This window comes from Protopterus annectens, chromosome 2.part0 (genome assembly GCF_019279795.1).
Source record: "Protopterus annectens isolate FY-2018-M chromosome 2.part0, PAN1.0, whole genome shotgun sequence".
NCBI lineage: Eukaryota > Metazoa > Chordata > Ceratodontiformes > Protopteridae > Protopterus > Protopterus annectens.
Window position 1 is genome coordinate 331450915 of NC_056728.1, and position 72089 is coordinate 331523003.

Consider the following 72089-nt stretch of genomic DNA (forward strand, 5'->3'; position numbering starts at 1 on the left):
TGCCAAAAAGTGTATAGTCATCCCCTTTGGCAAAAACAAAGTGCCCACAAATTACCACATAGGTGGCAATCCATTAAGTACAGAAGTAATTAGGGACCTGGGGACCCAAGTTGATAGCAATCTCTCATTTGACAACCACGTGGCCAAAGTGGTTAGAAAAACATTTTATATAGCCCACCTAATCATGAAGGGATTCACATCTAGATCAGGGGAGGTCATCGTGCCTCTTTACTCATCCCTCATCAGGCCCATAATTGAGTACAATGCCCCTTTTGGGATGTACCTTACCAGGCACCTGCAGCAACTGGAAAGACCCCAAAAGTACCTCACCAAGAGGATCAAAGGGCTCAAACAGATGCCATATGCTGCCCGGTTAAAGAAACTCCAGCTCTACTCAGTGGCATACCGCCTGTTCAGAGGCGATCTGTGCCTGACGATAAAGCCATGTCCAACCCAGAATTAATGGACATGCTGCACCTCAGAAAATCCAAATCCCATCGAGCTATGCGCTCGAGAGACTTGAACCTCAGCACTGAAATAAATAGGACATGCTGGAGGGACAGATTCATAACCCAGAGGCTCTCTTCACTCTGGAATAAAATCCCAGTCCAGGTTAGGCAGAGTCCCTCATTGACTCTCTTCAAGAGGAATCTTGATGAGTGGATGGGAGATCGTAGGTTTACCCCGGGTATCACTTCTGTGTCACTGTTAGACAGAGGCACAGTATACTAACCTCGAAAAAAGGCATAGAAAAATTTATTTAAAATGGGTGGCGAAAGCCAAACACATTCTGGCTAGGCTTATAAATGCCCTAGGGCAGATAGCCTAGTATGAACCTATGAACCTATGAACCAGTTTTTGTAGTTTATACACTGTAGGCTATTTTCTTTTACATAAAATCAGTAAATCATCAATGTATCTTATAGAGTTAACTATGTAACTACTGGCATCATTAAAAAATCCTTATTGTGGATAAAATGTCTTTCAAGCTAGCCACAAATCTATTTGTATAGCGTGGAGAATATGAGGCTTCAGTGGCCATTCCTTTTATCTGCAAAAATTGCTTTGCCTCAAAGTTGAAAATATTATGTATTAACATAGAATAAAACTACTTTGTTTTAATGAAAGAACAAAAAGTTTCCTTTCTAAGATAACGAGCCACAACAGTGATGCCTAATTTATATGTGGTATTATGGAATAAAGAATCTTAATATCAAGACAAAACCAGTAACATCCTTCATCCTGTAGTATTTCATGGGATTTACTCATCATTCCATTGCTATTGACCAGAATCTCCATCCACATAAAACAAAGTTAATCCCTGTCTATTTTCAAGTGCTAATAAGATCTTTGGATGGGAAACAGAAAGGTTACCCTAGGACTGCCTCTTGTACTACTACTAATGGACAGATGCAGCTCCTAAATGGTTTATCTCATGCATGTGTCCCCTTAAATAATCTATGGTATGATCCCAGCTATTCTCATTAGGGGTAATATATAATTATTGGGTCTATATTATAGGCTTGAAAGAGCTGTAAACATTGAAACCACTAAATAGTGAAGACATGGAACAGCTATTTTTTTTTTCCAGGGAAAAAAAATCACTGCTCTGCAAAAATAAACAAACCCAAAAAAACAAAAAAAAAAACAAATGCAAACACAAAATAAAGTGGGGGGCTGTGCCCCCCACACCTCCCTACTTAAATATACCAGCTCCGAGATCGCACCACAGTAGAGGAAATGGCAAAGTACCGAAAATGGCCCAGTGATTTTTTTTCCCTGGGAAAAAAAATCACTGTTTCATGTCTTCAGTATTTAGTGGTTTCGATGTTTAGAGCTCGATAAAAAAAGTTTGCTCTTTTAAGCTTTTGAGCTTATAATATAGACCCTAATTATCCACCATGGGATGAGTAAAACCAATTTATAACCAAATGGGGTAGATTATTACAAGCATAAGAAGGGACATGGGATAATCTTAAAATGGTCCACAAGAGCACCTAGCCTAAAACTTACCTATAAACCTGTTCCTATGTGTCCTTTATAAAAGATGCTATTAAATTAACATACTTTTTTCAACCCACTATCCTACAACTAACCACCAATTTGCAAATAACCTCCACCTGATATTATCAGGTGTTCTGACCTATTAACCTAGGTCTTATTCACTTTAGGTGCTGAGTAAAAACGGATTGATGGAGGTGTTTTATATGTAACAGCAACATATTATTTTCATTTGTGTTGCACATTTTAAATACCCACATCAATAAGAAGTGCACCATTATCATCTTTATCAGCAGTGGCAGCTCCAGGTTCGTTTTATGACCAAGGCACTGTAGGGGTACAATAGCTAGCTAGTGTAGTGCATAGGACATGTGAAAAAATTACCATACTAATACATTATGGAATGCATGTTGCATGGTAACAACTCATCCATAAACCAATATTAACATTTAAAGACCATTTCCCTATGGAAAAAGGTGAATACTATAATCTTACAAGTCCTGGCAATGTTGATAACACAGAATAAACCCTGATTTGTCATGTTCAAGTAATATGTTTTTATGAAGGGTTGATTCTCTTCAGTACAACAGGTAAAGGTGTAACTACTAATACCACAGAAGTGGAAAATGTCGTGCACAAAGACAAAAATGATTTCCTTATTGTTAGCATGACTCATATAGTGTGGATTGAAGTGAATCATGGGAAAAGACCTCCAGGATCACTTTACTATGCCAGATCCATTGCAATATGATAAAATATAGCAATAGCACACGCCTGGGTGTGGGTAATGCTGGATTTACCCACGGTTGGCGTGGTTTGGTCCCAAGGGCGAAGCCCGAGGGACCAAACAAAGCCAACCGTGGGTAAATACAGCATTACCCACACCCAGAAGTGGGTTATTGCTATTATACCATGACATTATTTAAGAAAAGAAACTATTACTTTTCTTAAATAATGGCATAGTATAATGCCTGTTTACTGCCCTTCCGCAGATGTCTGGCATCCGCGTAGTTCTGATGTACTGCGCCTGCGCAGTACATCAGAGTTGTAAGCAACCGGAGAAAGCAAGATCTCCGTTGCTTTTTTTTAAGCTATGTTAAATGGGTTTAACATAGCGAGACAGTTTAAAATAAGCAACGGAGATGTCCGCTGCTTATTTTAAAACTGTCTCACTATGTTAAACCCATTTAACATAGCGAACAGTAAAAAGCAACGGAGATCTTGCTTTCTCCATTGCTTTTTTATTTAAAACCTGTCTCGCTATGTTAAATGGGTTTAGCATAGCGAGACAGCTTTAAAATAAGCAATGGAGATCTCCGTTGCTTATTTTAAAGCTGTCTTGCTATGTTAAACCCATTTAACATAGCGAGACAGTGTTTTAAAAGTAGAGTTATACTAATGGAAAAAGTCCGCAACCGGACCTTTTCCATTAGTATAACTCGATTACAATGTGCACGCTGGCCAATCAGCGCACGTTTGGGGTCATGGTATAATATAGCAATAACCCACACCTGGGTGTAGGTAATGCTGGATTTACCCACGGTTGGCATGGTTTGGTCCCGAGGGCGAAGCCCGAGGGACCAAACAAAGACAACCGTGGGTAAATCCAGCATTACCCACACCCAGAAGTGGGTTATTGCTATTATACCATGGTGTTAGTTTGTTTTATATTATGTTTGTATTGTTGTTATTTATGTTTTTGTTTGCTTTTTTTTGTATTCTTCCACTTTTTGTGAGATAAAATAGTCCACACTTTCAGTTTGTGTTTATTGTTTATTTCTGTTTTAATTTAAATACATGTTATTTTTTAGTTTTTCAGGAAATGTTAGGAAAGGGCTAGGTGGTGCTTGGTATAATATAGTTTAAGCAGTGTAGAAGTTTATAACGTGTAGTTATGTTTTAGTAGTTATAGGTATGTTGAAATGTGGTGCAGTTTTAATTTGTATTAATTTTTTAAAAATATGTACTTTTACTATTTGGTCACTAGATGGTGGTGTTGTATGCTTTTATTAGATGTATGCTCATGTGGACATTCGGTATGGTGTGTGTTTTGACTTTGAGGGATGTGTGGTGTGTTTTAGTATGTACATTTTTGGAGTTGTCTGTGTATAGGTATTGTAGGGAATATAGGTAAGTGAATGGTTTTATGAGAATGCTTGGTTTTATTGTGTTATAAGTGGTAGTTATGTAGTGTGTGTGTGATGTATTTGCGACTGCATGACTTTTTATTTTTTTAGTGTTCGAAGTGAGGGAATGAGGAGTGTAGTATGGAAATTGGTTAGTTTTCTGTGTTTTCGTTAAATTGTTGTGTGTTTTGGGTATTAGATTTACTTTACTTTACTTTACTGTTTATTTGCTGTCGCCGCATGATATTTAGCGACCAGACTTTTTGCGTTTTTTCTTGTAGGATTTACTATGTGCACGCTGGTTGGATTAGCCAATCAGCATGCACGTTTGTCGGGTTTGCGATTTTCGCATGGTATAATACTTAATAATTCTGATGCATTAACGTAGTCAGAGTACAATGTATATAATGAACAAAATTAGATATTTTGGCAATAAACAAACATGTTAGTTTTCTAGCCCACTTCAAGGAAAACAGCACTGAGAAAGAGGAAAAAAACTATACCAAGCAAATGCAGCAACATGAACATCTAATACTCTATTTCTGATTTGCTGAAATAACACCAATAGAAATAATTTAGATCTGAAAGTTTTTACCATACCTCTTAACTTATTTTGTCAAGAATTCTGGACAAACCCAAAATAATGGAGGGGTACAAAATCAGGAAAATGTTTTAATAATTGCTGTATTTCACTTAAAAGAGCAACAGCTATTTTACATCAGCATGCATCTTTTTGATATTTGAAGAACAAAAACTATGAAAGCTCTAGTAAATAGCATTAGTGAGTGAAAATAAACCTGAGTGATTTTTAATGCTTAGTGCTGTATCAGAAAACTAAGAAGTGATTCAACATTTGTCACTTAGTACAGATGATTAAGGCTGCAAGCTCATAGTTAGCTGCTTTCTGTAGTCAAGCGTACAAGGTTTGATTCTTTCTAAATCAATTTGCCCAGTGTGACTTTGAGAAGTCACTTAACCAGATGGTGCTCATGAGTTGTCCCCTTTACCTTATCTAAAAGACGAAAAACAAAAAGATAGCAAATAGGTATGAAGAAAATGCTCATGCAGTTTCTGAAAAATAAGATTAGAGTTAGTTTATTGTCAGATGGGACACAAGACAAGTTAGTGAACACACACACACACACACATACACACACATACATAGGAATCATGCTATGGTAAAGCAGAGTACTCGTAAGAAATTATATGAACAGACAGACAACACAGACTGTACAAACACTGTAAAACTTTAATTGCAAAGCTGTCAGATCAAATAATCCTTCTTCAGTGCTAGCACTAAGGAAGGATTATTTGATCTGAAAGCTTTGCGATTAAAGTTTTACATCATTTGCAGAGTCCGTGTTGTTTGCTTGTTCATCCATTAAATTACATCAGATGTGCTTGCACTCATAGTCAAGTAGCACATAGTAAAACACTAATTAGAGGCTATCTGAAGGGTGCAGGAATTCAAAAGACATATCTATGCTGCATTTGCTAATGGCTTGCGACAAACTACTGGATACAAGTTTCTTTTTTCTAGGGCAGCACAAGAGCATTTTCTGGTGAAGTGACTACATCAGACTCACACTACTCAAACAAAGGCTGAGGTAATCAAATGCTGTATTACAGGAAGCAGTTCATTAACAGCTGATAGTCTTCCTCATTTGAACTAAGTATCAGAATAGCTGCTGCAGACAAACACAGTGCATTTCACTCTCATATGCCTGCAAAAGCAACTTAATTTAAAAATGTACTCCTAGTTAATTTTTAACATTAAACTTGTAGACTTCATGCAGTACAATTTATTCACAGCCAAATAACAAAAACACTAATAGTCAACAAAACAAGGAAACCAAGAAGCATACTCAAAGAATATGGCTTTTGTGATGAAGATCCTGTTTACTCTACAATCAGTTCCTCCCTTTACACCATTAATCTGGTATGCAAACACACACACTCACACACACACACACACACACACACACACACACACACACACACACACACACACACACACACACACAAACACACACAAACACACACACACAATGGCAATCAGTTATGACCCCTTGTACGACTGCATACATTCAGATGTTTGCTTGCGATAAAATGAAAGAAAAAATACATAAGTGACCAAGAAGTGCATTTTAGCTCACTGCTGTGTGAAACATACAGTGCATCCCATTGCATGCCCATACCCACCCAACATCTTAGCTCAAGAATCTGAGATAAAGATGAAAAAACAGTTATAGCTTTCAAATCTCTCTTATATACTTGAAAGTTGCATTAGCAAGCATTTTCTGAAGGACACAAAGTCTGAAACTTACATGCCTGTTATTATTTACTGACTGCAATCTATAACAATTAGTCAGAAAACCACAATTTTTTATCAAGGAACAGATCAATAAATGTTTCAACATCATTGATAAGAATTCTAGACAAGTCAAGTTGCCTATAAAATACTCAAGTTGGTGGTGATAAATATTGTCTTGCTAAAATAATATTGTCAGTAATTAGATTCCAAGTTTGAGGTGTAGTCATCAATGCTACAGCGGAATGCTACACAAACCATTTTTTTTCTGTTTATGAAAACAAAGATAATGGCCCAAAATGAATGTTTTAGCCATAACCAAGGAACAAGGCAACTACATAATTATGAAGATATATAGCATGCATCACCCTGCTATCTGGCATACCACTCAACCTTTTAATGATAGAAAATTGGACAATGCCTAAAATAATGGTGGGTCAAAGGCCAGAAAATAGGGACAACTTTTAGAAAGTTGCTAAAATAACAGGATTTATGTTAGCACACATTTTCTAAAGGAAGTCTGAAACTCAAATGTATGCCATTACATTCAATAACAGTAACTTCAATCCTCAGGGATTTGCCAGAAAAATGCAAATTTTTTGAGGAACACACAAAAATATGAGGCAAAAATTTGAGCATTCTGTTAAAATCTGGACAGTTTGGGTGGTATGTTGCCTGCTGTGGCACCAGCAAGGAACACAGTGAACTCTGTCTCAACTGCAATGCTTTTTGGTGGGATTATTTTCTGCAAGCCAAGGTCTACTTAGAAAACTAAAAGAAAAAGTTACCTGGCTGTTGGTATGCTGTGTTGCTTTGAATTGAGTTGCTGCTGAATTTAAGACTTCAACATCTCACAGCCAAAGAACTACTAACTTTAAGTGAGTAAAAATGTAGCCACTGCTATTTATTTTTTCCTGATTTCCTCCTCTCTGATCTGAGCTCTCTCGCCCCTGCCTTCTACAACGTGCCCTCTTCAACTGCAGTTGAAGATGCAGTTGGAGGAGCTATTCAGAATCATATTGTTAGATCACCCAACTAGTATCTCCAGTCACATCTCCAATTGGAACTTGATGGCACCATGCACCATGGTGCTCTAGGGTGGATGTTTGGTATAGTTTGCTAAAATTCTCTCATGTAGTCACAAGGCTGCCATACTCAGAAAAATAAGAAGACAACAACATTAGCACACCAGTGGTCACATTGTGCTGGTAAAAAGTTGCTTTTATTTTTTTATTTATTTTTTTCACAGGGTGAGTGCATGCCCTCCTGTGCTGCACTATGGCAACACCTCTGGTTTATCAGTCTTAAACACTGCTACACATTTTTAGCCAATTGCAGTTTCTCCTTTGCAGTGCAACTTATGTACTTCTTCATGTGTTTAAAATACATTTTTGATATCTCTTTTATGTAACATTTCAAAGATATTGTTTTCAACAGTAGCTTTTTAAACAAAAATGTACTTCTTTATTTAATGGCAGGCTGAAAGATTCTTGCATATCTTAATCCAAAAATACTGTAAATGAAAATCACTTTGCAAGTAAATCGGCATCATCACTGGTTAAAATAACTTATCATAGATAATGAATACTGGCACTTTTTGGGAAATCCCATATAACATGCATGCAGTCAGCTCCCCCAAACTATGTGCAGTCTAACACACACACACACACACACACACACACACACACACACACACACACACACACACACATGCACATCTTGAGATGCCTTGTATATCTAACTTAAGTTAAAAAAAAAATATATATATATATCTATAGTAGTGCCAGCAACATTTATCTTCTTGTTGAAAGACCACACCAGATATTCTAGAGCAAAATTATATTTCTCAGACCACTTTGAAATATTTTGCAAGATCTGAAAGTGGAAATTCAGCTGGCCAAGACTAGTAGGTGGAACAGAAAGTGTTAGGCAATTGTTTGTACAGTTATGTACAAGCAATCCCAGCCAGTCCTGAGGTAGTCTGATGGCATCTATTACTAGAATAACGCAAAAATAGTTATTTCCTTGGTGTAATGAAATGCTCTGTAATACTGGGGACATTCAGTTTTCAGTGTGATACGTTCTGCTTAATAGTCGATAATAAAAAGAGGACTGTCTAGAACTATCAGTTTTACTCCATCTTGCACTGTGTTAGTCTAGCACAGAGACAAGCAGTCCAGGACAAAAGAACTTACTGGAATATGATAAAATTTTATAAAGTGTGTGAGCAGTGCTGTAGCAAGTTTGCAGTGCAAAGGTGATGTACAGTTTACACTCTGGTTCTCAAGTCTACACCTGAGTTAATGGATATTAAATAGATGGGGCTCCAGCCACTTTTATTTTTGGATATATCTCTACTTACAGAGAGCTATAATTTAGGCACATAACAGTTCATTTTTTGTCCTTTGTGGCACATATGATAGTTTTTGATAAACCAGGCCCATCTCCAGAGCATGGAGAAGAGAGTACTTTGGTTAGCAAACTGATCTTCTTAGACAATTGTGTAAGGTAACAATGTTATCTTAATGGTTGATCCACAAGAACTGAAAGAGAGGTATAGCTTTGACCAAGCACTAAATACCATCCATAACTGCACAAAAACTCACAAGTTAATAATTGTTTTTAACTGATTTCTTTACTGAGCCTGTCAGTGACAATTCCTGGTATATAACTTGTGCCCTAGCATGCAGCTAATGAGGTACAATCAGGACGGAAGTCTAATCCATGAGGATTTAAATATGCTTTCCATAGTTTCCATTGCAATGCTAACAAGCCATGAATTTAATATGCATATTATGGTATTTTCTTTGTCAGGCAGTCTTAAAAGAGGCTTTTCTAGTAAATTTTGCTGAAAGGTCACTCCATTTTATTAAAAACGTACTTAGAATTATAAAACGGGGTGAAGGGGCATCAACACACTAATTCAACATTAATTAGCATTTGTCACATTATTGTGGTAGAGAAATTTGATTAAAGATTGTCCAGTTTAAAAACCTCAATGTATTAAGAGAAGTATGTTAATGTGTATATTTCCTCTAAGGACTCTCCTACTGGTTTACTGTTACTGCTTGTGATACTTCCTGCCTGGCATCAGCTGTCTGTATCCAAACACACTGTATTATATCCTTATATTTCTTTACGTTTCTGATACTTTCTGCCTGGCCATCAATTGTCTGTATCTAAACATATTGTATTATATCCTTATATTTCTCTTGTATTACTTGTTGCATACAAATGTTTTAAACTATTATTGTATTAATTGCTGTATAAACTACCTGTTATTTCTTATTCTTGTGAATATATATATATATATATATATATATATATATATATATATATATATATATATATATATATATTCATATATATGTATTGTGGAGCTTTTCTCCCCAGGCCTCCATTGAAAAAGGGTTTACTTTGGCCCAATGGACTTTCTCACTTAACAAACTTCAAATAAATAAATAAAAGTAAGCAAGAGCTCAAGATTAAATGCACCAAATGATTTCATGATATCTAACAGAAGGGTGATGATAGGATGACAACAAGTTTACTTCCTGAACATATCCATCAGAGATTTACAGACATCAGACCTTCTATGCAACCCATTAGGTTTGTTGATATTTTTAGATTCAAAGGGTTGCACTCTTAACGGCAAGGTTTCACACCATTGTTTAACAGGAATATGTGACTAAAACAGTCCAGGCTTCTTTATGCTGCAGTAGGTGGCAAGTATCATCTGGACACTCATCCCTGAGGCCCTGAGACATACAGGCCTAACTACGACCCAAATGACCGGAGACTGAAGAGTGGCTTAGGTATTGAAAGAACCAAGTAGGTGACGGTGAAAGTGAGCAGCTCTTGCTGCCTTACTCTTTCTTCAGTGAAAACATAGTACTTTTGGTTAACTGATTGACATCAAGCCAGTAGAAGTTCCCTTACACATAAAAGAAGTTTCTGCACTGATGCTGCTAACTGTTGGCATTGTCTGACTAATGATGCAGGCCGTGGACACATGCTTCTGTTGTGCACTTTAACAAAGAAAGTGTCAGACCTTCTTTTGCTCAAGTGCTCAGTTATTAGTGAAGGCAGCTAGCCCTGATTTGTGATTAGTTATCACATGTCTCTGCCTTCACAATCTCTGCCTGAGAGTATGAATGTGTTATTCTTCTGGTAGAGGTGCTGAGTCCATCACTCTTCATTGGAAAGTACACTATTCACTAAGCCATAGGTTACCACCATTAAAACCTCAAGACCTAATGTATAAGGTACATCATACTGTGTTAGTCCTTGATCTGAAGAACTCGTTAGGAAGTCTGGTGAAAAAATGCATATCTTTCTTTCTCAGATAGCATACCAGGTCTCTATGAGTTCTCTTTGACAAGGTAATATGATGGAAGATTTATAGTCTGTCTCTATGTTAACAAATAACATAAAAAATGATCCATGTTTGGCCTGTGTAATTTGTTATATCTTCAGTGTTCTTCTTTAATATAATCTGAATTATAATTTGTTGGATTGAATTTAGAATGCTAATGTTAACAATAAAAAACATGCTGATAAAAAATCAAAAATAGTTATGATGAATTTAAGTGAAAGGACAGCTGTGTTTTAGCATGAGTCTAGCAATTGTTTTGAAAAAAAAAACACAGATCACAAATCTGTTGTAATGTTTTATCTCAAAGAGGTTTGATGGCTGTCTGTAGGAACACTTATGACAGGAACATCATAGGCTTCCCTTTCTATTACTCCTCTTGTTCAAGAAATGGAGGTCTTCTTTAATAATGTCTGCATTTCTCTCTCTTGTTCTACGCTGGTTAAGAGAATAGATATAAGGAACCATCTTTATTCTCTTCATCCACCAAGGCCTGAAGATGATTGGTAAGTTTGCATACAAAAGATTGCTTTAGAGGTAACACTCCTAAAATGAACAGAGATTCATTGTTGTTGGTATCTAGTGTTTTCTCTGTTACAGATCAGTTCCTTGGTATTGCCCACCTCCATTTCATCCATCTGCTTGTCTGCTTTGTCACGCTGGGGTTTCATTATTAACACATTATCAAAATGCCCTCCCCTACTCTGGATGGTGGCATAGTAATTGTTTTCTTTCTTTGATGAACATGTGGGCACAGTGGGTTAAGATTTGTCCTAGTAACCTTATATCATGAGAACACCAAACAGTTTATCGAAACTGTATGAGTTCAAACAGTGCATCTGTGATGTAATGCCTTTCTGCTTTGTAAAGCAATAGAAACAAAAATGTCCCAATATATCTAGCATTGGGAGAACTGCATGAATCATGAGGGATCTACCAAAAAGACACAATCAAGCACACACTTGTTCTTATGAAGTCTTATACCTAGTAAGGTGAAAGCGCTCAACCATTTAAATTTCTTCAATTTTTTTTAAAAAGGCTTTTTTTATGTCTACACTGGGCAAAGTGACAATGTGCTTATTTTGTTTACATACTCATTATTTGGAAGAATCAGTACACTTTATTGCCACTTCTGCTGGTATGTGATTTGCTGCTTTTTTTTTTTTTTTGTTCTGGGGGGAAAAAAGTTCTGAGCATGTGATACATAAGACAAAAGTAAGGCTTAGGTGGGAGTGGGTAAGGGACTGTAATCCTATCAACATCTTCAGCACTTGCTAAAAGAACTGAAAAGAACTGCATGAACTGCATAAAGGCAGGCTATTCTTTGTCATGAGGCACTTCTGTCCTTTTGTTTTACGTTATAACCCCTCAAAAGTTTTCAAAAACATCTCCACTATATACTTTTTGGTATGTACCTCACAAGACATCTACAACAATTGGAAAGGCCACAGAAATTCCTCACAAAGAAGATTACTGGCCTCAAACAGATGCCCTATGCAGACCATCTCAAAAAAACTCCAGCTTTACTCCGTCGTATATTGCCCACTCAAAGGTGATCTCTGCCTAACATACAAAGCTATGTCAAACCCAGAGCTGTTGGACATGCTCCACTTAAAGAAATCCCAATCCCTCCGAGCTACACGCTCTAACGACCTAAACCTTGTCACCACAATAAACGGAACATGCTGGAGGGATAGATTCCTTTCCCAGAGACTTCCCATGCTCTGGAACAAATTACCTATCTATATCAAACAAAGCTCCTCATTAGGACTCTTCAAGAAAAATCTTGATGATTGGATGGGAAATAAGAAATTCACCCCGGGGATCACCTCTGTGGCTCTGCTCGACAGTGGCACAAGAAAATAATTTTCTTGGGTGGCAAAAGCCAGGGTACCTCTTTGGCTAGGCTTATATAGGACCTAAAGCCAATTGCCTAGAACCTACCTATGAACCTTTGAACCTATATATATGGTCTTAAAAACTCATAGCATGGAGTACTGATATAGATGTCAACTGCTATGATTTAATCAAAACACTATTATTTTGGTACTCAAATTAAAGCCTTGCACCTCTTAGATTACTTATTTTGTTCATGAAGTCAGAACTGATTAATGGATACATGCTTTTGTAAATGAATTCACTAAGCCTATACACAAATTTAATACCACTATTTGAAGTCTATTATACACAGACTTTCTGCTCTGAAACACAATAAAATGCTCCTATTTCTGACCCTATGCTATGATTTTTTTAAGACCATTGCTATGATTTTTAATGCTCAGAGGCTGATAGGATTGACTACTGATTTTAGCTATATGAAACTAACAATGGATTGACTCAACACTGCTTTTCAGTTTTGAAAAAAGCAAACAAACAATATTTATAAAGTAATGTCATCTAAGTAAATGCTCATTTCTGGTTCAAGAAACAAAACCATCCTTTGCTGTTGCGCTACAGTGATGTTAAATATATTCTTAAGACAAAGAAACCATTATCTGAGACCACCACTGAGACTATTAGCTGTGAAACTGACAATATTTTTTATGTTTTAATGTAATCATTTAGCAGGCAAGTGAAATGACCCCTTGTGGGCTATCTTCAGCAAAAACATAGGTCACCAAGGCAGTGTGTGAACTGTGCAGACAGAAAACAGCACATACTTAGAAGGTGAGGGGACAAAAACAGATGCAGGGAGACCATGCAACCTCCACAGGGGACAGTATTGAGAGGTCAAGACAAAACCTCAGACTGTGCATAGGTTCATAGGTTGGTACTAGGCTATTGGCACTAGGGCCTATACAAGCCTAGCCATAACAATTCCCTGGCTATTTCTTCCCACAGTATTTACTTCCCTGGATCCCTGTCTAGCAAGGCGACTGACATGATCCCCGGGGTGAATTTCCTATCTCCCATCCATTTGTTTAATCTTATTCAGCAGTCATGAATAACAGGTAAAATTTGAAATAATCCTTTATTGTGTTATACTCAAACTAATGTAGGACAATTTACTAAGCACAAAGTTAAATACAATGTATAGACAGGAGGGGTAAGTCTGTATGCCAGAATTCAGGTAGTTGGTTATTTTGACAAGTCAGCCCCACTGAGCTACTCTTAGTCATATATAGCGCCATCTACTGGAGAATGGCCAGTAAATAGTCTGCTGGTTGTTAATAGTTATGTACGCTGATAAACAGCTCTATAAACAATGATAATATGTATTAAATGTCCCTTAATGTTTATTGTTTCATCTCTAAAGTATGTCCAGCCACATAGTGAGTGTTATGTTTGGTATGTTTTAAAAACAGAAACAGGATTGTGCAAATGTGTCTGTACGAGATCAAGAGCTATAAACTCTTTTCCATGTTGTTGTCACCTTCATATTATCCAACTGTAACTCAGAGTATTACAGCAATATTCTGTTCCCCATGTCATGTTAAAAAAGAAATAAAAAACATGGAGTGTGCATGACTACCATAATTAAAAACCAAACTAAAACAACAAAATGCTTTCAAAGAATACTACACCCTTTAATAGAAGATACAGACACCCTTCATCTGCAAAACATTTAAACTTCTTCAGAACAAAAGATAAGATGTTTGTTGCTCCTTATAAAATTTCAATACATTGTAACCACTATCTCGTGTTAAAAGCCAGCCAGCCACTTAACTGACATTATCAAACAATTGTTATAAGTGTAGAAATATTTGAAAAAGTACATGCTCAATAGATATACTACAGTCTGGTCGCACATAGGATTAAGGTTATGAGCTATTAATTAGCTGTTCCTCTAAAGAGTGTTTGTTTTCCTTAGCCTCCGTGTGTTTATTGTGTGACTCTGACCAAGGCACTTAATCAGTCATTGATCTGTGTTATTGGACTAGGCACCTCAATGGTCTCCTGAACCATATGCCTAGTAACCACCTGTGAGACTTAACAATAAACCATCACAGTTTATAGTAAAGCATGATAAATACCTCATATTAGTGTAAACAGTTTGGAAAACTGAACTTTTAAAAATGTCAGTGTGGAACACTTTTCTAGGATTCATCGATAAGCACTTAATATTATGCTGAGAAAAAGACTACATAAAACAGTGGAGTAGCAGTACTGTGAAGAGCAGCATGTATTGTTGAAGTAGCGGATGTTAGAGCTAAGGCATGCTGTGACATCTACTGGTAGTACATGCCCATGCATGCAATGTAGTGCTATTTACCTACAGCTGCAATCTGAGCACCACAAGCAGGGCAGCACTGCTGAGCAACACAGCCAACAGATAGATCAGTGTGGGTGTGCAGCCCTATACATAGCATAAACGGGGAGGAAATGGTGTAGATGGAAAGGGGGAAGAGAGGAACAGAAAGCAGAGGTGAACACACATGGGGAACCATAAGGCATGAATGGTTGGGGGGGTATTCTGTGTGGGGAGACCCTTTTTAAAAGTTCTACAAAAATGGAGAGTTATAAAAAGTACAAAGGGATAGCTGTGTCTGAATTACAGGGAAAAGGACAGGTAGCCGAGACAGTTAGACAAATATGGAACAGAGACACAGACAGACAATGGCAGTATATACACAGAAGGTGAGGAGGAGAGTGGATGGATACATCCTATAATATGTGGGCAGTCTATAAAAGTATACACTTCAAATTGTAAAGGTAATGAACAAGGAAAGAGAAATAACACATAATGGAGAGAGAACACCAGGAAGGGGATAAGTTGGGCTCCTGGTAATGTTGGTTGCCAGACCAACAAACAAGTAATACTGAAAAAAACACACTGGAGCCAAGACCAAATAGCTGCCAAAATTTACTGATGTTTCCTAGTACCTCGGCTATTTGCCTTCCAGGGAACAATTATATCATCCAGACAGCCTCTTTTATATACACAAACTCACACAATTATCCAATAATTTAATGAAATAATTCAATTAAAATAATTCAGTTAAAAACCTACAATACTCCATTTCAAGTAACAAAGCATACCCATACGAAATACTGCAAACATTTAAAGTGTCCACCCTACCAACTCATGTACAAAAACCCCAAACAATGTATAAACTACCCTTCATAAATTAAAGATTTAATTCTAAATTTAATCCATTAGGGTGAAGAGTTTTAAAGTTAATGGTAAACTTTGTTTCCATTTTCAATAAAATTTGCACATAATCCTCCCCTTGAGTAAAATGAGGCTTAGACAAAATACAAAAGAAAAAACTGTTATCACAACCAGCATGTGCAGAATGAAAATGTTGGGCAACAGGGTTATCCAACCTATTATTTCTTATGTCCCCTAAATGCTCCATTACCTGCATCTTGACCTGGTCTGCCCAATGTACCATTTTGTGGGTGTAGAACCACAACCTATGATGTATACCACTCCACACATGCTACAATTGAAATGGTCAGCAGCTTTATATTTCCTTCCATTAAACTTGCCACCATTTAAATTTTTTACCCTGGCACATATCTTGCACTTACCACATGGATAAGACCCCATCTGACTGTTCTCCTTATGACATTTTTTCAAATTTAATAACTCCTTCAAATTCAAAAACCTACTATAGGAAAATGTTACCTTCTCAGGGAAGATTTCACCCAATCTCTCATCTTGTTTAACAATAGGCCAAAATCTTATGACCAACTCCCTTAAGATATTCGTAAAAGGGGAATACCTGTTAACAAAACATATTTTTCCCTTTTCTATTTTTTCTACATTTCCATTCATCCAAAATTAATCAGTACACACCCCACCTCTTACCGTGGACACCTCCCCCTATGGGAATACCCCTCACTTTCATCTCCACTTTTCTTAACACCTCCAAAGCATAACCTCTGTTTGACAACCTGTTCATAACTTTACTAAATTCTTCATTTAACTGCACTTTATTAAACCCGTTATTAAAAATGTGCTTGTACTCACCATAAGGTAGGGAATTCAAAAGATGGGGAGGGTGCATACTATCACCACAAAGAAAATTATTCACTGCAGTTTCTTTAAAACAGGGCCTAAAAGACACCTTTCTGTCTGTCCCCACATAATAATCAATATCAAGAAACTGCATAATTCCTTTGTGAGTCATATGTGAATTCCAGTTCACATATATTCTGATCACCCTTACATATAAAAATCAAATCATCACTGTAATGCCTATATGTGACCACATGCTGAAAATAGAACGTGCAGTTATAAATATATAAGTTCTCAAAGAAACCCATAAAAATGATAGCATAGGAGGGGCAAAAGATGCCCCCATTACTGTACCCTCCTTTTGCAAAAATACTAGTTTCTTAAACAAAAACGAATTATGTGTGAGGGCAAATTCTAAAAGCTACAACAAAAAGTTAGTTTGCGGGCCTTCGCCCATAATCCTGCCCACTGCTTCCAAACCCCATGTTTTGTTGATGCTGGTGTACAATGATCTAACATCCACACTGGCCCAATACAAATCTCTTTCCCATTGCATACCCCTGCCAAATCTGAAAATTCCTTCCCATTCCTGATATGTGAAGGAATCTTTGCCAGATATGACTTTAAATGGGCATTGAAAAATATGCCTACATTTTGTAAATATGCACCTATTCCTTACAACAGGTCTGCCCAGGGGGGTTCCTAATATTTTTGTGGACCTTAGGTATTACAAAAAACCTAGCATCCCTTGGATGTTTGATATGCAATTTCTTGATCTCAATGGAGTAGAAAAAGCCTAAACGGTCCCCCCACTCTACTAACTCCAACAAAAAACAATTATATTCAACAACAGGGTTATGATTGAACTTCTGGTAGACACTTCTGTCATGTAATAAATCCTCCACCATTTTGTTATAACCATTTTTGGACATGATAACCCAATTGCCCCCCTTTTTTCAGCTTGAGCAAAAACATATTCCCCATTTAAACCACGTAAAGTTTGAAGGGCTTTCCACTCATTTTTGCTCAAATTATCAATCCTCCAGTTGTTAATGAATTTTGCATATTCCTGCTCAATTTGCTTAAAAGAGCTGAAATAGGGTACATGCAGCACATTAAGCTTTCCATATCCGGTAAAAAAAAACTTTCCCTACTCTCATTATGGTTCACAGCATGCTCATCAAATGCATCACAATAAATACTAACAAGTTCATTTTCAAGTAATTACAAATCTAAAAAAGACTCATCATTTGATACTTCATTATTCAGGTCCTGTACATTTCTCTTGTAAAAAACACCTTTAAGTGCAGTTTCCTACAAAAATGTCCCACTTCCAAAAACAAGTCCACTAAGCTGAGAATAAAAGAAGGTTGCCAGACCAACTCAGATGTCAGTAAACCCAGGCATTACTCATCTTGGTGACTGATGTTACAGTCTCATTGCTCCTCTGGAGGTGTAATGGATGGAACCTACCAGTCACATAACTCCAGCTGTCATGGCAGAAAATGGTCCATACTGTGGGCATCTGATTACCAGTGCATCTTTGTACCAATCAGTCTTCCCAAGTGATGCTGGGATATGAGTGCAGACTCCGTTGGTCCATCTTCAGGAGATGAGCTTTCACCCATTTTCCCCTTTGACAGGCAAGACACAGAGGGCACCAGTGATTCTTGAGTGTCACCTCCAGCAGGGGGAATATTGTCCCCTCTCTCTTGTGAAGCAGATCTAGTGGGCACTGACAATCTTAAGTCAGATGCAGTGATTGGCAGATAATGAGGTGAGCATGACCTCTTTTACATCAGAACTTACATAAGGACAACCCAGTGGGACAAAACTATCACACAATCATATGATACAAGCATAATTACTGTACTACACTGTATAGGCAGCAACATATACACACCCTGGGAGAGATTATGTGAGGCACCTATCTATATTACAGCAATGCCCTTCTGCAACTGTAAAACAAAGGAGCTAATGCTATACATACCTGTACAACACTGTACATGCTTACAATACATTTCTGTGTCACTCTCCCAAACTTCTACATCCCATTGTTACAGCAGGTGGGATGACACTCTCTCAAGTTGCCAGAAAGAAGACAGCACTCCTCCCTAGAATGGATGATGCCAATGGCATAAACCGACTTCTAGTGCACTTCATAACAGGTGTGCACTTTCTTAAAAGTTCACAGGCCCTCCTGTGGTGATTGTTGGGTAACAACTTATCATGTGTTTTCTCCTGTGGTGATTGTGGTGAGGCACAAGCCTTGTTTATGGGTACGTAGTACCCCCCTCACACTATCATGCACATTCCTGTATAGTTATTACTTGGGGTATCAGTCTGGAAGCATGGATGCTGTGAGGACTATGTATCATCTGGCAAACTTGCACTGATTTATTTGGAATAGATAAGAGTGAAGCATTGTGATGAGTGTGATCCCTTAAGTTGTTAAAATGTCTTGTCTGTTCCATTTTCCACTTTTGTCCATGTATGCCAAAAGATGGAATAAAGAAACCCGATGCATCTTATTAATTATTTATTTGATTTACATATTTGTTAAACAGGTGGAGAGGCTTGTCCAAGTAGTTTTTTTAAGACACAAGCTACATCAGTGGCACAAAATTACAAACATTCATTTTACAATAAGAAAATCAAATAACTATCATGATAAGTCACATATTCTCAAGCAAACTCAAAAAGTTATATAATCAATAGGTGTATAATTTCAAAACGCATCCTATAATATGTGGGCAAAGAATAAGATTATACACTGTAAACTACAGAGACATTTCACTATAATATAAATATTATTAACTATTCAAACATTTAATCTACAGTTGTGTACTGCTTTATTAAAATTGGTACTTAATAGATGACTGATGACAGAATGCTCAGTATTGTTACAGATGTATTGTTAAATCTCAATGCAGTATATCATCGTCACTTTGAGGCTGGCACTGATTGGATAATATTATAAGAGAAATCAAAAGATGACATTTTCTTGTAGCATTGGCATTTAAAGAGTTTATTAAATGCTCTTGCAACTTAGTTTTAAACAGGGACAGGGACAGATTTTTTCACATTTTAACTTATTGTGGGAAGTAGTTCCATACAGAAGGGACTGTCTTATAAAATGCCTTCTCCCACACAACCATTTCAAAGACAGGTATTCTTAATTTAAGGCAATTGTCACTGTATGCTCTAATAACATTAAAACTAGTTCAATAATTACATAATCTGAGGATGCCTCTGTGTAGAGTTAAAATGGGACATATGAGACAAAAACAAAAGCACTGACATAAAGCTGAGATGACAAATAATACACAGAGAATTCAAAGTGCTAATTTCTATATCTCATTAAAAAGTTAACATCAGATTTATCGATAAAAGGTATAGAATGCTATTGGTTTACTGCACTACCATATGTAGTTCTTATATTCCGATTGGAATTTTCTTACATGAGGTCTACTGTGGGTACAATTTGTAATTTGTAACACTTTCCAGCATAGCATGTTATTTATCATGTGTTTTCACCTTTTGTTTAGCAGTTTTATACAGTCTCTTCAGACTGAAGGTGTGTGCATGTTTATGCTAACTGATTTGTATTTTAATATTATGGACAGTATCTGCAATCTTATATGTTCACATTTTATTGAATACTTCTGTATCAGCAAGGCAGTTTGCTTCAATGAGTGTTCTGTGAGTTAGCGCTGCATGCATTTTATTGGGTGTTGAGATGGTGGTGTTTAATATTGTTGGTAAAGTTTGCTGAATTATGAAATGGTTGAGGGTTCGTTATATTGCCAGCTACACAATTCAAAGCTTTTTGCCCTTTTTTCAAGTTTGTGTGACCCTGGAGTTAGTATATTGAATTTCTACGGGGAGATGGTGGTATAGCCCCCTCCCCCATGTTGGGCAGGAGGTGCAGGGGGCAAAGCCTGTCATGATAAAAAGCTGTTTGCATGCTTTACATTTTGTGATCACAAATGTAACCTTTTGGTTTACATTTGCGATTAATTTTTTGAGATAAGTTCAGGAGCAATTAATAGTAATTGCTAATAAGTTTGTTCGATGTTTTGCTTTTCAATCAAGCTCACCAGTGATTAGTCCTTATAAAGTTTCATAACTATATATATATATATATATATATATATATATATATATATATATATATTTCTTATTTAAACAGGATGGTCAAAATGAAGAGAATTAAAGCAGAATTAAAGCAGAAATGAAAAGCAACATTTTATCAAACCCATTAATGCAGCTGAAGGTAGTACATGGCACTGCCTAAAATAATGTGACATATAGCTTAACTGTCCAAATTTTCACAGAATGTCCCGATTTTTGCTTCATATTTTTAGTCTGTTCTTCATAAAAACTGTGGCTTTCTAGCAAGTCACTAAATAATGGCAGATATTTGAGTTTCAGGATTCATATCCTCCAGAAAATGCATGCTAATACAAAATCTGTTATTCGAGCAACTTTACAAGTTTATGAGCAATATTTAAAATATATCCCTATTTTTGAGCCTCTGCCCCCCCCCCCCCCATTATTTTAGCCTTTGTCCAGATTTGCACTAAGAGTTTGAGATGTATGCAATATAAAAATTAAAATGTGACAACCGGCCAGTAGTAAAGGTATAGATATTTATTATACAGAAATGCAGTCAGGAATGTAAATGTAGATGCCATGGACCTTAAAGGGATGGTTAATTGTGGATGTGATGTGGTATATGTCTTTTCAGATGTTCTGTAGCCAAGTTACTAATGACAAGACTGAAGGTCCCTTAAGGAGCCTCTGACGTGTTTAATATTGTGCTTATAAAGTTGTATAAAAATAAATATTACTTTAAGCAAGCAGAATCCAAACTGTATATGGATTTGCATGCAGAGTAGTAAAATTTGACCTCACTAAGGCCTCAATTAACAATTACAAAGCATTTCAGAGCAGTAGTGAGCAGTGCACTCATAAAACCCTACATCATGTTTTTATGATAATTCAAACCTGAATTGGCAGGCAAGGAATTATGTCATCACCATAAGGGACAAAACAGGAGCATTTTCAAGGAATTACAGCTAAAACAGCATTACTTCCCATGCCTGCCATTTTGGGTACATATATGTGTGACACCCTTTACTCACAGTAGCCTTGTTTGCTGAAAGGTTAACAATAAATTGTAAACTATGTTGCGGGTTCTGGCATGATTGCTTACAGTCCTCATTCCATTATCTACTTTTCTGTATTCCATAGGATGCTGGTTGCACTCCAAGGTGTATAGTGCTATTTTTCACTTATCTTCCTGTTGTCTTTATATACTATATGTGTGTGTATTTGTCTCAACACTACAGTAAGGTAACATTGGTAACATGAGATGAAGAGATAATTGACCGAGCAGCCATTATAAAGCTATCATCCATATTTCTTTATGTGTCTCCATTTGTCTTAAATAAAATGTTTTATATTCACAATTATGCATAGCACTAAAAAGACTATAGTACTGTGAAGGCTACCAGCCCAGCTAGATAGAATTTTGTAAATAATCCTATGTCGTTTGTAAATATTAATAGGATTTGTATACTTATTTTACAAATGTAAGAGAACTATATGTTATGATTAAACTATATGTTCTGTACTGAGCTTCAAGATTGCAACCACAGTGCACCCTGCTGGAAAACAACAGAAATGTGCATAAACTATATGCCTATGAAAATGTATGTTTTCATTGTAGAAATTGGGACATACAGAGTTAACTTTCAAACTCTGAGAAAATAAGTAAAGAATTTTATGACTGAGTGTTATCTCAGCTAGGAGACAGAATGTCTGCAGCTGGGGCATTTTTCTATTGTATGGAAACAGAGGTAATTACAGGCTTCCAAGGTAATTGTTTTACAACATCCAGCTTCATGCAAGCTTCAAAGAGAGAGAATTGTCCATTTCTGAGAGATAAGTATTCTTAACATAAACATGTTAAGTTCCTCCTAGCCTGGGAAACTTAAGCAGAGGCGACAAGAATGATGTGATCTGAAATGATTCAGCAGTAATGTGTATTATAGCAATAACCCACGCCTGGGTGTGGATAATGCTGGATTTACCCACGGATGGCGTGGTTTGGTCACTTGGGCGAAGCCCGAGTGGCCAAACAAAGCCAATCGTGGGTAAATCCAGCATTACCCACACCCAGAAGTGGGTTATTGCTATTATACAATGACATTATTTAAGAAAAAAAATAATTACTTTTCTTAAATAATGGCATTGTATAATGCCTCCTTGCTGCCTTTCCGTAGCTGTCTGGTATTCTGCAGCAGTTCTGATGTACTGCGCATGCGTATGCCTATGCAGTACATCAGAACTGTGGGCAAAAGCAATGGAGAAAGCAAGATCTCCGTTGCTTTTTACTGTTTCGCTATATTAAATGGGTTTAACATAGCGAGACAGCTTTAAAAAAAGCAACGGAGAATCTCCGTTGCTTATTTTAAAGCTGTCTCGCTATGTTAAACCCATTTAACATAGCGAGACAGTTTTTTAAAAAAAAAAGCAATGGAGAAAGCAAGATCTCCGTTGCTTTTTACACACTGTCTCGCTATGTTAAAGGAGTTTAACATAGCGAGACAGCTTTAAAAAAAGCAACAGAGATGTCCGTTGCTTTTTTTAAAGCTGTCTCTCTATGTTAAACTCCTTTAACATAGCGAGACAGTGTTTTAAAAAAGACTTATACTAATGGAAAAAGTCCGGGTGACCGGACCTTTTTCCATTAGTATAAGTCGATTTACAACGTGCACCCTGACCAATCAGCGTGCACGTTTTGGAATATTAATGGGGGGTCATGGTATAATATCAATTTAAGAACTATCTCAGAGAGAAAGACAGTGCATTTTGTATTTGTCTCTGGATCTGTAAACATCCATTCAGCACTTCTCATCTGTATTTGCCTGGCTCTATAAGTAAGTTATTTAGAACTTAGTTTCTCTTAGAGATATAGGAATATAGCAAGATTAGTGTAAATGTTTTCTATATTTATGTGAGACTGTCCTACTATATTAAAATATTGCTTGTGGTTTCTGAACTCTGTTGTCACTATGTTGAGTTAATAGTATTGTCTTGTGTTTTTATTATTTATTATTAAATATATTTAAACCTTTTAACTGTGGCTGGTTTTGTGTAGAGATATATAAGCTCTTAGAGTACTTGAGTGTGTTTGGTAACACTGTAAAAGCTACTCTAATAGCCTTAGTGTTAGTTGCACTTACCATTTGGATAATAGTAACATGGAACAGCAGAACTGGACACCCTTTGGTAAGTGCCTTTATAGTAGCTGATAAGAGTGGTTGGTGGCAGGTGGTACTACTGTATAGTCTGGGCAGAAGGGGGCATAGTTGGAGAACCTGTGCCAGCCTTCCCCAGGAGTGTCTGTATGTTTATATATAAATCAAATCTCAAAGTGTGTGTGTGTATGTGTGTGTGTGTGTGTGTGTGTGTGTGTGTGTGTGTGTGTGTGTGTGTGTGTGTGTGTCAGCTACTTGGTCAGGGACATGAAGCACTGGTTGGACAGAGAGGGTGCTGGAAGGTTTGGCTTGACCACTCGGCTGAGATCTTAAACATATAGCTGTACCAGTGGGAAGTCTTATTGGGGATCTAGAGAGAGAGGGAGAAACCAGCCCCAGACTGACTGTGATCTTTGTGTGCTCTTAAGGGAAATTGTACTTTTCTTTGTGTGTACTTGTTATCCTCCCAATGTGCATGTCCCTCACTGGTACTAGTGGTGAGGATTAAGGCTTCTTGATTACTGGGCCAGTGCATGGGCATCACATATTAATTGGTGGCAGTGGTGGGATAGCCACATCACATATTAATTGGTTGATAGTGGTGAGATAGCCACATCACATATTAATTGGCTTGTAGTGGTGTGTGTATTGAATTCCTGTAGCTTGTGTACAGTGACCACTGAAGGTGTTTTTGTACTCTAAATCACCCATGCAGTGAACATTCCGAGTTCATATCACAATTTTTTTGTTTCTTTTGTTAGCTTAGTTAGTCAGGGAGAGCAGGCAAGCATGTCAGTAGAGGAGTATGGCAAGCTGACAAGGAGCCAGTTGGATTACATGTGCCAGGCTAAAGGCCCGGTGCATGGAAACCTGAGTAAAGTAGACATGATTGCAGATTTGGTCACAGCTGCATCAGAGAATAGCCATCAGAAAGATGTTCAGACTGGCCGTGGAGATGAGCAACACTCACAGAATGGACAGCTCAACCTTTTTACAGAGGGCTTAAAAATCCATCTGGAGTTAAAGAGATGAGTTGGAGGCCAAACATTTAGAAATAGAAGCAGCAGAGAGACTGAGACATCTAGAGACTGAGGAAAATGAGAAATTGTGACATCTGTAGGCTGAGGTGAATGAGAAACTGCTATGCCTGGAAGCTGAGGAGACATATAGGCAGAGGCAACATGAAAAGGAGATGCCGACTCTTCACCAGAGTCATGGAGGTAATGGGGAAGGGAGTAACTGAACCCCAGAAGCACAAACGGTCAGTAAATTTCTTCCACAATTTACATAGGGGGATAATTTGGATAGCTTCATTCATATGTCTGAGAGGGTAAATTAATAGTATGATGTTGACCAAGGGCTCTGGGTACAGTTCCTGACCCCCTTAATCCATGGCAAAGCTGTAAATGTTCTTTCCAAACTATCTGATATTGGCTTTTTAAATTATAATGTTGTAAAGAACTGTTTGCTAGAATTTTTAAGCTAACTCCTGAATCTTATAGGAAAATATATCATGAGCATAGATGCAAGGCAGATGAAAGTGTGTGTGAATATGTTGCTGAACTGAGCACTTATTTTCATAGGTGGGTGAGTGGATTTCAGGTCACCACTGTTGAAGGGCTGGCAGACCTTTTGGTGAGGGAACAAGCCCTTAGCACTTTGCCTGTGGACATGAAGTGCCGGTTAGCTGATAGACAATGCCTTACTGTAGATGAGTTGGGGAAGAAGGGAGACCTATACCTAGCAAGCAGGGCATCACTGCACATGAAAGGGGCACCCAGTGCTGCTCATGGGTTTCAGGGCACCCATGGTGTGCAGCCCAGACTGCCTCAACAGATTCCACCAGTACCAGGGGAAGCCACTAGTCCAGGTACATGTCCAGGCCCTAGGGTTAAATGTTTTGAATGCAACCAGTGGGGCCATGTAGCATATACATGTCCACGGAGGCAAGGTGGGGAACAGAATTTGAGGGAGCCAGTAAGTGGGAAGGACAAAATGCCAGCAGTAGGTTGTCCTGAGACAACAAGTGTACCAAACAACCATCCTGTAGATGTCCTGATAGGGAAGGATTTTGATAATGCAGTAGTGTGTGTTCACTCAGTTACAAGCAGTCAGGCTTGGAGACAAGCATGTGGGTCTGGCAACCTGGGGGAGACCAAGTCAGACCACATGCTTGCAGCCAGGACTGATGAGGTGGTTACTTCAGGGAGGGAGTTACCCTGTAGTAGTAAGACTGAAGGTGAGTCACAGCTGCTTGTGGGTACTGATGTTTCCTTGGACAGAGTGACTGTAAGGGCAGAGGTGCGCAGGAGTACCCAGCCTGACAGTGAGGCACTGCTGTCAGAGGATGCCAGAATTCCTGTTGATAGGGAGCTAGGAAGGGTTACAAAGAGAGAGTTGAGACAGGCTCAACTCTCATACCGTACATTACAAGGCCTGAGGCAGGTAGCTAGTGAGGCACCTGATCCTCAAGGGAAGGACAAATCTGTATACTGGGACAAAGCATTACTGTATATAGAGTAGACCCCTGAGGGAGGGCTAGAAGGTGAGAGAATATAGTAGTTGGTAGAGCCCAGATCCTAACGTCTGGCACTTCTAGCCATGGCCCATGATATTCACTTTGCAGTTCATATGGGCATAAAACATACAAAGAGACATATTGTGCAGAACTTCTATTGGCCTGGAATTTCCAGAGATGTAACAGGGTACTGCAGGACCTGTGAGGAGTGCCAAAAGGTAGGCAAGGCAGGGGACAAGGTGAAAGTTCCTTTGATGCCTTGCCTGTGATTGAGGAGACATTTCAGAAGGTATCTCTGGATATTGTGGGGCCTCTGAGTACCCCAAGCTCCACAGGGAAAAAGGATATCCTAGTGGTAGTAGATTATTCTATAAGATACCCCGAGGCCATGGCTCTGTCCTCCAGATTTTCAGCAAGGTAGGTTTTACAAAAGAAATACTGACTGACAGAAGTCCCAATTTCATATCAGACCTGTTGGCTTGTCTGTGGAAGTACTGTAGAGTGAAGCACCTAAGGACCACCCCCTACCATCCCCAGACTAATGGTCCTGTTGAGAGGTTAAACTCTACACTCAAATACATGCTGTGAGCATTTGCAGACCAGTTTAAGAAGGAGTGGGACAAATATTTGCCCCATCTGTTGTTTGCTTACAGAGAGGGTCCCCAGGAATCCACAGGTTTTTCACCCTTTGAGTTGCTGTATGGGCATAGGGTGAGAGGGCCTCTAAACTTAATTCAAGATGAGTGGGAGGGTGAGTGTGAATGCCACAAGAAATCTGTTGTGGCATATGTCTTAAACCTCAGGACAAAGCTCAGGGAACTCATGGGCTTGGCCCAGGAGAACCTGGCAGAAGTCCAACAGCAGAAAAAAGGTCTGGTATGACAGAAATACTCGACCTAGGGAGTATGCAGTAGGGCAGCAGTTAATGGTTCTCATTCCTGTCAGACACAAGAAGCTGCAAGCAGCTTGGGAGGGACCTTACAAGGTGTTAAAGAAGGTCAGTGATGTTAACTACATGGTGGAACTGCTAGGCAGGAACACAAACTGTACCATGTTAACATGATGAAACCTTACCATGATAGGGAGGCCCTTGTGCTGAGTATTTGCAGTGGATTGCAGGAGGAGTCTGAGGGAAATCTGGTGACTGATTTCCTCTGTGAGGCTCAGACTAACACCTCAGTGGAAGGGGTATCAATGTTTCAGCAGCTATCTCTTACCCAGGTTTGAGAAATCTGAGCAGTGTTACAGGAGTTTGGGACATGTTCACTGGGAAGCCAGGGTGCACCCACCTAGTGCAGCACCATGTGGATACAGCACCCCAAAGGCCTATTAGGCAGACCCCTTATAGGGTGCCTGAGAGAGTCAAACAGACTCTGATGGAGGAGATACAGGAAATGTTGGAACTAGGGGCAATTCAGGAGCCTAACCATCCCTGGGCCTCCCCAGTGGTGCTGGTGTCAAAGAAGGATAGCAGCACCAGGAAATTAAATAGTCACACAGAGTCCATTGCTTACCCATGCCTAGGACAGATGAAGCCCTAGAACAGCTGGGTGGGGCTAAGTATCCTACCACCATTGATCTTACCAAGGGTTACTGGCAGGTGCCCTTGACTCCCAGTGCTAGACAGAGGTCAGCCTTTGTGACTCCTTTTGGCTTATATGAGTTCACAAAGATGCCCTTTTGGGATGAAATATTCCCCAGCAACTTTCAAGAGGCTGGTAGATCATATCCTGGCAGGAGCAGGAGGGTTTGCTCTTGCTTACCTAGATGATATTGCCATCTACAGCCATTCCTGGAAAGAGCACCTTCAGCATGTCAGGAAGATGCTGGGCAGACTACAGAGGGCAGGGTTGACCATTAAGCCTAGCAAATGTCAGGTGGGTATGGCAGAGGTCTCCTATCTGGGACATAGAGTGGGGAGTGGTAAGATCAGGCCAGGACTCACCAAGGTAGAAGCCATTCAAGCATGGCCTGCACCTGTTACCAAAAGCAGGTGAGGGCAATCTTAGGGACAATAGGGTACTAGAGAAAGTTCATCCCCATTTATAGTACCACAGCTGCTCCCCTCACAGTTCTGACAAGAAAAAACAGGCCAGATAAGGTAATGTGGACCCCAGCATGTGAACAGGCATTCCATAAGCTTTAAGACGTTTTGGGAGGACCCCTTGTATTAGTCAGTCCAGATTACAGTAAAGAATTTGTTGTGCAGGTGGCTGCTTCAAACCTGGGATTGGGACTGTACTTATCCAGATGTCTTCAGAGGGAGAAGAGGATGCAGTGGTTTATCTCAGTCATAGGCTCCAACCCAGGGAGGAATGCTATGTAGCTGTAGAAAAGAAATGTCTAGCCACAGTGTGGGCACTGCAGAAACTTCAGCCTTATCTGTATGGAAGGAAATTCACTGTGGTTACAGATCACAGTCCCCTAACATGGTTACATTGAGCTAGCCAGCAAAATGCCAAGTTGCTAAGGTGGAGCCTAGGGTTGCAAGCATATGATATGACAGTGCAGCACTGCAGTGGGGTTAGCAATGCCAATGCAGATGGGCTCTCAAGACAGGGAATGGGGTAAGGTATTCCCAGATAGCCTCAATCCTCTCAAGCAACATTTCTCAAGGGTAAATTGAAAACTAGCTTGAGTTCTCGGGGGGGGGGGGTTGTGAAGGCTGCCAGTCCAGCTAGATAGAATTTTGTAAATAATCCTGTCATTTGTAAATATAAATAGGATTTGTAGGCTTGGTTTACAAATGTAAGAACATATATATTATGACTAAACTATTTGTTCTGTACTGAGCTTCAGGAATTAATATGTGATGCCCCTACACTGGCCCAGTAATCAAGAAGCCTCAGTCCTCACCACTAACCCCAGTGAGTGATGTGCACATTGAGAGGATAAAAAGCACACACACACAGTAAAGTTCAATTTCCCTTAAGAGCACACAGAGATCACAGTCAGTCTGGGGCTGGTTTCTCCCTCTCTCTCTAGATCCCCAATAAGACTCCCCACTGGCACAGATATAGGGTTAAGATCTCAGCTGAGTGGTCAAGCCAAAACCTCCAGCATCCTCTCTGTCCAACCAGTGCTTCGTGTCCCTGACCAAGTAGCTGACACACACACACTTTGAGATTTGATTTATATGTAAACACACAGACACTCTTGGGGAATGTTGGCACATGTTGTCCAGCTATACCCCCTTCTGCCTAGACTATACGGTAGTACCACCTGCCACCAATCACTGTTATCAGCTACTATAAAGGCCCTTACCAAAGGGTGTCCAATTCTGCTGTGCAATGCTACTATTATCCAAATGGTAAGTGTGACTAAGACTAAAGCTATTAGAGTAGCTTGTACAGTGTTACCAAATACATGCAAGTATTTTAAGAGCTTATATAGCTCTACACAAAACCAGCCACAGTTGAAAGTTTTAAATATATTTAATAATAAATAATAAAAACACAGGACAATACTTATTAACTCAACACAGTGACAATAGAAGAGTTCACAAATCACAGTAAATCTTTAACATAACATAGTAGGACAGTCTCACATAAACATAGAAAACATCTACACTAATTTTGCTATATTCCTATCTATCTCTAAGAGAAACTAAGTTCTAAATAACTTACTTATAGAGCCAGGCAAATTTACATGAGAAGTGCTGAATGGATGTTTACAGATCCAGAGACAAATACAAAATGCACTCTCTTTCTCTCTGAGATAGTTCTTAAATTGATAATACACATTACTGCTGAATCATTTCAGATTACATCATTTTTGTCACCTCTGCTTATGTTTCCCAGGCTAGGAGGAACTTAAAATTTAATACTTTTATGTTAAGAATACTTATCTCTCAGAAGCTGATAATTCTCCCTTTGAATCTTGCCTGAAGCTAGATGTTGTAAAACAATTACCTTGGAAACCTGTAATTACATCTGTTTCCAGACAATAGAAAGAAGACCCAGCTACAGACATTCTGTCTCCTAGTTGAGATAACACACAGTCGTAAAATTCTTTACTTATTTTCTCAGTGTTTACAAGTTAACTCTGTATGTCCCAATTTCTAGTATGAAAACATACATTTGCATTGGCATATAGTTTACACACATTTCTGCTGTTTTCCAGCAGGGTGCACTGTGGTTACAATATTGAAGCTCAGTACAGAACATATAGTTTAATCATAACATATAGTTCTCTTACATTTGTAAAACAAGCCTACAATCCTATTAATATTTACAAATGACATAGGATTTTTTACAAAATTCTATCTAGCTGGGCTGTCAGCCTTCACATTTTCTTGCATAAAACTATAGATTATTGCCGATGTTGCTTTAAGGGGGAACAGCAATTTGCAATTATAGCTCTTGCATGCTTTTATGATTGCAATTTTCATTGTGCCCTATTTATGGTCCACATGCTCACTGTTTTCATTCTGATAACAACATACATTTCAATAATTGTCAGTATTTTGGGAATAATTTCCACAAATAAAAACAGACTGTAAGATTATAAGCTTATTGCAAAACACCAAACAAAATGGACTGAATATAATAACGTTCTTATAGTATGCCAACTTTTGCTAGACTAACCTTGAACTTGCCATGCAACCCACTTCTTCTGTAAGTAGATTCCACTTTTATCATTTTTACATCTTTCCATCTTGCTGTTATATAAAATCAGTGATACACCTGAATGTGAATTCCCTTAAAGTTGAGACAAATCATTTTCTTCATAATACACTCAGTTTGATAGCAATTTATTCCATTTTACATATAGCTTAATGCTGTAATAAAGACAAAATAAAACAATACAATACAATACAATTTTCTGTTGCAAATCATAGTGTATTTCAAAAACATTTTCAGCACTTCATTTAGTGCAAAGAAATGCTAAATGTTTACAAATTCAAAGTAGTAAACATGCAGCTGAAGGCAGAAACATTAAAACATGTGCCCACAACAAAGGCATGATTGAAACAAAAATGTACAGATTAATTTGTGTGAGCTAGGGAAAGCATTATGCAGTTCTTCGAGGGGAAAGCTGAGGATCTTACATAAATGAATGCAAAAAATTAAAGACCAGAAATGAATGGTCAGTATAATATGATTAGTGCACCTGCATGTGAAGACAGAGAGAATCCTTCAGACATATTCCCGATTCTCACCATTTTCTATTCTTATCATCTCCATTTATCTTATATAAAAGAATAAGTTATTATCCTATCCTGTTTTGTTATAATCTTTCATCTGCACTGGCCAGTATAGAACCTCAGCCAGATTTTGGCCTATCTGGAGCTAGTCTGATAGCGCTATTTGTTTTCAGAGAGTGTAGTATTTGCCTCATGCTTACTGAAAACTCATTAATGCAACCTCACAATGATTCAGTTTATCAGAGGTGTACTATGTACTTAATATGGAGACTACCTTCCTGTCTCAGAGCACATTGGGTAAGCACAACACACATGCACACACAGCACAGACCACTTCCACTAAACCATCTTGCACTGAGGTTGTTAGGAGTACATTGCTTAAGTCCTGCAAATTAATGGCTAAGAAATCTCAGACATTAATAGACAGGGAAATAAACCTACTTTCACCCTTCACATCCACAGCTAAAGCACATACCTTTAAAAGTCACAAGCAAGCAGTTTCCAATCCCTTATGATCCACTGAGACTGCATCTAACCATGGTACTCTTTTAGTTATAGGTGAATATACTGTCAGGCATATGGACACCACCCTCACCAGGATGAAGAACAGGGTGGCAGCTGTCTTCCTAGAGACAGGATCAGGGATCTAACAATGGCTCTAAGTGCTCTGTAAGTGATTTTAATAATTAACTATGTAGCTGGTGTCATTCTAGGGGGATCAAGTATGCACCAGCTTAGGATATGATGGCTGACAAACCTGCCTGCTTTGCCAGGGATAGTCTGTACCTCTTTAGTAAGGCTTTCATGTTGTGCTTAAAGTCTTTGCTGTCCTCAGAGTACATTTTTTAGGCAGACTCATATGATGGACATTCCAAGCTAGTAAACTTTAATTTGGAGCACATTAATGCAGCTCTACTTTGTGATCTGCTAATATCCTACCACTAAATTTAGACATACTTTGTCTGAATAGTGAGAGTAAAAGGGTTTTCCTGTGCTAAGGTATAGATTTGGGATTAGAAGCAGGTGCAAATGTAGGTTTAGGATGCGTTAGTAAGGATGGGCAGGGGGTATCTCCCTCCTGCACCAGCTTAGTAATGTTGCTAACCCTAACCCAAACCCTAACCCTGGTCCTGCCTCTAACCACAATGCCACATCTTACCTAATAAAAAAAAAAAACTTTCCTTGATACTTTCACTACACAAGACACTCAGACACATATCACAAAACTGTAGCACACAAACACAACACTAAATCTATCCCAGTCCCTTGACCTTACTCTAACCCTAACCCACAATCAGTCTGACACACATTCCCACCTCTTAATACAGAAACTTATAGTACATCAAAAAGTCTTGGCATCAAAACCTCAAACTAATACTTACCTTACTCATAGATACTCAATATCCCTTCCTTCAACATTTGTAGCACTTGATAATGAGTATTTTCAATGAATTTTCTAAGCCCTTAATCCTGCCAATGAACTGTCAATTTTTATTATATATATATATATATATATATATATATATAGTTTCACTTCATATTCTCGAAATGCCAAAATCTCGAATTTCAGCACTTCGAGTCCATGAAGCCAAAACTTTAGAATAGCGAAAGTGCATAAGTGCAACTGCAAATATCTCGAATCCTTGCTTATGCAGTGATGCTATGTTATGGGAAATGTTTGTCTTTGGACTTTCAGGTGAGTGAGTGTATGTGAGCATTTTTGTAACTTATGTGTATATGTGATGTGTGTGTGTGTGTGTGTGTGTGTGTGTATGTGTGTGAGTGTGTGTGTGTGTGTGTGTGTGTGTGTGTGTGTGTGTGTGTGTGTGTGTGTGTGTGTGTGTGAGGGACTGTAGAATGTGTGTGTGTGAGTTTTTTTTCTCTCTGTGCAATCTCGGAGTTAGTATATAAAAGTAGGGGGGGTGGGGGCACATCCCCCCACATAGAGGGTGAAGGGGGACTTGCCCCCCTGCTTTTGTTTAGTGTACGTATGTGTATGTGTGGTGTTTTGTTGTTTTTATGTTTTTTTTTGTGGTGTGGGTGTAGTGTATGCTGTGTGTTCGAGTTTATGATTTCGGCTTTGTGGGGTTTCGGTGTTGTGATGGTTTTGGCTTCATGGTCTCGAAATGCTGAAATGTGAGATTTCAGCATTTCAAAAATATGAAGTGAAACCATATATATATATATATATATATATATATATATATATATATATAGGTCTACTTTGAAAGACCGACACGCCAGTTCGCCGACACACAAATCACCGAGACCAGATAACCGACAACACACAAAAACCGACAACACAAAACACCGAACACCATTACACCGACACACCGAACGTAAACAACACATTACACTACATAACATAGCCACTAGCCCTAACCCAAACCCTAACCCTAAGGTCCGACACTATCGCACACTCACCCTACCTGCACCCTAACCCTAACTCACTTAACCCACCCCTAACCCCAAGGTCCGACACTATCGCACACTTCACCTACCTGCACCCTAACCCTAACTCACTTAACCCACCCAAAAACATAAAGCCCGTCACTATCGCACACACACCCTACCCGCACTCTAAACCTAACTCACTTAACCCGTCCCTAAACTACAGTCCCTCACTATCACACACTTACCTTACCCGAACCCTAACTCCGACACTAACACACACTCACCTTTCCCACAGCCTAACCCAAAATCCCACAATATCGCACACTTACCTGAACGCTCCTAACTCCATCACTGTCGCACACTTACCCAGTCGGTCTTTCCACTGTCGGCAAATCACCCTTTCGATAAACTTACCTGTCGGTCGTTTAGTCTTCCTTTTCCGCGTGTCGGGGAATCGACAGTTCGGTCTTTTAAAGTAGACCCATATATATATATATATATATATATATATATATATATATATATATATATATATATATATGGGTCCCCTTCAGAATTTCGAAGCTTAAAACTTTGAAATTCATATGATCGAAGACCATATGAAATTCATATGATTGAAGACCATATGATCGAAGGAAGGTTTTAAAACTTCAAAATCTTGAACAGAGAATGGCATACAGCGTGGAATGGGAAATTTCCCTTTTCCTTGCTGTAGTGCAATCTTGGAGTTGGTATATTTAAGTAGTGGGGGTGTGGGGGGGTGCAGAGGGCTTGCCCCCCTCCAAAAACATGTTTTGTGTTGTGTTGTCTGCTTTGTTGGGGAGAGTTCAGAATTTTGAGATTCCAAAATCTTGAGGTTCTGAGTTAGATATTCTGAACCTCGGGATTTTGGTATTTCGATATTCTGAAGTGAACCCATATATATATATATATATATATATGTGTGTGTGTGTGTGTGTGTGTGTGTGTGTGTGTGTGTGTGTGTGTGTGTGTGTGTGCGTGCGTGCGTGCGTGTGTGTGTGTGTGTGTGTGTGTGTGTGTGTGTGTGTGTGTGTGTACTTATATACTAAGTCAAATAAAAATAAGCTAAATATATAATAATAGATGGCACATTTCCAGTGTCGGACTGTTTAACAATAACATAGTTCCAGCTATTTAATAATCAGGTAATATCATACACTGTTGGTAAAGATAATTTTGATGTTTCACTCAACATAGGATTAAAATGACATCACAAAAATCATTTACATTTTAAAAGACAATAAAGAGATAAGGAGAAGAATAAATAATTCTGATATAATAAATCCGAAAATGTTTTAACTATTATAGGTTCATAGGTAAAACTAGGCTAGCTGCCCTTCCGAGCCATTTTAAGATTAGCCATGTCCAGTTTTGTGCTTGAAATAACCTATCCCATTTTGTTCTAAATTGACCTTACCATCCTATGGTCAATAATTATATATTACCCCTAATGAGAATATCTGGGATCATTCCATAGATAACTTGAGGGGGCCCATGCATGGGATAAAGTATTTAGGAGTTGCCTCTGTCCATTGGTAGTACAGGGGGCAGTCCTGTGATAAATTTTCTTTTTTCTATCCATAGATCTAAGATGAGCTTGAATATTGGGAGGGATGAACTTGGTTTTATGTAGATAAGGAGTCTGCTCCACAGCAGCAGTATACTCTGTGAGCTATACCTGTTCTGCAAAACCATACTGTTTTATTGTTGCAGAAGATGTTTAGATCCTTAAATCAAGTATTTGTAATGTCATTTGACTTGCTGATGTGCAGTAAACCCATCAATAATAAGTCACAGGATGCCTTCCTTATATGTCAGATGCAGGTCACCACTTAGCAGTCTGTAGGATATTGAGTATAGTGACAGGGTTTTGAGTTGGTCCATGTAGGGCATGTTGTTTAGACCTTGTACCCTTTTAGTAAGTTATCGTTGTGGGCATTCCAGTTGTTACATGTGTCTGGACTGATGCATAACAAAAGGGGCCTTATCTTCAATGATTGGCCTAATGATGGTTGCGTAAAGTCACAATGACATCCCTAGATCTAGACACAATCCCTTTGTTTATAAGCTGTACAGTACAGACAGACTTTCTTACAACAATAGACACATGTTGCTCAAAAGTTAGATCACTGTCCTTATAAGTTCCCAAATCCCAAATAACTGGGTCAACTCTTAGGGGGTGTATTACCAATGTATTAGTTCCCTGGAGTAGCTGACGTCTCAAAGGATACAATAATGCATTTTTTGGCATTTAGTTTCAGTCTATGATTTTGGCATCAGTTATTCATTTGAGACAAACTTTCCTGCAGGATGGCTAAGTCATTTGGGGATTTAATGACTGCTCGTGGCTTGTAGTCATTTGCAAACATAGAAATTGAAGTAAGTGACTGGTGTACTAACTGTATGTGCTTTAACGTAAATAAAAGCTATGTATCCTAGAGAAAGCAGCATAGTATTGTCAGTGAAATGTCACCAAAAGTCATCAGGCTTAGTCAGTGTTCATTCTGTGTGCCCATCATGGGTAGTATTAATAGGCACAAGCTTTAAACATGATGGGAATATGTAAATTCTGTCACTATGTCTGTATAGAGCTGAGCAAAGTGAGAAAAAGCTGGTTTCAGAACTCAGCATTATGAAGTAACACCCAGCCCATTTTTGCAGAACTTTATTGGCATAAAGTGAAAAAAAATCAGTGAAGCTATCTGCATAAAAATCCATACATATGTAAAGTCACCAGTTGTTACATGTTTTCATCAAGAGGCAGTGGGCATGAGCTTGCTTGGCTCTTTTAACAATTTTAACAAGACCTTGCTCAGGAACTGTCTCCACACTTCTGGTGCACAGCTTACCCAAGCCGTTTTAAGGAATCTTATTCACTCAAAGGGTATCCATATATTTACACCCTGTTATGGTTTTGATGAGGCTGGAAAGGGAGAAGACAGGACAGCTGGAAACAGGAGAAAGAGCAGATGATGGAAGCACAAATGGAATACATTAAGAGAGTTGTACAGAAGGAGGTGGGAGTAGATAGGTGCTATGGTTTTGTTGAGGAAATACCCCCATCTTTCTGTATTTTTAATAAAGATAGTTGGGGAAGGAGGAAGGACAGAGTGTGTCAGAGAGAGGGTTAGGGAAGAGCTAAGGAATTTTTAAAGACAAAAACATATTGACTAACAAGAGACAGGAACTTTTTGGTGGACTGACAGTGGAAGGGGTGACAAGACATAAAGATGGAAGAAAGAGACAAGAGGGGTAAAGAACACACCGTTCTGTTGACCCTCAAATATGCTTCCACCTTGATGTACCTAGGTGGAGTAACTCTATTTGTGTGTGACATGGGGGAATCAAGGCCTCCAGTGGCGTGGTGGTAGGAGCCAACTGGGTATTCTTTTTGCTGGGGAAGGGATCAGAATAGATGCTAAATCTTTCCACAACCCTCTCATCCACAGCATCTAACAGGCCCTGAAGTCTATGGCCCTTGCTTACCAGGCTGCCATAGACTGGGGGCTCCACAATGGTGGCGCCATCAACCCCATCCTGTGAAGTGGTGCATGGGCAGGAAGATGGAATTGCTGTGCTGTGTCCTATACAAGATGCTTATGGCTGAGCAGATACAGGAACTCCTGGACCTTTAGAAAAAAAAACATAAAAGGAAAAAAAAGAAGAGAAAAAAAGAGAGAAACAAGGATGGAGACAACAAATGGACTCATAAGTGCTCAGTAGAAAATGCTTTATTCTAATGACAAAAATATACCATTTTATTCCTGAATATGAAAGTGTATTAAGCAGTTTCACATATCTTGCAAATGCTAATGCAATGAGTGAATGGGTGACATGCGCTGGTTAAGGTTCAAGTGTGCTTCCAGTGGTATTTAATACACTACTGTAGTGTGAGTAAATGACTGTACTAAGTTCTACAATGAACCAGTTTAATAGTACATGTGGACATGTACTACTTCAGGGACAAGTACTCCATAATGTCCAAAGTACCCATTACTGACATACTACATTTTCTTCTACTTAACTGATTTAATATAACAGAGTCACACAAAGCTCACCAAGTGTATGTACTGATTACTTACTGATATTGTGAGCATGATGGCCTGACAAGTTTAAATCTGCTAATTCATTATCCAAAACTACCTCAGTTTTATGTTATATCTTTGTGTATTATTTCCTTATCTTGAGTATTTATAGTACTTCTGAGATCATGACACTAGTCAGGCTATGCATCTCTGGAACTATTATCTGTTGTATGAAACTTCCTCAAATGCTGTGGAGATATGAGAAACTAGGAGGCAAACAAAATAACGGCTTACCAATCTTGAATGTGCATGCATTGTGTCTTAAAGGACTGCAATATTTTCTATTTCTCCTATCTTTTCTAATACAGCTTAATATGTGGTAACACCTCCCAACCCACTCCTTCATCTTTTTCTACTATTTAATTTTCTTGTTATTAATAAATGCAACTTGTTCCTATATAAATGTATGCAGACTGAGCCATAAGGAGGTAATTATGGTTCCCTATTAAATTATCAAATGTTTCAAAGGTCGAATGTCATATGGTCGACACCATATGATCGAACTTTGAAAAGTTTGAAGGTGAAAGTAAATCCAGAATGGGAAAATGTCTCATTTCTGCACTGAAGTGCGGCCTCAGAGTTGATATATTTAAGTAGTGGGGTGTGAGGGGTGCAGGGGGATTGTGCCCCTTCAGAGGGTTCAGTTAATTTTTTTTTTTTTTTTATGTTTTTATTATATATTCAAAGATTCAAGTTTCACTCATATGTTGTTGAACATATGAGGTTCGAAATATTGAAGATTTGAATATATAATATAGACCCAGTAATTATTACAAAAATATGACTTATTTTGAAAAGGTATATATCCTGCATAAAAGTAAGCTTCTGTATGATTTTGGTGCAAAGAAGGAATGTTATGCAACTATACATTGCTACAGTCAGTACTGACCATTTCGGAGCTGATACATTCAATGGCACCAAATAATTTTGCTTAGAGGACTGGGAATAATGTACTGATTTATGTATTGCTGAAAAGTGTGCTGCTGGGCAACCTCAGAAGAATGTCAGTTTCAGGAAAGCCAGAGTCCTGTAGGTATTTCTTTGGCTACAAACTGCTTTCATGTGTCCAGTGTAAACCAAAAAGATTTATTCCCATTACTGTTCATCTCCTAGCATGTGTCTTTATCATTGCTACTACTTCCATGACATTTCAATGATATTGTCACATCATCATACTTCATCATGTCACACTAACCATGCCCTAAAATACTGCAGTTTGCAGTACTGCAAGGCTATTCAACATTAGCTAGTTCAGTAAGTTTCTACACAGCACCCCCTTCCCTTCTGCTGGGTGGGCTGCCTCTGTATGTAACCATTGCTGAAGTTGTGGAAAGTCCTGGAAATAACCCAAATACATTATCAGCTCAGGCTTACCTGGTAGTGCAACATATACTTAACTTTCTAAAATACATTTCTGTGTACAAATTTGAACAGACAGACTGAGTTAGGACTATCCGTATGCCACAAGGAATATTATCACTAGGGTAAAGCAGTCTGATTGAACTGCAATGTATAGCAATTATAGCAAATGAAAATTTCTTCAGCATGTAATTGAAATGTAACAGTGATATGGCAGCACTACCAAACTTTTTGGACACCCTTGAGCCTAAATAAATGTCAGCTATAGAGCCACTGCACAGCATATACATAATATACATACTCATATCTCTATCTCCATCGATATATATGTATATATATATATATATATATATATATATATATATATATATATATATATATATATATACATGTGCTTGTGTGTGTGTGTGCGTATATCTATACCTATATATACATAATACAGTAATTCTTCACTGACCAACAAGTTGAATGAATGCTATATTCTGTAACCTTCCAATAAGTCATCTGAGACAAGCTGATGATATACAATGTTTCCTTATTAGAATCATATTTAGAAAACTGAAGGATTCCAGAAAGGTTTCAGGAACAATCATTATTTTCTCTTTCTTACAGGACTGGTCTATAAGGCAATGTTTGATCTGCTTCTGTCTGGGATGCCTATTCCTGAAATGTATGGCTTGGGGAGATAAAGCCAGACCACGGAAACTGAGAACAAAAGTAAATAGTTGCCGAAAATTGTCAAAGAAACTTCATAGAGTACCTTCCATAGTTATGGAATAAACCTGTCCAGACAATCAGAAGTCACTAACTTCATTCAATAATAATCTTTTAATAAGCTCCTGTGGTGGTTTATAGAAAAGCTAAGTCTTTTAAGCAATTTTTTGATCATGCTGTAAGTGGACAGGTATATAAAACTAATAAAAAAGAGGGAGCGTTTAAATGTGGGTTTTGCCCACAATGTAAGTTCATTTTGGAGAGTGATTCTGTTATTATTAATGAGAGTAAAATAATTTCTAAGTATCATGTCAATTGTAATTCAGTGGGGGTTATTTATGCTGCCTTGTGTCAACATTGCAAATGTTTTTATGTAAGAAAAACAAAGAGACGCTTGAGGGACAGAATATATGAACATAATTTAGATAAACAATTTTAAATAATGCTTTGTATAAACATATTATACAATATTCTACTCTTGATTTTTGTTTTTATGTATTTGATATGGTATTAAAAATGCTAGAGGAGGCCCATGGGAATATATTATTGAATATCATAAATTAAGATGGCATATCAAGCTTAATGCTTTAAAACATCCAGGTTTAAATGGCAGTTTGCCTATTGCTAGTGTTTTAAAATTGCATTCTTACTTGGTTTGAGAAAGAACATTTTATATGTGTGTATTACTTTAAGTATGGTTTTAACATTAGGTTTAGTCATGTGTATAGAGTGGTGGGGGAAAGCATTTTTGCTAACGTGATTTTTTTCAAGAGGATTATTTAAACCAAATGTGATTTACTGTTGCTTAGATTCTGATGAAGTCTGTTTGTTGTACAACAGATGAAAGCACTAAATCTTTTGTGTGAGTAATAAAGAATCCAGTTTTCTTTCATCTGACTGGCTGCATCTTTGTTTTCATCTGTTTGTTGCTTGGTTCCTGGTGGATTTGTGAAGAATGTAAAAAGCAAGTTGAAGTGCTGAGTGAATCTCTTAAATAATAAAGCAATGTCTGATTTTGATGGAAGATTACTTAAAAATGAGAATAACACTGAATTCCTTCTGAAACAAAGCCACTTATTCTGGGAGAAAATAGAAGCCTGACTAGCTTGGTCTGCAAGGCTATGGAGCACATCATCATGGAACTCATTAACAGAGACATTGGGAACCTCCAAACACTGGACCCTACCCAGTTTGGCTTTGTTAGGGGCAGATCATGCCTCCTAAACCTGGTGGACTTCTTTGAGACAGTTACCAAGGATATAGACGAGGGAAAGGTGGTACACACAGCCTACCTAGACCTCGCTAAGGCCTTCAACACCATTCCCCATTCTGGTATTATAGACAAGCTCACCAGCCTGAACATAAAGCCCTATGTCACAAGATGGTTTGCCAACTGGCTCACGGACAGAACCCACATGGTGAGAATTGCGGGAGCTAGGTCCGTCTCTAAACCGGTTACAAGTGGTGTTCCACAGGGCTCAGTCCTAGGACCCCTCCTGTTTGGCATATACTTCTCAGAGATACAAGCAAGCACAGGAGGACTATGGCTGACCAAGTTCACAGATGACTGCAAACTAGGGGCTATAATTGACTCTCTGGCTGACACAGACATCCTCCAAAAGGGTCTCACTGAGATGGATACCTGGTGACCAAATCATGGCCTCAAGCTAAATGCCAAAAAGTGCATAGTCATCCCCTTTGGAAAAAACTAAGTACCCACAAACTATTACATAGGTGGTAGTCCCCTAAATACAGAAGACGTAATAAGGGATCTGGGGACCCAAGTAGATAGTAATGTCACCTTTGATAATCACATTGCCAAAGTGGTTAGAAAATCCTTCTACATGGCCCACCTAATCACAAAAGGGTTCGCATCCAGATCAAAAGAGGTCATTGTGCCCCTCTACTCATCACTCATCAGACCCATCTTAGAGTACAAAGCCCCATTTGGGATGTACCTTACAAGACACCTGCAACAGCTTTTTTTTTTTTTTTTTTTTTTTTTTTTAGTGGTTTGGAGTTTGAGGGATTGATGTATAATGTAGAGGTGGCTTGGATTCACTTGTGAACATTTTTGTGTGAATTGTAGCTGATAAACTCTTCATTTTCAAGCCCTTGTTATGGAGACCAGCTTGAAGTAGCTTAATTAGAGTCATGAGCACTTTTGTGATGGTGCGAGAGTTCTGAAAATTCTAAGAACTGTCCAGGTTATTTCTTTCTGTCTGAAAGTAAATGATCATAATATTTTGAATCATATGCTAAGATGTCAATGAATACAAGTTGGATAGTAAAAGACAGTGAATTACATTCTAAACCAGTGTCAGTTATTAAATAGTTCTAAATGCTTGCAGCATACCAAAATGATAGTTTATATACTAGCCTTTAGAATGACACTTCTGATAAAAAAAAAATAAAAAATTAGGAATGTGTTTTTCTGTTATTGTCTCTTTTAATGACAACAAAACTTAACAATTCAGAACTATTTGTTCCAGTCCCCTTCATTAAACACATATCACAACAAATGACATTTGATGACCTTTAATCAACTTCCATAACCATAACTTTATTGACCAATATTTTAATTTATTAATCACAACCTGAACATCCATATAGCTGTTAACTAGGGCAGCATGACCTCACTGACCCACTTTGCTTTAATTTAACTAGGGCAGCATGACCTCGCTGACCCTTACCAAATAAGCAGCTTCCTTACCTCAGCTCACTTATTTCACTTATCAAGCAGCATCCCATTGCTCACTTTCATTTCCCATTTCATTGAAATTAACATTCAACACCAGAGGGGAAATAGAAGAGGGACAAGTCTGCTCCTCTTTTCTGCCTACCCAAACTTATAAATAACCACACAATCCCCAAGGTTCCAAAAACAGGGAGGGAGGGCGGGTAGCAAGTTCACACCAAAATGTGATTCCTTACCCAGTTACACTGACATAAAACTCATTAAGACCCTCCCTACACTTACCTCATGTCCTCCCAATTAACCTACTTTCCCATTTAGCCCTTTCATAACCCCCAACTAACTTTCTTCCCCTACCCTCTTAATCCCATTACTATTTCTACCTAACTCCCCACCTGAAGATGTCCCTGGACAAATTGAGTTGTTACCAAATAACATTTGCCCTAGTCCCCTTCAATAAACACACATCACACCAAATGACATTTGACAACCTTTATTAAACTTCCATAACCATAACTTTATTGACCAATATTTTAATTTTTTAATCACAATATGAACATCCATATAGCTGTTAACTAGGGCAGCATGATCTCGCTGACCCTTTTTGATTTAATTTAAGTAGAGCAGCATGACCTTGCTCACCCTGACCAAATAAGCATTGTCCTTACCCCCACTCTTTTATTTTACTTATCAATCAGCATCTCATCACTCACTTTCATTTCTGACTTATTGAATTAAACATCCAACTAAAAAAGCAGCGTCCTTACCTCCACTTGCCTAGTTTTACTTATCAAGCAGCATCCAACCACTCACTTTTATTTATCAATTTGTTGAAATGAACATCCAAAATCAAAGGGGGAACAGAAGAGGGACAAGTCTGCCCCTCTTCTCCGCCGACTAGCCTGACCAAGCTGTTTCCCCTCCTTCATACCAAAAATTTCCAACAAAACCTTCCAAAAGAAACTGAACTGTACATAAAAAAGGTTGAAGCCAAACATAATCCAGTGTACTTCATCCTCACTGTGAATCAAACTGAATCCCTGTCATCAATATTCCAAAGCCATATTATATAAATACCCAAAGGAACCCATTGCCTAAGCAGCTGAAATTAAAACCAATAATCCCACTCTAACACCCAATAACTATGCCCTTGTAAAACATTTGTAATTATACCCAGGTCATTATCTGACAAATGCACCACCAACACTAGAAAGCCCCAGTGCCATCCAACAAAGGAAGCACAGCTGCATGCCATCCTGCCTAACTGCAGTAACCTTTTACTGCCCAAAGGTTATTTTAATGACCAAAATGAGATTTCATTTTAAAACAAATCAATTTAATAATAATGCAAACACTATACCCACTATTAGAAAACAAAAACATCCCATGACCAACAGAGGATTCACTGACCAATGCACCACCCTCACAAAGAATTCAAAACATCCCTAAAGGGAATACCCCCCCAATGGTATCTCAAAGAACATCCATCTACAAAATGCCAACCCTCACAACAAAACTATCTAGTCAATAACCATAGCCTGTCAGTCATTACACTATCAAACCTAACCCCAACCCTTCAAACATATGACCCCTGTCCCAGATTTAGTAAAGTCACCTAATCCTGTTACCTGTGCAACCATACTAATCAGAACTAAATCCACCTTGACCAACTAAACTGCCTTACCTTGCACCCAAGCATAAACACAATTTAGAAAGATCTTGTAATGTCTTAACCTATACCTTCCCATCAAAATCTGTCCCATAATCCTGTACCACATCTAATCATTCCAAACCAACCTGCACCTCACCTGTCAACAGCAGGGGCACATACCACTGCCCTATTGTCCAAATGAAAATTACCCATTTTCCCCACAACTTCTCCTACTAAACTATCAATGCCAGACAAACTGAAACCAAATCCAAATATTAGCATCCCTCCTCCAAACATCCATCCATCCTGCATATCCCTCCTCCATACATCCTTCCATCCAGCCATCCAAAAAACCAAAACCATTCCTCCCATAATATGCAAAATTGCCCAATGAGCTCCATGACATCCTTAATCCGCACTTATTCCAAACTTTCACTCCTCAAAATTTTTTTCTTTTTTTTTTACCTTCGCATCTCGTAAATCAACAAACCATGGCCTGCATCTACTAGTAACCCCCGAAACAATGCCATGCTTGAACATTCAGAAGTCTGCTTAAACAACAGAAGCCAGTGCCTCACACATTCCCACACACATGCATACCTTGCAATGCTCTGTCTACCCTTCACCTAGTCTTAAAGCCCCACCCATTGTGGCCATCTCCAATGGAGAAAATTACTAACTCCTAAATTAGCTCAAACTCATCTACCATGCCCACAAAATATGACCCAACCTCCTCTTTTTGTGACTCCACTCCATGTGTAGACAACTCCACACCTGCTTTACCCTGCCCCTGACATACCTCATCCTCATCTGTACCCATGCTACTCCCAAACCACATTGACGCTTGACCACCTAATAAGTGGGGTTACCTGTGACCTCATTGGGTACCACTCCAGAAGCAGGAACATCCATCCCATCAGAATCTGTCACATTTCAAATCCACTTTTTTCAGGCCACCAACTGATGCCCACTCTATGCTTCACCATCTGCAAAAGAAAGCTGTAAATTCTCTGCACAACCAGAAACCAAAAATTTCTTAACAACATTGGACACTGCTAAGGACCCACCACCATATCCCCTATCAAATCCTTTCACTTCCAATGAAGGAACATACTGCAGCAATAAACGGTCTTATGCCACCAGCAGCAATATCTAAAACACTACATTTAAATGATACCTACTGAAATGCAGAATGCAAAGTGAACTACAAACTGGAGTATGTTACAACTAAACACTGCATATGCGAGAGAATTTAAATATAAAAATACCTGAGTCACCTGGTGATTTCTATACAAAAACCTGTACAGCACTATATGGGCCAAGTTAATTTATTTCTTCAAACAGTCTTGGGTACATTTCTGTAAGGCAGTACTACAGGACTATGCCCACACTATCAGTCATACCCAAATTAAAAATTTAAACAAACTACAAAGTCATCTGTAAGAAAATATGACTATGACAGATTCTCAACTGTGGTGCTTTGTTCTACAAGCTGCTGTAACAGCAACGTGTACACTGCAATGAAACTTAATATGCTTAAGAGTGAATAAAATACCTCCATAACATACCCATACCTCTCAAATGCACTCCATCCCAAGGAACGCTCCTCATCTGGGGTCACAAAGTTCATGTTCCTCAAAGCTCCACATCGAACAAGTCATCCATACTCCATTCAAACAATTTAATTGATATCAGTGGTAAACAGAACCGAATCACTATTACATCAAAAAACCTACTCCAAATAAAACTGTCACACTTCAACCTTCCCAAGAGCCTCCTGGTAAAGCCATCATCACGCCATCATAAAATGTTCCACCCACCTCATCCAAACTACCCACTTCACAATCTGGACATTCTGTGAAAATCTGTACCAAGGTATGGTACAAGCATTTCTTTCCAACCCCCCCGCCCCCCCACCCAACAACCATCAGCGCATGCACATTTCCCTTGATCTGAGCTCCAAGCTAAAGTGTAACTCAATACAAGGAATATATCAGCATATTCTAGCTATCTTATGCCCTTCCCAGTTGAAGTTGTTAGTAAGCTGTTAATGTATGCCGCCATTTTCCCATTTGCTCCACAGAGTTAACAGATAACATTGCATTAGCCTGAACTTTCTGAAAGGTAGAAAATCTGAAACTGATCATTTGTTAACCAAGCTTTAAAGACTTCCAGTATATTGCCATATGACCATGATTTTAGGAAAAAGGTGCCAAAATATGAAGCAAACAACAGGACATTCCACACATACTTCTTAATCTCTTAAAACAATAACTCCAGACAAAGCCACAACCCAACTGGACCAAACTATGAGGCAAACTGCTGGACAACTGCCATACCATTCGAAGTAGGGACATTCTTCAAGAAGGGCTCCCACAATTCCAAAAAGCTGACAGAACAGGTCCAGTGTCAGTACAAACTTCAAAAAAAAAAAAAAAAATATATATATATATATATATATATATATATATATATATATATATATTTTTTTTTTTGAAATCCATACAGAGAGGTATGAAATATTCCCACTCCACAACTTGCAAAATAAAAGTTGTAAACAGTATGTTAAGCCAAAACCTTGCCATCACCCTACCCCAAGGCCATTACCACACAACGCATGCACAGCTGACAGTCATTCTTCATGGGCAATTTGCAACCAAGGAAAACACACACATTCTCTTCAGGTCACCATAACTGTGACAAACTCTGCCATTCACCACTGCACTACCACTACTGAGCACTTCCTCAATAGCTAATACCTGAAATCAAGCACCACTTTCCCAGCGACACCCATGAAACAAGCCATCCTGAATGCCAAACCCAGAGAAAAAAAGTCACCAGCCAACTCCACCAACACCACACAATCATGCCAAACTGCCAAACCAACTCTCAAGACCACCACTCTACCAACACACCCCCAGCAACAAAACACCATACCACAAGAGACCACCAACCTGGATCTCAGAGGAGAAATTAACTTTCCAAGGAATTAGTCCCTGCACAAATGATATCCTATAGTCAATGTATTGAGGTCAGTAGTGAAAAAACATATGCCTCCTTGAAGTTTATATCCTCAGCTGGTGGTATGTCACCAAACTGGCTAAGTACCTGTCAGTGGCACAGTAGAAATAGGGGAAACTCAGGCAGAACAGTTTTTTAACCTGTGTAAAAATTTCTCATCATATTAACCACTATGACATTTATTTTCAGAAATATAATCCATAACTTCAACACAGTATTTTACTATATCATCTTACACAACATCTTGTTAGCTTCCTTGAAAGCAGCTACCTTCATCTCTTCATTTTCTGACTTCACAGAAAACCTTTTGACACACCTCATTCTTAACTTGAATAACATCAAACCTTAATGCATGAAAACACACCTCCCCCACACCACCTGCTAAAGTTCCCCGCAAATACCTGTGAGCCACTAAGGGAACAGAACAAAATTATGAGACAAACATTGGACATTCCATGAAAATCCCTACCCATAATCATACTTCTCAACTTCACAAATCAAGAAATCTAGACAAAACCCAAGGAACAGGGGAACAAAGACACAAAATAGGGACATGCCCTAAATATTTCTCTTACAAACTTAGAAAGTTGCTCAAACAACAGGATTTGTGATAGCATACATTTTCTGAAAGGATACCAAGTCTGAAACTCAAATGTATGCCAAAATCTGGACAGTTGAGAGGTATGGAATGATAGCTATGCCTGAAGAATGTGCTATACTCTGATCTCTCACCACTTAAGAAGGGGTACTAACCAACCGGCCATGCTATATCGCATACCTCCCAACCTCTTAAAGCAAGAATTTAGCCAAAAGCCATACCTAAAGTGGGACAAAGGACCAAAATAGAGACAACCCTTAAATATTGTCCCCACAAACCCAAAATGCAGATGAAAGCAGATTCTGCACCAGTACGAATCCTTGTAAGGATCTGTAGTCTGAAACTGAAATGTCTAACATCACTTCCGAATTGCAGTTCAATGATTTGCCAGTAATTTACCAGAAAACCATATAAAATGGACCAAACTATGAGGCATAAATTCAGACATCCTGAGAAAATCTGCACAGCAGTACAGTACACAGGACCAGGCAAGAAATGGAGCCTGTTCCTTAAGAGCTTCCCTTCCGTTTTTTTTAATATATTTATTCCTTTTTTATTTTTTGATTATACTATGTGATCATAATTCTTATTGTTATTTTTAACAAAGAGCTCCCTCCCAGCACAAAAGTACTAAATTACCAACTCCTCCACAGAATATACTCAACCCCCCCCCCCCCAACACACACACACTCTTTAATCCTCAACAAGCAAGCCAGGAAAGGGAAACCCCAAAAGAAAAAAAAAACACTACCCACCTCTTCCATGCACACAGTCATCAATCTGAGGCCTACCTGATCCCTGGAGTACTTACAGGTCATCTTGGACATAAGCCTGCACTATAGCAAGTTCACACCAAAATGTGATTCCCTACCCAGTTACCCTCAGATAAAACCCATTAAGCCCCTGCCTACACTTACCTCATTTTCTTCCAATCAACCTACTTTCCCATTTAACTCTTTCATCCCCCACAACTAACTTTCTTCCCCTACCCTCTTACTCCCATTACTATTTCTACTTAACCCCCACCTGAAGATGTCCCTGGACAAATTGGTTTGTTACCAAACCCACATTTATTATGGAAGGTTTGAAACATAAAAGGGAAGTTTTTTCAGATGTTTGTTCAGATACTATTAGACATAACATTTAAGGAAAAATATAACTGATTCTAAAAGCAGTACTAGATTAAGGAAAATCAAATATATGAGTAAATATAAATGTTCTGTTATATGATACTTTACACCAACATTATAGCTAAAATTGAAAACATACGAATATGGTAATAGTACTAGATATAGTATACAAACAGAAATATAAAGATATAAGAATAAATAAATATGCATACAGTTAAAGCATATAAATATGTCTGCAAGGGTGGGACATTGGCATAGTGGTTAAAGTGTTCACCTTATGCATGCAAAATTCAGGGTTTGATTCTCACACAGGATAGTTGCCTGGTCATCAAATGGCTCACAAGGACAGTTAGCCTGGTATTAATTTATGAACTTATGACCCTATGAACAACTTTACACATAGTAAATAAAATAAAAAAATATAAAATGATCTGCCCTATAAAATAATAAATATGAAAATAACAACTGACTTCCTCCCTATAGTAGAGCGGGGAGATAATGTGAGGTATAGGGAAAGATGATTGTGGAAATATTCAGTTTGCTCAACTCATAATAAAGATTCTGAACACCTGTTTAACTTTTCTAATTCATAATAACTCACTGCATAGCTTTTTTAAGATGATGCATACTAAAAATATGAGAAACATTAATATGAATCAGAAACATGAGCTAAACCTTATTAGTCTAATAGAGAGTTTAAGAGGTAGTTTGTTCATCTTTTTCAACAAACTGGAAATACGTTATTCCATGGTAGAATGTTTTAGGGTTATATCATTAGGTAACCTTTTTATTTGTTTCAAAAGTTTTCTCCATAGCTGAAGATTTCATATTGTTTTATATATATATATATATATATATATATATATATATATATATATATATATATATATATATATATATATAATATATTCTGTACATAAATACTTCATTTTACCTGTTTTTTCTATCTTATATAAATACCTGATTTTAAATGCATATCCATTAATATTAGTGGATTGAATAATCCAGTAAAGGGGGGGGGTCTGTTCACATACTTGCAATTACATGAAGCTCATATAATATTTTTACAGGAAACAAATTTACTTAATAAATATGTAAATAAAGTTTCATTAGAGAATTATTTGGTTTAACAGGTTCTGGCTTTTGAGCTAAAATAAGAGGCATGCTCATTTTATGGAAGAACTCACCTGTAATGCCCAATGTAATAGATACTTATGCTGATAAACAAGGCATGTTAAGCATTGCTATAAATAAGTGGAACAGAAAACTATATACATTGGTGAATTCCTATTGGATACCAGGGATTGGAGCTAAAGATGCAAAAATTTGCTTAGACACTACTGACTATTACATGAAAGGTGAAGTCACAATGGCTAGTGATTTTAACTGTATATTATCAGACAAAGATTCCACTGCAGATAGAAAGCTAAGAATCATACCTTCAGCCAAAAACATAATGACATTGTTAAATGTAATGAATCTAAAGGATATGTATGAGCTAAGGAAAACAAACTCACCTCAGTTTACCCATTATTCATATAGATATAGAACACAAACAAATATTGATAAAGATTTTGTCTTAAACATCTGTTATCACATATAAGAGAAGTTTCAATAGTTTCACATCCATTATCGGACCATAATGCTATAATCTTTAATATCATTTTAAAAACTGACAATTTAATACATCATAGGAGATTACCAGCATACATTATTAAAATGAAAGTACTCAAGGATTGGTATATTAAAGAGATCAAACATTTCCTAGAAATAAACACGAATGGTGAAGTATCTGACTTTGTCCTGTGGAATTCTCTAAAGGCTTACTTAAATGGAAGCTGGTATATTAGTAAAACAAGAGAATGGGACAAAGAACTGAATACACTACAGGCCAAAATAGACAACTAAAGTTAAATCTAAAACCAAATGACGTTATTAGTCAGTCTAAACTTAAAAACTTAAATACAAAATATGTTGAAATACTAACATTAAGATTCAATAAACCCGGAAAAACTTAAACTTTAGGCATATTCACTAAATTAAGAACCACACCAGAAATGTGGAAGAAACAGAAAAAGTCTGGCTAAAACTCCACAGATTTATTAAAGACAGTTAAGTGCTTCCATCTCCAAATGGGACTTCTTCAGAACTGCCATTAATTAAAACACAGACCTTTTAAATACATCTCAGATTAATCATGTCCAATAAACCAAACAGTTTGGTAAAACAATAAAACCATTAAGATTGTGTATATAAAACCTAGTGCTTAAACTAAAGCACAAGCACATAAACAGTATAAAAACAGATCCCTGAATAATACATGGGTTCATATTTGAACAACCCCATAATTTATTACATATTAAATATATGTTTACGTAACCCCAACTTTAAATACACACACACACACATATATATATATATATATATATATATATATATATATATATATATATATATATATAATATCTGTTCTAAAAAATTACTAAACATATAAATTATTTCACTTTAATAAAGGGCTAATAGAGTAGGCTTCATTCAACCCAGGGAGCACTGTTTCATTTAATTTCAACTGTCAAATAAGTTCCCTAGCCAGCAGGTGTTCTTCAATAATATAGCCCCTTGGGTCTCTTTTTATCTGTTCTAGAATTGCAAATTTAACTGTGTGACTAGGGCAAGCCTGTATATGTCTGTACAAGGCAATAGTAGTTTTTGCCTTATTAACCTCCAGGTCATGTTCATAAATTCTCTCCTTTAGTTTTCTGGAGGTTTTCCCTATATAAAAGGCAGGATAAGAATCACAACAGGCAATATAAACTATCCAACAGACGAAGTTCTAATACCTGGTGGAATGAAAAGCACTTAATAAATACCTTTGTTTGTGGATTATTTTGTTGCCTTGGACTACTTCCTTCTGTACTTGTCATTTTTGTGGGACTTTGTTATAGTTTGTGCAAGTTCAAGTTCAAGTTCCAAAAGGACTGCGGCTGTGGGAGTTCCCCAATAGGGTACAAAAAGGTACTGAGTATCATAAAGCTTTAACAGATGTTTTTAACAGAGACAGGTGTGAGTTTATGGATCTTACGGTCAAGAAAATTATTCTGCTTTAGAGAAATTATCTGTTAAACTGGATATGCTAAATGATAATCTAAGCAAAGATATTTTATTTGAACACTATGAGACTAATTATGTGAACATTTTTCACAAATTAGACACAATTTGTGATCTTATTCTGGACAGAAGATACAAAAGTTTCAGAGGGATTTGGCAACTTACTCTGAAGGGCATGCCTATCCAGACCCCGATAATTAGGAAGGTTTCAAGGCTAAGTTGTCATGGCAATGGCCAACTGGGTGGGATTATGGAGGAACAGAAGCAGAATATACAAATCCACCTTCAGAAGGAGTGCAGTCTGCTGAGCAGAATGAACTGAGGAGATCTGAAAGAATTCAGACTAAATAAGCCCAGAATGTCAAAAAACAGGTGGCAAGTGAAGACATTTTCCAAAAGCAGGGAGCAAAGCCAAAACACTTCATAGGGAAAAGGAACTACCACAGGAAGAAGTGGTAAGTGCTTCTAATTTTGAAATGGATTTGTTTGTGGTTAGTTCAGTGAGTTTTTCTGCCAGTGTACTTTATACTGAAGCATAATCAGTTGTAGTTCATTCAGTGAATTTCCCCTGCAAAGTATTGAATACTGACAATGAATTCACTATTTATAATTATTCTGCCAAGGCTTTGTTTACCTCTCATGCTCATGTGCTTTCTAAGGGACTGAATTATGTTCCTGCTAAGAAATCTGGTGCAGCTGAAGTTATTTTAGACTTAAAACTGTTTACAAGAAAGCTGAATCTAGCATTATGGCTTGGCAATTCTAGCACAAACAGCAATTTTTGCAATAGGGGGACAATGTGTTAAAGAAATAAAATCACTTTAATCTACCACCAAACAGCAACTTAAGTTTTTTGAAAAACTGTGTGACAGGGACATATATAGACTACTCTCCCAGCACACTGGCAGGAAGACCTTCAAATTAACACCTCAGGAGCAGTGTTTACTTAAACAATTGACTTCTGACAAAGGTGTGAGATATATAAAGCCTGACAGAGGTGGTGGCTTGTAGTTATGAATGCTAATGATTATGTGAACAGTCTTTCATTTAGTGACACCTACACTGAAATTTCCAAGAATGAACTCAGCATTGCCTATGCTAAAACTGATATGTGCTTATATGATATGCTAATGCAGGGGCAAATAAATATTGAGGAATATGAGTTTATGAAGAATAAATGGCCAGTGGTGGCAGGAATTTTTGGTATACCTAAAATTCAAATGTGTGTCATTGATCCACCTTTGAGACCAATTGTGGATGCTAATAGAAGTAAGACACACTACATATATAAATTCTTGGACAATCTACTTAATGACTCTTGTTTCCAAGTTGCCACATATATGTCGGGATTCTTTGGATTTTTTGAGCAAAATTGCTAATGTGGAGTTCAGTGCAGACTGCTGTCTTGTAATTATTGATGTACACAACTTGTATTCTGCTATCCCCCACCATTAGGGCATCATGTAGTTGGAGGAAATTATGTTTGACATTGAAGTACTAGATTTTGATAAAGTCTGTGTAGCCTTAACCTTAATGGACTTGGTATTATCTATCAATTTTTTTTATTTTTTTGAGGGTCAGTTGTTCAAACAGATTAATGGAGTGGCTATGGGCATACCTCTCAAGTGTACCTCATTACGAGAAACGTACCTCATTTAGGGTCTTAAAAAGTTCTTGTTCCTCGAAGTTCCACATTGAAAGGCTCTGTCACACATTCAGTGTTAGGAATTTATTTTAACTTATATCCATGGCAAATAGAAAAGAATCATATTAATTCATTAAAAGATCTTTTTCATAAATAAAACCAGCATATTTTAACCATCCTTTTACCTTTCTATATGAAATTGTTAGTATGCGTCCCACATTTTGCCCATTTGTTCCCCATTATGCCCATTATGCTAGTGTTCCCCATTTTGGAGATGGAAGGTTGAGTGCTAAGGCTATGGGGGCAGCCAGTGCTCCCAGTTTTGCTAATTTAGTGATGGCTAATTGAGAAAGGAATTACATTTTTAACACCCCTACACCTGTTTTTTGGATGATATCTTTATTGTTTGGACTGACACTGTGGAGAAATTGAGTGCATTTCTGGAGTATATTAATTTTTCCACCACCTTTTTAAAATATTCTTTTTCTTATGATGTTGACGTATCACATTTTTGGATGTGATATTGTCTAAAGATTATGTGAATGGATGTTTCATTTCTAACATCCATAGGAAGCTCATTTTCTCCAACAGTTACCTCCACTACAATATCTGGCACTCAAAATTTCAGAAAAAAAGCTGTGGTTAAAGGCCAGCTAGTAAAGCTTGCCAGAATGGTTCCAGATGATTCTGTATTTTTGGTGGAATGTGACAAACTGTTAGAGATGTTTATTAAATGGGCCTATTCAACTGAAGGTTTATTGGACATTAAGAATGAAGTAGTGGGGAAAAGGCTGAGGGGGGTTTTATATGCCCTTGCTACCAAAACCTATTAGTATTTGTGGTGGACCACTCAATGCAAAGCACTACGTTTGGTAAACCCTTTATTCTAATTTTTACCATTGACACCCACAGAGTAGTGGATTGTATTTTAGAAAACTGGCTCATCATATCCTCTGATAAACACTTGAGCAGGTTGTTGGGTGACAGACAAAAATGGTTTATATGAATAACAAATGTTTCAAGAGACTATTGGAAAGAAAAGATAGGAACTTGAGTAAGCAAGGTAATAGTGGTTTGTTTAAATATGGGTGTTGTAGGCAGTGCCAGTTTATATGAGTGGGTGATACCTTTTATATTAAAGGGCACAAATTTAAAGTTAAAGGGCATTTCAACTGTGAGTCTAGTTGGATAGTTTATATTTCCTGTTGTGATTCTTGTCCTGCCTTTTGTATAGGAAAAACCTCCAGAAAACTAAAGGAGAGAGTTTACAAACATAACCCGGAAGTTAATAAGGTCTTGTACAGACATATGCAGGCTTGCCCTAGTCACAGATTTAAATTTACAATTCTAGAGCAGATAAAAAGAGACCCAAGGGGCTCTATTATTGAAGAACACCTTCTGGTTAGGGAACTTATTTGACAGTTGAAATTAAATGCAGCAGTGTCCCCTGGATTGAATGAAGTCTGCTCTATTAGCCCTTTATTAAACTTAAAAAGTTTATATGTTTATTAGTGTTTTTAGAATAAATATAATTTATATATATTTTTAAAGTTGGGGTTATGTAAACATATATTTAATATCTAATAAATTATGGGGCTGTTCGAATATGAACCTATATATCATTCAGAGTCATACGGATCTGTTTTTATACTATTTTATGTACTTGTGTTTTAGTTTAAACATTAAGTTTCATATACGCAATCTTAACAGTTTTATTGTTTTGCCAAACTGATTGGTTTATTGGATGTCACATAATTAATTTGAGATGTATTTAAAAGATCTGTGTTTTAATTAATGGCAGTTCTGAAGAAGTCCCATTTGGGGATGAAAGCGCTTAACTGTCTATAATAAATTTGTGGAGCTTTATCTGGACTTTTGCTGTTTCTTCCATATTTCTGGTTTGGTTATTAGTTGGACTCTTGTTCATTTGATTTTTGCCATATTCAGTAAATTCTTTAAGGTTGCATAAACTTGCTCTTATATCAAAGAAAATGAATAAATTAAATCATACCAAAGAAATTATAACACATATAAAGGATAAAAAAGAAAGAACAGCTAGTGCCTTCACAGTAACCCCATACTCAAAGTTCACCCCCCTTCTTCCACTGCAGAGTTACTTATTACCTTTCTGAAGCTAAATGACAATAAAAATATCTGTATCATAGTCATATATATTCCCCCAGGTAACAATGTTCCCATTCTTGAAGATATTCTTGCATGGACTACCAACAACATAAAAAAATGAAACAATCATCTTAGGCGATGTTAATATTAATTGGTTAGACTTCTTCACAAACAACTCTTCCTCTAATATTAACCTTCATACCTACACCCAACTAATTTCAGACATTACTAGACTTGATAAACAGAGCATCAAAGGCTCTATCCTGGACTGGGTCATGGTTTCTGACTCTAGCAAGGTTGCCACCTCTTGTATACTCCTAGATAGTATCAGTGACCACTCTCCAACATACATAATATGCAAATCCTCCTCTTTACCAAATATATACCAATATAGACATAGTCAAGATTTATCCCATTTCTGTCCAAATACCTTTAATGACATTTTACATAATACTAACTGGAACCCATTAAAATTTCTCCCACTCAGCAAAGCCGTGGCTTTCTTCAATTCCACTTTTCTCAGTGTCCTAAATAGGCTTGCCCCTCTCCACCTAAAAAGAGTCAAGGCTAAACATGCTAAACGGCTTACCAAGTCCACAAAAAAAAAAATCATGTCTTCCTGGGATAAAGCCTGTAATGTCTGGTTAAAAAACAAAACCCCTTTCAATCTCCAAAAATACAAACAACTTCACAACCAAGCCAAATGATCAGTACATAAAAACAAAAAAGAATACTTCCATACCCTCCAAAACCAACACATACATGACCCCAATAAATTTTGGGGAGCAATCAACTGCCTACTACAGCCATGAACTGACCACAATCATTGCCCAAACCCTGAAAATACTCCCACTGAATTAGCCTCACTCTTCAACTCTTATTTCATAGACATCATTGCTAAACTTACTACCACTTTCCCACCCATCACCACAGATCCATTCAACCCTACACTCACACAAACTCCATCTAACACAATACCCTCTTTCACGCTCTCTCTCCCATACCCACCTCTACTATTCTAAAGCTTCTTTAGAAACTCAAACCATGCACCAATGCCCCAGGTAACCTACTCGAAGAATATTTATAACAATCAGCCTCTTCCATAGCATACGCCATCAGCATTCTTATCAATAGGTCCGTTCAGGAATCAGTCATTCCAGACATCTGGAAAAAGACTTATGTTGTTCCACTACGTAAAGGAGGACATAAGTCTGACATCTCAAACTTTTGACCTATCGCTATTCTTTCCCCAGTATCTAAAATACTTGAAAAGTGCATTCACATTCAGCTCCTCAACCATCTAACTATACATCATCTCCTTTCCTCCAATCAACATGGCTTTAGGCCAGGACACGGCACCTATACCACTCTCATTTCTTTCCTAGACACAGTAAACAGAGCTTGGGATGAAGGATCCATAGTCTCTGCAATCTTTCTTGATCTATCAAAAGCATTCGATACAATCTCCCACACCCTCCTACTCAGTAAACTCTCCAACGTTGGCATCTTTCCTCCCATCCTTCAATGTCTGCAAAACTATCTCAGCAATAGGCAACAATCTTGTATCTGGCAGCACTCCTCTTCCTCCTTTAACAATACCAATACTGGAGTATCCCAGGGTTCTATACTGGGTCTCCTTATTTTCAGTATATTCATTAATGACTTCCACAATTCTCTCACCCACAGTATCATCATCCAGAATGCAGATGACTCCATAATAATCTGCTCCTCTAAATTTGCTTCCGTACTACAACAACTTACCCAAAAAGCATTCACCACAACTAAATCCTGGATGTCAAAAAAAATCTCACACTTAATCCCAATAAAACTAAACTCCTAATATTTGCCCCAAAAAATCCAGCCAAATCAACAAGTCTGAACTCATTATCCAGTCACAAAACAGTACTATTATAGATGTCCCTAGTAGCAAATTGCTCGGTGTCATCATTGATGATAACTTAACCTTTGACCCCCATATCCACAGTAACATCAAAAAACACATCAAAAATTGGAAGCCCTTTACAGGCACAACTATTTCCTCTGCAACTCAGCAAAAAAGTACCTTGCCTTATCTTTCCAACTTCCAACTCTTTTATATGGAGCACCCATCCTCACCAGCATCCAGTCCTCCCTAAAACTAAAACTCAACTCATGCTATAAGAAAATTGCCAAATTTGCCACAAATGCAAAATACTCCACCCACCACTGCTCCTCACTACATCAACTAAATTGGCTTGAGCTCCCTCATCAACTCACTTATGCACAAGTAATTATTGCCCATAAACTTATCTACAACCCAGTAGCTTGCCGAGCTCTCTCCCACATTCTGAGTACATACCAACCAAAACAACTCTTAAGATCAGAACATAAAATGCTGCTGAACATTGATATACCAAAGCTCTCAGCTGGACAAATGCTTTACTCTTATGCTGTCTCCTAATTATGGAACAACCTCCCAGCCTCTCTCTGAGCTATCAGCAATCATATCAATTTTAAAAAATCCCTTACACTGCATCTCTCTACACACTGTATATGCACATGCACCCCTACAGGCTACCCCTAAACTTAACCTTTCTCAGAATACTTACTCTTTCCCACTCCATAGTAGCCCACCCACCATTCTCCTTTTCAAATCTACTCCTGCTGTCACTTTAGCCTCTGCTCTCCCCACTTTAACCTTCTGCCTCACTCTCTCTTTTCCTCCATCCTATGCTCAGCTATCTTTCTACTAACATCTCATTTACTCTTACATACTTTTTTGAATTTCATAAGCACCTAAGTTACAATAACTCTCCTCCATTTCACCAATGATTCTATGTTATTCTAACATTTTCTGTATAATTATGCTTTAATTTATGCAATACTATTGCATTATACGCTGTATTCATTGTGTTAATATTTTATCTGTATGTAACTAAATGTGGAGCTGTTCTCTCTGTGCCTCCACCGAAAATAGGCTCTTCTCAGGCCCAGTGGACTTTCCCAGTAAAGGAATGCAAATAAATAAATAAATAAATAGCTATTAAAGGTACTCTTGAGGGCATTAAAATATTTTATGAAAATATAAATAATAATAAAAATAACCTAGATAATGATTATATAATTGAAACTTTTCTAAGGGAAAATATAAACAATAAAATAACAAGTGAGCAGCTAAAAAAGACAGACCATTCATTTTAACAGAAATAAAAGATCAAGCAAAAAAAGATGATAAGGTGCCAGGCTTAGATGGTCTTATACCAGAACTGTATAAAATATTACCAGATGATGCAGTTAAAGTATTAGATAAGGTCTATAGAGAAATAAAAACAACTGCTGATGTCCCCCATCATTGAAATAATCCCTTGTATTACCTATTTTAAAACAAGATAAGGATCCTACAAAATGGTCATTACGCAGACCTATTTCACTTTTAAATGTAGACTATAAGATGTCAGCTAACAAATAATCTACTTATACCTAAAGTAATTAACAATGATCAAACTGGGTTTATTTTAAATAGACAAGTACAGGATAATATAACAAGAATACATACTTTAATAGACTATGCAAATAAAAATAAAAAATAACTTTCTATCATTAGTCTCTATTTGTATAAGGCTTTTCACTCAGTTAATTGGTTTTACCTGTTTAAGACACTTAAAGTGTGTAATTTCTCACCTGATCTAATTGCATTAATTTCTCAGATATATAACAACTCTTGTGCTTAAATTAAATAGGTTCTTTTGTTTCTAATTCCATTAAATTACAAAAAGGTACAAAACAAGGCTATCCATTTTCACCTTTACTTTTTGCATTAGCTATAGAACCCTTTGCTACTAGTAGTAGATCCAATGAGAACATTAATGGTATCAAAATAAAAGAAGATTTCAAACTAAAGATTCAACTCTTTGCTTATGATATTTTACTAACAATAGGAAATATAGAAAATTCATTAGTGCATATAATTAGTTCGATGAGTCAGTTTGAAGACATCACAAACTTAGGATTTAGTCATAATAAAAAAGTACACTATTAATTAATACAAAAATAAAGAATTCATACAAAAATATTCCAACTTCAATTGAAAAAGCAATCAAATGAAATACCTTTGTATAAACATTATTTCTAATAGTAAATACATGATACAAACTTGCAACAGGTTGTTAATAATATTTTAGGTTTAGTCACAAACTGGAACAAATTCTTCTTCACCATGGAAGGAAAATTAATGCTTATTAAGATGGTAATTCTCCCTAAAATATTGTTTGCCTTACAATATTTAGTACTATCACCACCAAAAAAATGATGAAGAAGATAAATAATATTTACTTAAACTTATTTTGGCATCCTAATAAACCAAGATTTTCCCTATGACTGGCACAGAAAACATTGGGATAATGGTGAAATAGTATTCCCTGATATTCAATTATTGCTACTACAACAATTGTAAAAGTTATTGTGTTGTGGATTAATTCATCTTATGATTCAAAATAGAAACATATCACAACCAGTCATAAACAATTAGTCCCTAATGGTTTTATCTGGTTATTAAAAGTTTTTTTTCGTAAATGGAATTGCACCCTCTTTTAAAATTCTCTATTTAAATGACAGCATTTAATCCTTCCAAATGTTCACATAGTCTAACCATTGTATTAAAGACTTAATATTTTCTATGTTTCTAACTGCATATACAAATGAGTGCTTAGGAACTCATAACTTCAGCAAAATGCCAGTACTGAAACAATAAGGTATCTTAATTTATTGGCATTAATTCTTAAAAGGTAGTAATATATATACCGTTGAAAATTTAAGGTCCAAATACAATCAAGATTTTGAGAACTGGTTAATTTCACAAATATTTAGAAAATTTGTGAACACAGAGATAAATATGATATTTAACCTAGATGAGAAATTGTTCCCCAAATTATTCAAATTCTTAGTAAATATCAGTAATAATGCAATGAAAAATAAATCATATTTGACACAAATTTATAGAGTTCTTAAGTTAGATTTCATATATTTAGATAATTCCTATTAGAACTATTCCTGAAAGATTAGTAATGAAGACTTCTCTGAAGAATACAATAAATTAATATTAAAATCTACAGACAAAACCACATCTTCATTATATTGGAAATTTTCCACTTGGAAATTCTTACACAGAGCTTTTGTCACTCCTAACAAAATTACAGTTATGTATAAACCAAAATAGATTTATATGCTGAGATGTGATTATAAAATAATAGCTGACTAGACTCATATGTTAGATGAATGTGAAGTCATCTCCCCTTTTTGGAAAGAAATTAATAACTTAATTCAAGCTTTATAGTCAGATAGATGTAATATATTTAAATATTTAGTTTTATTTAATGCTCATATTCCTGAAATTATTCCAAAACAACTCAAATACCTCTTCTTCAGTCTATTCTTGCTATAGCCAGAAAAGTAGTTACTAAAAATTAGAAAAGTAAAATTACCCTCTCTACTGTTGAATTTATTAGGGTGGCAAAAATTGTTTGCAGTAGTGAATTGCATATAGTAAAAATGAAAACTTCAAATATTACACATTCATATAAGGCTTAAACTTAAAGACCAAAAAAAAGTCACTTCCAAGCCGATAACTAGTCCCCGTACACTCAAGGGAAACCAACTGGTGTAAAAAAATACCACCGGTCTTTAACACACTTTATTACATAAAACAACAAAAGGTCAAGCGCTTTCGTCAAATAGACTTCCTCAGAACAGTGGGTATCCAAACTCACTCAGCTTTTATACCTTTAAAATCAATCAACTGACCAATTAATGAACCATTTAAAGCTACAGGAACACGATATAAATAACTTATGTATATACATCATTTAAATACTTTTGAATCGTTTGATGAACACATTAAAAAAACATAAAAATGAGGTTGAAAATATAAAACATAAAAGTTCAAAGGGTGGAATCAATAAAATATTGTATTGTACTTGAAGTACATATACCAGTTATTTTATTCTATTAGCTCTGTATCTCAACTCAGGTTTAATACTAATGGCATCGTTGATGCCCGGAAATTCACATGCATTGACCATAAGTTGCCACCTAGTTTCTGCCCTAAGCAACTTATGTTTTCAACATCATTTTTATGTTTTTTTAATGTGTTCATCAAACAATTCAAAAGTATTTAAATGATGTATATACATAAGTTATTTATATTGTGTTCCTGTAGCTTTAAATGGTTCATTAATTGGTCAATTGATTGATTTTAAAGGTATAAAAGCTGAGTGATTTTGGATACCCACTGTTCTGAGGAAGTCTATTTGATGAAAGTGTTTGACCTTTTGTTGTTTTATGTAATAAAGTGTGTTAAAGACCGGTGGTATTTTTTTACACCAGTTGGTTTCCCTTGAGTGTACGGGGACTAGTTATCGGCTTGGAAGTGGCTTTTTTTTGGTCGTTGGCATATTTGCTGCTTTCCCACCAGTGGTTCATTTCTTAAACTTAAAGACTTACTTGAAAAATGTTACTTGCTGATATGCTGATATATATATATATATATATATATATATATATATATATATATATATATATATATGGGTCTACCTGAGATGGTCGACAAGCCATTTGATCGACATTCATTTGGTCGACAATTCATTTGGTTGACAGGCAGATTTGCCCCCCTCCCCAATGTTGTGCAACCCTGGAGTTGATATATATAGTTAGGGGGGGTGTGGGGGGTGAAGCCCCCCACATAAAACTGCTTGTCGACCAAATGAACTGTCGACCAAATGAAAGTCGATCATATGGCCTGTCGACCATGTGATAGGGATCCATATACATATATATATATATATATATATATAACTTTGATGTAATGATCAAATGTGGACTGTATAAATAGTTATTTGTTTGTTTTAAAATTGATTGTTTATCTATTGTTTTAAAACCAAATAAAAAAAATCTTTGTGCCAGAGCTTAACCTATCTGAATTCAGGGACTGTGCTGAATTATCCAGGAAAAAGTCAAAATTGTTTGCTTAAATATGTATAATATTTCTTTAGGAGAAATTACTGAATGCATTACTGTTTCCTATTTTAAAAGTATTTTATATCACTAATATTTATGTTGCCTAAAAAGTACTATAAAATTTAACAAAGCAATTACATAAAAATATACATTATTTACACTATTTACCAACTTTATTTTTTACTGATTGTTTGGTAGTTAAGAACCTTCTTTGCTCACTGTTTTCTTTGTCCTTGGTTGGTTTGCAAAATATATAAAAACAAAATTAATTTTGATAGATATACCACCAAATGTGTATCTGTATATCTGCTTTCCTCTCTATGCATGTGTGTATGTGAGTGTGTTTGTGTGTGTGTGTGTGTGTGTGTGTGTGTGTGTGTGTGAGTGTGTGTGTTTGTGCATGTGTGCGTGTGCGTGTGTGTGTGTTTGTGTGTATGTGCATTTGCATTCCTTTACTTCCAGTCAGACACCAAAAGCACATTTAAAAGAATACAAATATAAATATTGCACATTAGTACTTGTTGTTTTTTGTTTTTGTTCTTTTATCTCTTTGTTTTTTTTTTTTCCAGTCAGTGCAAAATTTTGAGTCAGTCTCACAGGGTGAGATTTAGCAATAACATACATAGTGTATGTAATCACAAAAAACATCATGATATTTATTGTGAGACAGCTGTACAGCACTTAAAACAAAGTGTGGCAATGGGAAAAAAAATCTGCATGCCAGCAAAACAATTAAAATGCTATGCAAATAACAATTTCCAGGCAAGAAGATCTGATGAGATTTGGAGACGGTTAATATGACTTTAAAGGTACATGCTGACATCATAGTGATGACCAAACGTAAACCAATAAAGCCAAATTAAAAATTCGTATAGAAGCCATCACAGAAAGACAGCAAAAATTCAGCCCTAAAATGATAAAAGGATGTCTGTATTTTTTATGACAGTAAAGGATGAAGGGTGTATTAATACAGCCTTGGTGACAGTTCTTACAGAAATGGTAGCTTGCCTGACTTAAAGAATGCTGATATACTCTGCATATTAAAAGCCTTCTGGAACAGCCATGCCAATTTTGCCATGTGATAATGGATCCATACATAAGGTAATTGATACTGATAACACTTAAAATAAAAGCAACAACTTCCCTGAATATCAAACCACAGAAAGCGATTGTAAGTAAATATAGGATATCACTAATATATGACAAGCCGCAGCATCCAGGATAAGCAGTTAATTTTATATTGAGATAACAACCAGTACTACTGATATGATCAGATTTTAGAACAGCAACAATAGTGAATTAAAATTGTAAGAGGCTTTTTATAATGTACAAGGCTGCCATCCACTAAGTGCAACTGGTTGATATCATGTACATAAAAGCATTCACTCTCATCCAAGGAGAGGTCTACATAAAAAAGACCAGGCATTACTGCATCAACTGTGATGTTTGTATAGCATGCATGAGAAAATTATAAATGCATGTATGTCATACACCAGGACAGCATTCACATTGATATATGTAGAACACAAGCAGACTGTGCACTACATTCTGTACAGCAAATTCTTACATGATTAACTTCCTAAATGAGCCCAACAGCACATATCTGAAAAAAGGCACTGGACAAATCATCTGGTATGTTAGAGGAAATAAGCCATCCATACTTGCAGCTTTTAAGAATAAGGTGGTTACATACTGAGACAGCATAGCATAGCATAACTTCCCTGTGTACAACACCACTACAAGAGATCAGAAAACTGCAAAAGTGAACAGCAGCAAGAACCACAAATGCTTTACATGCAGAGTCAAAAACATACGATACAGTAACATGCAAACATGCCAATAAATACAGACTGAAACACAATGAAGGCAAACACAGAAATCAGTGAGTGATGAAATACACTAAAAATGATTAAATGATTATTAGAATACAGGAGAGAGGTACCTAGGGTAACACACTTTGGATGAGGTACATGGAATGTCAGCTGCACAGATAGGTCTCAAATCTATCTACCCCACACCCGAAACACATATAATAATCTGATACCTAAAACAGAAGCAACACACCAACAGAAAAATATAATGCATAAAATTGTGATGCCAGCAGTGAGGCATACAATTCAGAGCAGCAACAACAGAATGTGAAGTAACACAGAATAAGATACAGTATGATAAATAAGATGAAAGGGTGCCGTGTAGAAACATTCATGAAGGCAGCCATTTAGATCAGCAGCTTTTGCCCAGTTTCTGAGATGAGAATAGAATTACGTGGTAGGACAAGAAAATTTCACCTCTGAAATGAAGCAGTGGGTGTGTGAATTGTTGTGCCATATCATGGAGGAGTCTGGAGCATCAGAGAAGAGAGGCAAGAGTTAAAAAGGTACATGACAGCTGAGAAGCCATGCAGAAGTCATTCAAAACTTTGTGAGATACCCAGAAGAGGAGGATAAAGAAGAGAAGACTGTAACATGAATAAACAATGTGAAGTATATCTGAAATAATTATTAAATAAAAATAAATTAAAAGAAGAGTATGTGTGTGAGTGTTCAATAAATTAAATGGGTGAAGGAATTGAAAGGGAAATGATGGTCAAAGCTCATTGAAGGGCAAGCAGTTTATAGGTAGAAATGGAGGGGACAAGGCAGACAGAGTGAGTCCTGAAATACCTGAGCCCTGAAAATGTGACAACGATTATAAGTGAATGTTAGAAAACAAATTTAGTAATGTTTTGGTGCTTTACAAAGGACACGGAAGAGGAAGGAGGATAAAATATCAAACCGAGAAGATAGATGCAATGTTATTTCAAAGACATTAGTCAGTATTGCAGCTGATGTGGGAAATACGAGGGCCATAATAAAGTATATGTATATATATATATATATATATATATATATATATATATATATATATATATATATATATATATATATATAGCAAAACATACTGGGAAAGAACTGAAGTAGGAGAAACTCAAGAGGCAAGTTGAGAGACATAAATGGGAATTTTTGGAGCTCAGGTTTAAGTTACGCAATGTTAGCTTGAAGATGGATTATTTATAGAACAGGTTCCAAAGGGACAATTTTCATATAATAATAGTTAGAACAAGGAGTGAAGGCATGGAAATAGCCAAATTCATGTAGAACTAGATTACTGATTGTATGAATGAGCCTGGAACACTGGATCGACAAATAGGGAAAACTGAGAGATGTTTCAGAGGTAGGGCAGGCATATTAATGAGAAAACTCATTACTAACCTAGAGAAATAATGTATATTCTAACTTTCTACTTCCTAAATACCACAGAACAACTCATATATCATGCTACCTCAACAAAAAGAATCTATACAACTCACCAAAATCCCTTAAATTCCATGTTAGTTCCCAGCACAAGCTCCTCCTACATGGAGATATTCATCCTAACCCTGGTCCCGATACTAATAATAATTTTAATCTAAATAATATTACTTCACTGATAACATCATCATGTACTAAAACAGCCAACTCCCTACTAATAGCACAACTTAATATAAGAAGTTTAAATAACAAAATTCATCACCTCCATTCACTACTTGACTTACATGCATTTGACATGCTATGTCTTACCAAAACTTGGCTAAAACCCTCTATTCAAGATCAGGAAATTACCCCTCCTGGCTATAATATACTTAGATGTGACCGCATAAGGAAGAAAGGTGGAGGCATTGCTATTATCTATAAATCTAATCTCCAAATCACCCTCTATAACGAACTTCCATCACTAGACTCCAAAGCTGAAATATTATCTATCAAGCTAAACATTAACAACAATAAATCGATTTATCTAATTTGTATGTACCTTCCCCCTGGAAATAATACTCACATTCTAGAAAACTTACTTAGTTCACTTTCTAACCAACTACCTCAGGAAACCATAATACTTGGTGACTTCAACATTGACTGGATGACCTGTTCATCCCAGCACCCCACCAGCCATATAAATCTTTATGGCTTCTCTCAATTAATAAACACTCCAACTAGAATCCATAAACCCACTAAAAAAGAAACAACTCTTGACTGGATCCTTACTAATAACCACCCAAACATGTACTCTCCAGGAACTCTTCCCGATAATATTAGTGACCATATGCTCACATATGTTATTAGACAAAAATCACATATCCCAACTACCCATAAACTAAAGATGTCTCGCTCAAACAAATTCTTTAACCCTGATAAGTTTCTGACTGAATTGAATGCATGTGACTGGTCTCCAATTACTACCCTCGAACTAAACGAAGCAGTGGCTTATTTTAATACCAACTTTTTAAAAATCCTTGACTATCATGCTCCCATTCGTTCTACTAGGATAAGAACGAAAGCAGCCCCGTGGCTTACTAAGCAAACTAAACAAAAAATGCTCCTTAGAAACAAAATTTGGGCTAAATGGAGAACTACCAAAAGTACATCTGATCACCTACTCTTTAAACAATTAAGAAATGCCACTAAGAAGGATACTCTTTCTGACAAAAAGGAATATTATCTTCACCTTCAACAAACTAATCAACAATCCCCCCAAAAATTTTGGACAGGCATTAACAAACTTCTTAAACCAGGCCATTCAACTACTCCTACCCCTTCAGGCTTTAACCTCAACAACTCCACCCTGATCCCAGATGCCTTTAACAAGTATTTTACAGAAGCCATTCAAACACTAGCTAATTCATTACCCTCTTCCACTACCTCCTTACCTAATACCTCTAACACCTCATCCAATACCTTTTATATTCAGCCAGTTCCTTCATCCCTTATTTATAAACTTCTCAAGAAACTTAAACCTTGCACCCCATCCGCTGACCAACTCCCATCAGAATACCTTCAAATCGCTGCAAAAGCTATCTACTACCCCATATCCATTCTTATTAATAGGACTGTCTCTGAAGGAAAAATCCCCACCTCATGGAAAATATCTTATATAATACCTCTACATAAAGGGGGCTCCTCTATTGAGCTCTCAAACTTTCGCCCTATTGCCTTACTCTCCCCATTAGCAAAGATTATGGAAAGATGCATACATAAACACATTCTTAACTACCTTCTACAAAACAAACTTCTAGCCAATAGTCAACATGGTTTTAGACCTTCCCACAGTACTACAACTGCCCTCCTTTCCTTCTCTGATGCCATAAATAATAATAGGAACAGCTGTACAGCACTTAAAACAAAGTGTGGCAATGGGAAAAATCTGCATGCCAGCAAAACAATTAAAATGCTATGCAAATAACAATTTCCAGGCAAGAAGATCTGATGAGATTTGAGACGGGTTAATATGACTTTAAAGGTACATGCTGACATCATAGTGATGACCAAACGTAAACCAATAAAGCCAAATTAAAAATTGTATAGAAGCTATCACAGAAAGACAGCAATAATTCAGCCCTAAAATGATAAAAGGATGTCTGTATTTTTTATGACAGTAAAGGATGAAGGGTGTATTAATACAGCCTTGGTGACAGTTCTTACAGAAATGGTAGCTTGCCTGACTTAAAGAATGCTGATATACTCTGCATATTAAAAGCCTTCTGGAACAGCCATGCCAATTTTGCCATGTGATAATGGATCCATACATAAGGTAATTGATACTGATAACACTTAAAATAAAAGCAACAACTTCCCTGAATATCAAACCACAGAAAGCGATTGTAAGTAAATATAGGATATCACTAATATATGACAAGCCGCAGCATCCAGGATAAGCAGTTAATATTATATTGAGATAACAACCAGTACTACTGATATGATCAGATTTTAGAACAGCAACAATAGTGAATTAAAATTGTAAGAGGCTTTTTATAATGTACAAGGCTGCCATCCACTAAGTGCAACTGGTTGACATCATGTACATAAAAGCATTCACTCTCATCCAAGGAGAGGTCTACATAAAAAAGATCAGGCACTACTGCATCAACTGTGATGTTTGTATAGCACGCATGAGAAAATTATAAATGCATGTATGTCATACACCAGGACAGCATTCACATTGATATATGTAGAACACAAACAGACTGTGCACTACATTCTGTACAGCAAATTCTTACATGATTAACTTCCTAAATGAGCCCAACAGCACATATCTGAAAAAAGGCACTGGACAAATCATCTGGTATGTTAGAGGAAATAAGCCATCCATACTTGCAGCTTTTAAGAATAAGGTGGTTACATACTGAGACAGCATAGCATAGCATAACTTCCCTGTGTACAACACCACTACAAGAGATCAGAAAACTGCAAAAGTGAACAGCAGCAAGAACCACAAATGCTTTACATGCAGAGTCAAAAACATACGATACAATAACATGCAAACATGCCAATAAATACAGACTGAAACACAATGAAGGCAAACGCAGAAATCAGTGAGTGATGAAATACACTAAAAATGATTAAATGATTATTAGAATACAGGAGAGAGGTACCTAGGGTAACACACTTTGGATGAGGTACATGGAATGTCAGCTGCACAGATAGGTCTCAAATATATCTACCCCCACAACCGAAACACATATAATAATCTGATAACTAAAACAGAAGCAACACACCAACAGGAAAATATAATGCATAGAACTGTGATGCCAGCAGTGAGGCATACAATTCAGAGCAGCAACAACAGAATGTGAAGTAACACGGAATAAGATACAGTATGATAAATAAGATGAAAGGGTGCCGTGTAGAAACATTCATGAAGGCAGCCATTTAGATCAGCAGCTCTTGCCCAGTTTCTGAGATGAGAATAGAATTACGTGGTAGGACAAGAAAATTTCACCTCTGAAATGAAGCAGTGGGTGTGTGAATTGTTGTGCCATATCATGGAGGAGTTTGGAGCATCAGAGAAGAGAGGCAAGAGTTAAAAAGGTACATGACAGCTGAGAAGCCATGCAGAAGTCATTCAAAACTTTGTGAGATACCCAGAAGAGGAGGATAAAGAAGAGAAGACTGTAACATGAATAAACAATGTGAAGTATATCTGAAATAATTATTAAATAAAAATAAATTAAAAGAAGAGTATGTGTGTGAGTGTTCAATAAATTAAATGGGTGAAGGAATTGAAAGGGGAAATGATGGTCAAAGCTCATTGAAGGGCAAGCAGTTTATAGGTAGAAATGGAGGGGACAAGGCAGACAGAGTGAGTCCTGAAATACCTGAGCCCTGAAAATGTGACAACGATTATAAGCGAATGTTAGAAAACAAATTTAGTAATGTTTTGGTGCTTTACAAAGGACACGGAAGAGGAAGGAGGATAAAATATCAAACCGAGAAGATAGATGCAATGTTATTTCAAAGACATTAGTCAGTATTGCAGCTGATGTGGGAAATACGAGGGCCATAATAAAGTATATGTATATATATATATATATATATATATATATATATATATATATATATATATATATATATATACATATATATAGCAAAACATACTGGGAAAGAACTGAAGTAGGAGAAACTCAAGAGGCAAGTTGAGAGACATAAATGGGAATTTTTGGAGCTCAGGTTTAAGTTACGCAATGTAAGCTTGAAGATGGATTATTTATAGAACAGGTTCCAAAGGGACAATTTTCATATGATAATAGTTAGAACAAGGAGTGAAGGCATGGAAATAGCCAAATTCATGTAGAACTAGATTACTGATTGTATGAATGAGCCTGGAACACTGGATCGACAAATAGGGAAAACTGAGAGATGTTTCAGAGGTAGGGCAGGCATATTAATGAGAAAACTCATTACTAACCTAGAGAAATAATGTATATTATGACAATCAAACAGCTTGGAAAAGAGGCCTGATGATGAGGAAGGTAAAAGTAAAATTGGTGGAAGATTCCAGAGAACTTGTACACCAGAAGACAGTGCAGATATGGTTATTGCTGTGTCAGCTGAAATGGTGGGGGGAATGATTTAGTGAATGGTGTATCCTGGAATTGAAAAATAAAGCATGGGGGAGGGGCTTACTGATATCATACCAAAGAAGAAGCCATGAAGTTTTATACAGAGTCAAACAGAGCTACTAATAAGTGTGTGTTAGGAGTTAAAATTGTGAAAGAGAGAGAAGTAGGTTAGCTGCAAGACGAAGGATATAGATGGGATGTATTGGAGAAGGAAGAAAAGGATCAGAGATAATGGCAGAAGGTTGCAGAGGTCAGTCGTGACAGAAGCAAATGGCAGGTGTGTGGTATGTAGTGATAGTTTTGAGGACAGAGGAGTAGTTGTGGCAGCATATCATGGCCCAAATGGGGATGATGTAAAGGAAATGATAGGATTTGTGGAATCAAAAGAGAACTACAGGAGATAGTCATATGGGCAGGTGTCTTTAATGCATTTCTAGGACCATGGTAGGATAGACTATATAGGAAGGCAACATTTAATGTAAAGTACCAAAAGAGAATAAGGAGGTTTTAGAGATCATGGGTAGCTGGAACTGAAACAGATGACAGCAGGGGAGTTGCTATAAAGAGTGAAATAAGGGAGGATTTTTAGAAATTTATGAAAAATTGTTGCAAGGTAGTTTCCAGAGGGGGCAAAATCTGAGAGATGAGAAGGTCCAAATTTAGGAGAGGAAGACAGACAGAGAGAGAGAGAGACAGAGAGAGAGAGGCTGCATAAAGATGTTATGGCAGGAAATGTCAGAGCAGCAATTAGGCATAATAGGTAATGTAGGAGGACAGGACTAGATGAATTCCTAAAGTTAGTATTATAAATTGGTGGATATACAGATGAGGGAATGTACGGTGAATCTGATTTATAAACAATGAAAGAAGTAAGAGATGCCAGAGTCAATGTGGCAGGCAGAGAAGGTGGTAGTTCATAAAGAGAAGAGGGAAGGAGGATTCTGCAAACTAAAGGCTGATTTCTTTATACCACATGGATACTAAAATAATGGTCA